At 42.1% G+C, this 71,757-nt stretch overlaps 7 protein-coding genes across 7 annotated transcripts; all 7 read right to left on the bottom strand.

Moving 5' to 3' along the window:
- Positions 1-19,338: 19,338 nt before the first annotated feature.
- On the bottom strand, positions 19,339-22,062 carry PCDHAC1 (protocadherin alpha subfamily C, 1). The gene is given in 5 exon segments (XM_022566567.3): positions 19,339-21,332; positions 21,335-21,447; positions 21,449-21,537; positions 21,539-21,645; positions 21,648-22,062. Coding segments are annotated over 5 exon segments (2,448 nt in total). The 3' UTR covers positions 19,339-19,608.
- Positions 22,063-22,835: 773 nt separating this feature from the next.
- On the bottom strand, positions 22,836-39,219 carry PCDHA13 (protocadherin alpha 13). Its single transcript, XM_089908581.1, has 2 exons — positions 36,775-39,219; positions 22,836-22,913 (listed from the first exon to the last, which is right to left on the bottom strand). The coding sequence occupies exons 1-2, from the start codon at positions 39,166-39,168 to the stop codon at positions 22,836-22,838; spliced, it is 2,472 nt and encodes an 823-aa protein (XP_089764707.1). The 5' UTR covers positions 39,169-39,219.
- A 3,065-nt stretch (positions 39,220-42,284) lies between these two features.
- On the bottom strand, positions 42,285-44,827 carry LOC149749655 (protocadherin alpha-12-like). Its single transcript, XM_089908580.1, has one exon. It carries the CDS (start codon positions 44,721-44,723, stop codon positions 42,285-42,287), a length of 2,439 nt encoding a protein of 812 aa, XP_089764706.1. The 5' UTR covers positions 44,724-44,827.
- Positions 44,828-48,176: 3,349 nt separating this feature from the next.
- Positions 48,177-50,735, bottom strand: LOC111171192 (protocadherin alpha-11-like). Its single transcript, XM_089909386.1, has one exon. The coding sequence runs from the start codon at positions 50,711-50,713 to the stop codon at positions 48,185-48,187; it is 2,529 nt and encodes an 842-aa protein (XP_089765512.1). The 5' UTR covers positions 50,714-50,735; the 3' UTR covers positions 48,177-48,184.
- Positions 50,736-55,584: 4,849 nt separating this feature from the next.
- Positions 55,585-58,327, bottom strand: LOC115803307 (protocadherin alpha-10-like). The gene has a single exon (XM_089909384.1). It carries the CDS (start codon positions 58,188-58,190, stop codon positions 55,713-55,715), a length of 2,478 nt encoding a protein of 825 aa, XP_089765510.1. The 5' UTR covers positions 58,191-58,327; the 3' UTR covers positions 55,585-55,712.
- Positions 58,328-61,154: 2,827 nt separating this feature from the next.
- On the bottom strand, positions 61,155-63,771 carry LOC111171220 (protocadherin alpha-10-like). The gene has a single exon (XM_022566845.2). The coding sequence runs from the start codon at positions 63,707-63,709 to the stop codon at positions 61,193-61,195; it is 2,517 nt and encodes an 838-aa protein (XP_022422553.2). The 5' UTR covers positions 63,710-63,771; the 3' UTR covers positions 61,155-61,192.
- A 4,122-nt stretch (positions 63,772-67,893) lies between these two features.
- LOC111171205 (protocadherin alpha-9-like) lies at positions 67,894-71,321 on the bottom strand. Its single transcript, XM_022566832.3, has one exon. The coding sequence runs from the start codon at positions 70,625-70,627 to the stop codon at positions 68,159-68,161; it is 2,469 nt and encodes an 822-aa protein (XP_022422540.3). The 5' UTR covers positions 70,628-71,321; the 3' UTR covers positions 67,894-68,158.
- Between the last annotated feature and the right edge of the window lie 436 nt (positions 71,322-71,757).

Raw genomic sequence — 71,757 nt, 5'->3', positions numbered from 1 at the left:
GTCTGGGAAGCTCCCACGTGCCGCAGAGCAACTAAGCCTATGCACCACAACTGCTGAGCCTGTGCTCTAGAGGCCACAAGCCACAACTATATATTGAGTCTGTGTGCCACAACTACTGAAGCCCACGTGCCCTACAGCCCACATGCCACAACTACTGAGACCACACACCACAACTACTGAAGCCCGCATACTCTAGGGCCTGCGTGCCACAACTACTGAAGCCTGTGCACCTAGAGCCCATGCTCCACAAGACAAGCCACCGCAATGAGAAGCCCATACTCGCCACAACTAGAGAAAGCTTGCGCACAGCAACAAAGACCCAATGAAGCCAAAAAAAAAAAATTATAAAATGATGAAAACTTAAAAAAAATGTATGCATGGGGACTTCTCTGGTGGCCCAGTGGTTAAGAATCCACCTTCCAATGCAGGGGATGTGGGTTTGATCCCTGGTTGGGGAACTAAGATCCCACTTGCTGAGGGGCAACTAAGCCTGCGCGCCGCAACTACTGACCTGTATGCTCTGGAGCCCACGTGCCACAACTAGAGAGCCTGCGTGCCACAACTACTGAGCTCATGTGCTCTGGAGCCCACACACTCTGGAGCCTGTGCACCACAACGAAAGATCCCACATGCCGCAATGAAGATCCTGCATGCCGCAGCTAACCCGCCACAGCCAAATAAGTTAAATAAATAAATAAATAAATATATGCATGGAACATGTTTTTTTAAAAGAGCTGTAAACACATATAATTGTGACTCTACTTAGGTTTTGGGATTACAGATGATTTCTTTTCCTAAAACATCTACAATGATCATGTGGATTTTTAACAGAATTTTTAACGGAAAAATTATTTTAAAATCTATTTTCAACTTTACTGGCTACCTATTTCCTCATGATAAAATCTAAAATTCTAAGCATTGCATTGAAGGATCTTATCTGATTCTAACTTACCTTTCTAGCCTCAACTTCTTCCTTGCTTACACATGTACAGTATACTCTGGCCAAAACAAACTATTTTCAGCTTCTCTTATGCTTTCTCATTCCTCCAGGCCTTTATGGTTTTTGCTCTGCCTGAAATACTCATTCTCCACTCTACCTCCTTGCTTCCTAAATGATCCATTAATCTTCTGCTATAGAGATATCTTATATGGGAAGATTTCCCTGCCTATCCCCACCCTCCATCAAACACCATATTGAGTTAGTTGCTTTTCCTCTGGGCTTCCTACGTAGCACGCATTTGTTTCACTGTAGCTCTAATTTGTTTGTACTATATTTGACAGTTTACCTGTTTGTTGTTGAGATATCTTTCACTGTTATGGATTATATCTTATCTGTCTACACATTTTGAGTGTCTCATGCTCAAAAAAGTATGTCAAATGGAGTGACTAGAATAAAGAAATATAGAAATTGTTGTATGTCAAGTAAAGCCACAAATACCACCTCTAATAAAGTTTGATTATCTGAATGTTTTTGTGTTTTCTTTTTTTACTGAAATATAGTTGACTTACAATGTCATGTTAGTGTCAGGTATACAGCACAGTGATTCAGTTATATACATATACACACACATATATACGTATATATGTATATATATATGTGTATATATATATATTTTTTCAGATTCTTTTACCTCATAGGTTATTGTCTGAATGTTTTTAAGTGAAAGCATGTGCTCTCTTGGTTCAGTTACTAAGTATTTCATAGTAGAATTAATGTATGAATTACTTTCTTTCCAAAATTAATAATAAAATATTTAAATCCCCCTATGAAGCATTTCAATACTACTTAGATGCTAGTCTGCTGGTGATAAAACTGTATAATAGGGAATCTCGGCTAATGGCAGCCTAAATTATTCAGAGCAGCCATCTTACTAAAAGCAAGTAAATATTCTGGATAAAATATTAAAACAATTATCTTAAAAGCACTAAAAACCAGATAAGTTAATGAGGAACTGCTAAGACAAATTCTGGAGGAAACTTAAATCCAAAGAGGTGAGCAGAATTTTGAACTTGCTTTTCGTTCTGAAAGCATCTGCCAACACAAACTTGGACATAAATTCAGATAATTTGTGGGATGAGGAAGACAGAAATTAAGGACCAGAATGTACATAAACTAAGGATTCTTATAGGATTTCCAAACTACAGTAATCTGGAACCCCAAGGACTGTATTCTCCAGGTAACGGTGTAACAAACCTATCCACTCTCCAGCCCAGAGAACTGCTGGGGAGTTTGACTTGGAGCCAACCAAAACAGAAGGAAAACAGGAAAGGAAAAAAAATCTTATAAAGTTGTGGTTGGATACTGGATATCCCACAGATTTTCAGCTGGGTATACATAGAGTCTAAGTCTCCAAAGACCCTCAAGTCTTGAACTTAGATTAAAGCAGTTTACAACTAGTAGTTTTCAGACACTGGCAGGTGTAAATAAAAATCTATCCTGAAGGCACTTTCATTCAAGATCTCAGGATATCCTGACAAATATTATTTTCAGGGTAATGACCATCACAAGTCAGGGGAAATCTGGCACACATGGAAATATGGAGCTGTGATCAAAAACCAGCTGAAGGGCTTCCCTGATGGCACAGTGGTTGAGGGTCCGCCTGCCGATGCAGGAGACATGGGTTCATGCCCCGGTCCGGGAGGATCCCACATGCCGCAGAGCGGCTGGGCCCGTGAGCCGTGGCCGCTGAACCTGCGCGTCCGGAGCCTGTGCTCCGCAGCGGGAGAGGCCAAAACAGTGAGAGGCCTGCTTACCACAAAAAAAAAAAAAAAAAAAACAAACAGCTGAAGCAGCACACAGCAGAAACATACTTTCAGACTGCAGACTCTAGAAATATCAAAGATTTAATATATTTAAAGAGATAAAAAGCAAGCTTGAAAATATTTTCATAGAAGAAAAAATAAATTTAAAATGTCCCAGCAAATTTGAACAATAATAAATAGAATTTTTAAATGAATAATATAATAACTAAAAAAAAACCTCAAGGGAAACTTCTAATAGCATATTAGACACAAAATGAAGACAAAATTAGTAAAACTGAAAGAAAACTAGTAAGAAATAACTCATAAAACAGCACAATGAGGGGTTTCCCTGGTGGCGCAGTGGTTGAGAGTCCACCTGCCAATGCAGGGGATGCGGGTTCGTGCCCCAGTCCAGGAGGATCCCACATGCCACAGAGTGGCTAGGCCCATGAGCCATGGCTGCTGAGCCTGCGCATCCAGAGCCTGTGCTCTGCAACAGGAGAGGCCACAACAGTGAGAGGCCTGCGTACCGCAAAAAAAAAAAAAAAAAAAAGAAAGAAAGCTGGAGTAGCAATACTTATATCAGACAAAATACACTTTAACACAAAGAGTATAATAAGACACAAAGAAGGCACTTACATTATAATAAAGGGATCAATCCAACAAGAAGATGTAACAACTGTAAATATATTGCGTTGGCCAAAAAGATCGTTCAGGTTTTTCTGTAAGATCTTATGGAAAAACCCAAACGACCTTTTTGACCAACCCAATATATCACCCAACATAGGAGCACCTAAATACATAAAGCAAATATTAACAAATGTAATGAAAGAAATTAACAGTAACGCAATAATAGAAAAGGACTTTAACATGCCACTTACATTAGTGAATAGATCACCCAGACAGAAAATCAATAAGGAAATGCTGGCCTTAAATGACACATTAGGTCAGATGAACTTAATAGATATATAGTCCATTCCATGCAAAAGCAGCAGAAAACACATTCTTTTCAAGTACACATGGAGCATTCTCCAGGATAGATCACTTGCTAGGCCATAAAACAAGTCCCAGTAAATTTTAGAAGAATGAAATCACACCAAGCATCTTTTCCAGCCACAACACTATAAGACTAGAAATCAACTATAAGGAAAAAACTGTAAAAAAAAAAACCCCAAGAACACAAACATGTGGAGGCTAAACAATATGCTAAACAACCAATGGGTCACTGAAGAAGTCAAGGAGAAAATCGAAAAATACCTGGAGATAAATGAAAACAGAAACACAACGATCCCAAATCTATGGGACACAGCAAAAGCAGTTCTAAAAGGGAAGATTACAGCAATACAAGCCTACCTTAGGAAATAAGAAAAATCTTAAACAATCTAACTTTACACCTAAAGGAACTAGAAAAAGAATAACAAACAAAACCGAAAGTTAGCAGAAGGAAAGAAATCATAAAGACCAGAGAAGAAATTTATGAAATAGAGACTAAAAAAAAAAAATAGAAAAGATCAATGAAACTAAAAGCTGGTTCTTTGAAAAGATAAACAAAATTGATAAACCTTTAGCCAACTCATGAAGAAAAAAAGAGGACCCAAATAAATAAAATCAGAAATGAAAAGAAGTGACAACTGACACCACAGAAATACAAATATCATAAGAGATTACTATGAACAATTATATGCAAATAAAATGGACAACCTAGAAGAAATGAATAAAGCAAAAGTAAACAAATGGGACCACATCAAACTAAAACAGTTTTGCACAGCAAAGGAATCTATCAACAAAATGAAAACGCCACCTACTGATTGGGACAAGATATTTGCAAATGATATATCCAATAAGCTGTTAATATACAAAATATACAAAGAACTCATATAACTCAACATCTAAAAAACAAACAACCTGGGCTTCCCTGGTGGTGCAGTGGTTGAGAGTCCGCCTGCCGATGCACGGGACACGGGTTTGTGCCCCAGTCCGGGAAGATCCCACATACCGTGGAGCGGCTGGGCCCATAAGCCACGGCCACTGAGCCTGTGCGTCCAGAGCCTGTGCTCCACAACGCGAGAGGCCACAACAGTGAGAGGCCCGCATACCGCAAAACAAACAAACAAACAAACAAAAAACAACCTGATTAAAAAATGGTCAGAGGATCTGAATAGACATTTTTCCAAAGAAGACATACAGATAGCCAACAGTTACACGCAAAGATGCTCAACGTCACTAATCATCAGGGAAATGCAAATCAAAACCACATTGAGACATCACCTCACACCTGTCAGAATGGCTATTATCAAAAAGACAACAAATAAGAAAGAAGTATTGGCGACAATGTGGAGAAAAGGGAACACTCATGCACTGTTTAAAGGAATGTAAATCAGTGCAGCCACTACGGAAAACAGTATGATGTTTCCACAAAAGATTAAAAATAGAACTACCATACAATCCAGCAATTCCACTTCTGGGTATTTTTCCAAAGAAAATGAAAACACTAGTTTGAAAAGATATATGAACCCCTATGTTCACTGCAGCATTAATCACTATTAATAGCCAAGATACGGAAGCAACCTAAGTGCCCAGCAACAGTGCCCAGTTGAGATGAATACTACTCAGCCATAGAAAAGAATGAAATCTTGCCATTTGTGACAACCTGGATGGACTTGAGGTTATTATGCTAAGTGAAATAAGTCAGACAACCACAAATACTGTAAGATTCCACTTATATGTGGAATCTAAAAACAAAACAAATGAATAAACAAAACAGAAACAGAGTCATAGATACAGAGAACAAACAGGTGGTTGCCAGAAGGGAAGGGGTTGGGGGATGAGTGAACTAGGTAAGGGAAATTAAGAGGTGCAAACTTCCAGTTACAGAATAAACGAGTCACAGGTATAAAATGTACAGTGTGGAAAATACAGTCAATAATAATGTAATATCTTTGTATGGTGACAAATGGTAACTAGACTTATTATGGTGATCATTTCATAACGTACAGAAATATCAAGTATCTATGTTGTGCAACAGAACTAACATAGTGCTGTAGGTCAATTATACTTCAAAAACAAACAAACTGGGCTTCCCTGATGGCACAGTGGTTGAGAGTCCGCCTGCCGATGCAGAGGACACGGGTTTGTGCCCCGGTCCGGGAAGATCCCACATGCCACGGAGCAGCTGGGCCTGTGAGCCGTGGCCGCTGAGCCTGCGCCTCCAGAGCCTGTGCTCCGCAACAGGAGAGGCCACAACAGTGAGAGGCCTGCATACCACAAAAACAAACAAACAAACTCATAGAAAAAGAGATCAGATTTGTGGTTACCAAAGGAGGGGGTGGGGGAGAGGGAGAATTGGATAAAGGTGGTTCCAAAATATTTAATTTTAAAAAGCAAGTGCTGAGGAACCAAGATGGCGGAGCAGAAGGACGTGCTCTCACTCCCTCTTATGAGAACACCAGAATCACAACTAGCTGCTGGACAATCATTGACAGGAAGACACTGGAACTCACCAAAAAAGATACCCCACATCCAAAGACAGAGGAGAAGCCACAATGAGATGGTAGGAGGGGCACAATCACAGTAAAATCAAATCCCATAACTGCTGGGTGGGTGACTCACAGACTGCAGAACACTTATACCACAGAAGTCCACCCACTGGAGTGAAGGTTCTGAGCCCCACGTCAGGCTTCCCAACCTGGGGGTCTGGCAACGAGAGGAGGAATTCCTAGAAAATCAGACTTTGAAGGCTAGTGGGATTTGATTGCAGGACTTCGACAGGACTGGGGGAAACACAGACTCCACTCTTGGAGGGCACACACAAAGTAGTGTGCGCATAGGGACCCAGGAGAAGGAGCAGTGACCCCAGGGGAGACTGAACTGGACCTGCCTGCTAGTGTTGGAGGGTCTCCTGCAGAGGCAGGGGGTGGCTGTGGCTCACCATGGGCACAAGGACACTGGCAGCAGAAGTTCTGGGAAGTACTCCTTGGCGTGAGCCCTCCCAGAGTCTGTCATTAGCCCCACCAAAGAGCCCAGGTAGGCTGCAGTGTTGGGTCACCTCAGTCCAAACAACCAACAGGGAGGGAACCCAGCCCCACGCATCAGCAGTCAAGAGGATTAAAGTTTTACTGAGCTCTGCCCACCAGAGCAACAGTCAGCTCTACTCACCACCAGTCTCTCCCATCAGGAAACTTGCACAAGCCTCTTAGATAGCCTCATCCACCAGAGGGCAGACAGCAGAAGCAAGAAGAACTACAGTCCTGCAGCCTGTGGAACAAAAGCCACATTCACAGAAAGATAGACAAGATGAAAAGGCAGAGGGCTATGTACCAAATGAAGGAACAAGATAAAATCCCAGAAAAACAACTAAATGAAGTGGAGATAGGCAACCTTCCAGAAAAAGAATTCAGAATAATGATAGTGAAGATGATCCAGGACCTCAGAAAAAGAATGGAGGCAAAGATCGAGAAGAAGCAAGAAATGTTTAACAAAGACCTACAAGAATTAAAGAACAAGCACACAGAGATGAACAAAACAATAACTGAAATGAAAACTACACTAGAAGGAATCAATAGCAGAATAACTGAGGCAGAAGAACGGATAAATGACCTGGAAGACAGAACGGGAGAATTCACTGCTGAGGAAGGGAATAAAGAAAAAAGAAGGAAAAGAAATGAAGACAGCCTAAGAGACCTCTGGGACAACATTAAACGCAACAACATTTGCATTATAGGGGTCCCAGAAGGAGAAGAGAGAGAGAGAGGACCAGATAAAATATTTGAAGAGATTATAGTCGAAAACTTCCGTTACACGGGAAAGGAAATAGCCACCCAAGTCCAGGAAGCTCAGCGAGTCCCATACAGGCTAAACCCAAGAAGAAATACACCAAGACACATAGTAATTAAATTGGCAAAAATTAAAGACCAAGAAAACTTACTGAAACCAGCAAGGGAAAAATGACAAATAACATACAAGGGAACTCCCAAAAGGTTAACAGCTGATTTCTAAACAGAAACTCTACAAGTCAGAAGGGAGTGGCATGATATACTTAAAGTGATGAAGGGGAAGAATGTACAACCAAGATTACCCTACCCCGCAAGGATCTCATTCAGATTCGATGGAGAACTCAAAAGCTTTACAGACAAGCAAAAGCTAAGAGAATTCAGCACCACCAAACCAGCTCTACAACACATGCTAAAGGAACTTCTCTAAGTGGGAAACACAAGAGAAGAAAAGGACCTACAAAAACAAACCCATAACGATTAAGAAAATGGTCATAGGAACATACATATTGATAATTACCTTAAACGTGGATGGATTAAATGCTCCAACCAAAAGACACAGGCTTACTAAATGGATACAAAGACAAAACCCATATATATGCTGTCTACAAGAGACCCACTTCAGACCTAGGGACATATACAGACTGAAAGTGAGGGGATGGAAAAAGATATTCCATGCAAATGGAAATCAAAAGAAAGCTGGAGTAGCAATACTCATAACAGATAAAATAGACTTTAAAATAAAGAATGTTACAAGAGACAAGGAAGGACACTACATAATGATCAAGGGATCAATCCAAGAAGAAGATATAACAATTGTAAATATATATGCACCCAACACAGGAGCACCTCAATACATAAGGCAACTGCTAACAGCTATAAAAGAGGAAATCGACAGTAACACAATAATAGTGGGGGACTTTAACACCTCACTTACACCAAAGGACAGATCATCCAAACAGAAAATAAATAAGGAAGTAGAAGCTTTAAATGACACAATAGACCAGATAGATTTAATTGATATTTATAGGACATTCCATCCAAAAACAGCAGATTACACTTTCTTCTCAAGTGCGCACAGAACATTCTCCAGGATAGATCACACCTTGGGTCACAAATCAAGCCTCAGTAAATTTAAGAAAATTGAAATCATATCAAGCATCTTTTCTGACCACAACACTATGAGATTAGAAATCAGTTACAGGGCAAAAAAACGTAAAAAACACAAACACATGGAGGCTAAACAATACGTCACTAAATAACCAAGAGATCACTGAAGAAATCAAAGAGGAAATAAAAAAATACCTAGAGACAAATGACAATGAAAACACAACGATCCAAAACCTATGGGATGCAGCAAAAGCAATTTAAGAGGGTACTTTATAGCTATACAAGCCTACCTCAATAAAAAAGAAAAATCTCAAATAAACAATCTAACGTTACACCTAAAGGAACTAGAGAAAGAAGAACAAACAAAACCCAAAGTTAGCAGAAGGAGAGAAATCATAAAGATCAGAGCAGAAATAAATGAAATAGAAACAAAGAAAACAATAGCAAAGATCAATAAAACTAAAAGCTGGTTCTTTGAGAAGATAAACAAAATTGATAATCCATTAGCCAGACTCATCAAGAAAAAGAGGGAGAGGACTCAAACAATAAAATTAGAAATGAAAAAGGAGAAGTTACAACAGACACCGCAGAAATACAAAGCATCCTAAGAGACTACTACAAGCAGCTCTATGCCAATAAAATGGACAACCTGGAAGAAATGGACAAATTTTTAGAAAGGTATAACCTTCCAAGACTGAACCAGGAAGAAATAGAAAATATGAACAGACGAATTACAAGTAATGAAATTGAAACTGTGGTTAAAAATCTTCCAACAAAAAAAAGTCCCAGGACCAGATGGCTTCACAGGTGAATTCTATCAAACATTTAGAGAAGAGCTAACACCTATCCTTCTCAAACTCTTCCAAAGAATTGCAGAGGAAGGAACACTCCCAAACTCATTCTATGAGGCCACCATCACCCTGATAGCAAAACCAGACAATGATACTACAAAAAAAGAAAATTACATACCAATATCACTGATGAATATAGGTGCAAAAATCCTCAACAAAATACTAGCAAACAGAATCCAAAACACATTAAAAGGATCATACACCATGATCAAGTGGGATTTATCCCAGGGATGCAGACAAGGATTCTTCATAATATGCAAATCAATCAATGTGATACACCATATTAACAAATTGAAGAAGAAAAACCATATGATCATCTCAATAGATGCAGAAAAAGCTTCTGACAAAATTCAACACCCATTTATGATAAAAACTCTCCAGAAAGTGGGCAAAGAGGGAAACTACCTCAACATAATAAAGGCCATATACAACAAACCCACAGCAAACATCATTCTCAATGGTGAAAAACTGAAAACATTTCCTCTAAGATCAGGAACAAAACAAGGATGTCCACTCTCACCACTATTATTCAACATAGTTTTGGACGTCCTAGCCATGGCAATCAGAGAAGAAAAACAAATAAAAGGAATACAAATTGGAAAAGAAGAAGTAAATCTGTCACTGTTTGCAGATGACATGATACTATACATAGAGAATCCTAAAGATGCCACCAGAAAACTACTAGAGCTAATCAATGAATTTGGTAAAGTTGCAGGATACAAAATTAATGCACAGAAATCTCTTGCATTCCTATACACTAATGATGAAAAATCTGAAAGGGAAATTAAGGAAACACTCCCATTTACCATTCCAACAAAATGAATAAAATACCTAGGAATAAACCTACCTAGGGAGACAAAAGACCTGTATGCAGAAAACTATAAGACACTGATGAAAGAAATTAAAGATGATACCAACAGATGGAGAGATATACCATGTTCTTGGATTGGAAGAATCAATATTGTGAATATGACTATACTACCCAAAGCAATCTACAGATTCAATGCAATCCCTATAAAATTACCAATGGTTTTTTTTTTTTTTTTTTTTTGCAGTACGCGGGCCTCTCACTGTTGTGGCCTCTCCCGTTGCAGAGCACAGGCTCCGGATGCGCAGGTCCAGCGGCCATGGCTCACGGGCCCAGCCGCTCCATGGCATGTGGGATCCTCCCAGACTGGGACACGAACCTGTGTCCCCTGCATCAGCAGGGGGACTCTCAACCACTGCGCCACCAGGGAAGCCCTACCAATGGTATTTTTTACAGAACTAGAACAAAAAAATCTTAAAATTTGTATGGAGACACAAAAGACCCAGAATAGCCAAAGCAGTCTTGAGGGAAAAAGACAGAGCTGGAGGAATCAGACTCCCTGACTTCAGACTATACCACAAAGCTACAGTAATCAAGACAATATGGTACTGGCACAAAAACAGAAACATAGATCAATGGAACAAGATAGAAAGCCCAGAGATAAACCCACACACCTATGGTCAACTAATCTATGACAAAGGAGGCAAGGATATACAATGGAGAAAAGACAGTCTCTTCAATAAGTGGTGCTGGAAAAATTGGACAGCTACATGTAAAAGAATGAAATTAGAACACTCCCTAACACCATACACAAAAATAAACTCAAAATGGATTTGAGACCTAAATGTAAGACCAGACACTATAAAACTCTTAGAGGAAAACATAGGAAGAGCACTCTTTGACATAAATCACAGCAAGATCTTTTTTGATCCACCTCCTAGAGTAATGGAAATAAAACCAAAAATAAACAAATGGGACCTAATGAAACTTCAAAGCTTCTGCACAGCAAAGGAAACCATAAACAAGACGAAAAGACAACCCTCAGAATGGGAGAAAATATTCGCAAATGAATCAACGGACAAAGGATTAATCTCCAAAATATATAAACAGCTCATGCAGCTCAATATTAAAGAAACAAACAACCCAATACAAAAATGGGCAGAAGACCTAAATAGACATTTCTCCAAAGAAGACATGCAGATGTCCAAGAAGCACATGAAAAGCTGCTCAACATCACTAATTATTAGAGAAATGCAAATCAAAACTACAATGAGGTATCACTTCACACCAGTTAGAATGGGCATCATCAGAAAATCTACAAACAACAAACGCTGGAGAGGGTGTGGAGAAAAGGGAACCCTCTTGCACTGTTGGTGGGAGTGTAAACTGATACAGCCACTATGGAGAACAGTATGGAGGTTCCTTGAAAAACTAAAAATAGAATTACCATATGATCCAGCAATCCCACTACTGGGCATATACCCAGAGAAAACCATAATTCAAAAAGACACATGCACCCCAATGTTCATTGCAGCACTATTTACAATAGCCAGGTCATGGAAGCAACCTAAATGCCCATCGACAGATGAATGGATAAAGGAGTTGTGGTACCTATATACAATGGAATATTACTCAGCCATAAAAAGGAATGAAATTGGGTAATTTGTTGAGACATGGATGGATCTAGAGACTGTCATACAGAGTGAAATAAGTCAGAAAGAGAAAAACAAATATCGTATATTAACGCATATATGTGGAACCTAGAAAAATGGTACAGATGAACAGGTTTGCAGGGCAGAAGTTGGGACACAGATGTAGAGAACAAACATATAGACACTAAGGGGGGAAAGCCGCGGGGGGTGGGGATGGTGGTGTGTTGAATTGGGTGACTGGGATTGACATGTATACACTGATGTGTATAAAATTGATGACTAATAAGAACCTGCTGTATAAAAAAATAAATAAAATTCAAAAATTCAAAAAAAAAAGAAAGCCCTCACTGTGAAAGCAACTTGAAACAAATGAACCTAACTCTGTGTAGTTGGTGGCATAACTACACAGAGATGAACTATTCCAAGATACTTTAAAACACAGTAACTTGTACAAGCCTAGTAAAATATACCTTACAAATGAAAAGAATGGCAAAAATATTAAACTGTTACTGTAATCACAATGTTGGTTTAATGCTGGTATTGTTTTCTAAGTGTGTTCTTTGAGTAGTGTGTGGTAATAAATTAGTAATTATGTTGATATAAATGAACACTGTTTTTTTTTTTGCGGTACGTGGGCCTCTCACTGTTGTGGCCTCTCCCGTTGCGGCGCAGAGGCTCCGGACGCGCAGGCTCAGCGGCCATGGCTCACGGACCTAGTCGCTCCGCGGCATGTGGGATCTTCCCAGACCGGGGCACGAACCCGTGTCCCCTGCATCGGCAGGCGGACTCTCAACCACTGCGCCACCAGGGAAGCCCAACACTGGGATTTTTGTTATGGGAGAAAGGAGATACAAATGTAAGAGTGATGAAATTAAGTAAAAACCTTATAGTTCTGAACTTGAATTGTAAAAATTAATATGAACTTGTGATTTATTTTACCTTTTAAAAAATGCATATCCCCTAGTTCACACCTAGAAACGCTGACTCAACCACGTAGGAATAAGCACACCTATTGTCCAGATTATATTTCTAAATACCATCTCCCACAAAAAAGAATTGAAGGATCTTTGTAGAATGGTTGACTCCAGGTCTGAGACAGGAAACTTACAAGATGGACTTGGGTATTTATGACACCAGAAGGCAGACATTCTCTTAAAAATGAATGAAATGAGCCTGTCACTGCAAGGAAAACAAGTGACAGTATTTGTTGCAAATGATAAAGTTTAAGATTTTGAGTAAGAATCACAATTTTGGAAAACTTTTGTCTGCCACCATGAGCTTGTACATTCCCAAAACTAAAAGACTGTCTGTCTGATGAGATCGATGGTGGTATTGACAAATGTGATTTTTTTGTTATTGCATAATAAAATGTGTCCACATTTGGAAGATCTGTAGAGTTCAGTGAACCAATATTTCTCAAACAACCAATAAACCTGACTTAAAAAAAAGTATACAACGGAAGGGAGGGATGAATGGTCTAAGCATTTTAATATTCACTTCGTAGACTGTTCAGTATTCAATTATTACATTATATGGAAAAAAACACAAATCTAGAACTTAAATTTTTAAAATGAGATACTAGTACACACCACTATAACAAAGAAAATGTAAAAGTCTGGTAATACTAATTATTCAAGAATGTGGAGTAACTGAAACTCTCAAGCGCTGCTGGCAGGAGAGGAACTTGGAACAACTAATTTGGGAACCTGTTGGCAGTATCTATTAAAGTTGAGCATACTCATACCACATAACCAAGCAATTTCTACTACTAGATACATAGTCATCAGAAATGCAAATATGTGCACCAAAAGACACGGAAAAAATGTTCATAGCAGAATTGTCCATAATAGCAAAAACAAACTTGAAAAAAATGTCCATCAGCAGAAAAATGGATAAATTGTGATATATTCATACAATGTGACATACAGCAACTTGATGGATTATTGCTATACACAGCAGGCCAGGTGATTGTCATATGTATGATATTGAATTAGCCAAACACAAAAACATAATCATACCATACGATTCTATTTTTATGATGTTGGAATTCATGATAATAGTTGTATTTCAGAAGGGAGTAAAGAGAGAGGAGGCTGAGCGGGGCTTGGGGTGCTGGTAATGCTCTCCTACTTCTTTACCTCTGTGGTGATTACATGATTCTGTTGATTTTGAATTGTTCAGCACGTTATACATATACGATATATGAACTTTTATGTATGTTATACTTGAATTAAAAACTTTTTTTTTTTGAATTAAAAATTTTTAAAATATGATTTGCATGAAGCAGATCATACCATACTTAGGGGAATTTTTCAGCTTTAAATCCATACATTAAAAGTAACAAAACCTGAAAAACAATAAGCTGTATAAGAAGCTAGAAATCAAGTAGCAAATGGAACATAAAGAAAATATTAGGAAGTAAATAATGTTTAAAGCAGAAAGCAATTAAATAGAAAGCAAATATACAAGCAAGAGAATCCCAAAAGCCAAGTTAGTCCTTGAAAGGCTAATATAATAAGCTACTTCCAAGTCTAACCAGGAAAAATGAGAGGTGACAATAACATAAGATTGGAAAAAGGAATATCACTACAGATCCTGTAGATGTTACAAAGATCACAAAGAGGATATTATAAAAAACTTTATGCCAAAATATTTGAAAATTTACATAAAATTAACATATTTCTGGAAAAAGAGAATTCACAGAAATGAAACAAGAAGAATAAAAATATGAATACTTCTCTTACTAATAAAGAAATGTGATTTCATGATTTAAAACTTTCCCACAAAGAAAACTTAAGGCACAGAGAACATTCCTAGTGAATTCTACTAGATATTTAAGACAGAAATAACACCAATCTTAACAAACATGACCAGAGACTAGAAAAAAAGGAGAGGAAAAAAAAACACTTCCAACTTGTTTAATAAGGCCAGCATAACCTTGATACCAAATCCTTAAAAGAAAGGAAAATGACATGAAAATCTCAAGTGATGAATACAGATGCCGAAACCCACTATTAAGATGTCTTAATTCGTTGTTTTTATTTTGTATGAACATCATTTTGATTCTAAACAAAACAGCTGTAATCTTTGCTTAAAGATTCTAAAGAATAAACATAATGTGCCCGAATTCAGAGAGTGCATTTTGTGGTATGCCAATAGAGCTCAGCTATGAAAACAGTATATGTGTACATGGCAAACAGACGACTCTAGGAACAGCCAACAATTTGGGTTGGGACAGAAAGTCTTTTCTCTTTCTCTGCAGCATAGGAGACAACGTGACTGCATATTCATTCCTAGATTCCAAGACAAGTTCTATGTTTATAGCTTGAGGAAGAAATTCTTATCCTAATTCTTTTTCATAAGTGCAGTATAAAAGAGACATGTGGTTTCCTGACCCATTCTCATCTCATCAATTAAAATTGGGAACAAGGTGAATAACCACCTTTATCATTAAGTTTTGGTTTTAAAGAATAATCCTTACCAATAAATTCCTTCTTCCCATACTTTAATCAGAGTCCTAGATTGTGATTTATATTCGTTTGACGTTCTGCCAAATGCTATTTCTGATATTCACATTACACGCATTTGAGCAATGTAAAAACCTCTTAGCAATTTAGTCTACCTTCATCCCAAGCCAGCTAAAGTGTACTTAGTCTCTGGAATATTATTGTTTCCCTCTAACTGCAAATATTGAAGGCAACAAAAATCAATAGGTCATTAACATTATCAGATGTTGTCAAAACTTTCCCACTCATACATCTCCCAAAAGCATTGCTTTTCTTTTTTCTACTCAAGTTATAACGCTCTTTTTCTCTCCTTTTCACTAGTTTGAGGTTTTTGCATTATACAGTGAATACTATTGTGCTATCTATTTACATATTTTTTAATCTGAATATATATCATATACCTTGCACGCTTCCTTAGTTACTGCACTCTAAAGTTTTTCAGCGTGTGGTTATCAGCTTCAAAGTCAAAATAGATATAAGGAAACATCCAATTAACCTATGGGAAAGTCTACTTAAGGAATATACGTTAGCAAATAAAAACACCCAGAATGCCAAAAACATTCTACCACTCTGTTAACAAACGACACTGCAAAGGGGAAATATTTTATACTCCATAGATCCTGGCAAAAGAGAAACTGCTTTAATCCCAGAAGAACGATACACTAATAAAACATTGGTATGTTTAAAATATAATTTTCATGTGGAATTTTTAATAACGTCAGTTGTATGCTGTTGTGCGTTTTTGCTACATTAATATTTACTACCTTAAAAAATTGCCAATGCAACTAATTTTAAATAGTAGAGTTTACACCTCAGATACCATCTAAAAAATTAAATTGTCTATCAAGAATTTTTTTTTTTTTTTGGCGGCACGCGGGCCTCTCACTGTTGTGGCCTCTCCGGTTGCGGAGCACAGGCTCCGGACGCACAGGCTCAGTGGCCATGGCTCACGTGCCGAGCCGCGGAGTATCTTCCCGGACCGGGGCACGAACCTGTGTCCCCTGCATCGGCAGGCGGACTCTCAACCACTGCACCACCAGGGAAGCCCTATCAAGAATTTTAACAGAAAAAATTGCCATGAAACTCGTGTTGTCTACTTGTTGCACAGTGGGTCAATTTTGGTTATATCTGTTAAATATTAACAAAGAAGAGATATAGATAAAAGGTTTTCCTGAATTTTTTTTCTTCCTGAATTTCGTAAGTTAATTTTTTTTAGTATTGTAAATTATACTAACATACACTCTAAACTAAAATAAGACAGAAGAGCTTAGAGTTAGAACAAAATATAAACACATATGCATCAACATGATTCTGTGTGACTCAGGCACACAGTTAAAATTATGAAATTTCACACTTTTCAAAGGATATATGTTTTATAAAACTGAAGCAACAAATACCTTATTTCTAGAATTCTGTAGTTGTTCTTAAGGCATTCAGTGAACACTATGATAAGCATTCTTTTCTAAAGAATCAAGATTGGATCAATATGCACTTGGATAGGAAGAAGTAAATAATAAATGCCTGTGTTGAATTACAAATACTACAGCTTTACAGAAGTTATTTTCCCCATGTTTTTATACATCAAACTTTCTATATATGTGAGGAATTATCCAGCCCACAAAAATTAACAGACAATGAACAACCTAAAAAGCGAAATATCAACAATGATGGAAAAAGACTGTGCAACTGCATGAGTGAGATGGCACAATAGCCCTGCACGTCTAAACAGTATATCTCTGTTACTTTATCACTCACATAAGTTTAAAAATTCTGTGGCAGGGGACATTTTCCTCTGTTATTAACTACATTTTTTTTTCCTTTTAAGTAGATAATTTTCCTTCTAACTCTCAGATCCATTGATCTTCTTATCACTTACTTATGTTTCCTTTGTAGTCTAGTCAAAATGTTTCTCTCAAACAATTCCTGATTCTCAAACTGCATAGACATTGCTGGTATCCTTATCTCTCCTTGTTACAGAAAGCAATGAAATAAAAGAAATAAATGGTGAATTTTCTTAATAGAGTTTATACACTGTGTTTTGATACCTGAAATACTAACATTTTGTGCACCAATTTTCTCCCTTAAAATTAACTGCATTTTAATTTTCATTCACTGCAAAGTTCACAGTGTTATGATGTGCATCCCTACTAATCACTTCGTTATCTACAGGAACTGGACTCTTATTTAACCCCAGAACACAGCACTGAGATTTTTCATGCTAGCTCTAGGACCAGAAAATCCCTGTTGTGTTGTTTCATGATTATATATCATAAGGAAGAAACTAATATGTTTGAAAATAGCCTTTAAACTGTTAACTATATATACACGTAAAGATAAAAGTTAAGTTAAAGTTTTTCCCTCTATGTTGAAGAGTGTTTCCAGCCAATTAATATATTCACAAATTTAATTATTCATTCATCAGCAAGTATTTACTAATCATATATATTGGATTCCATTATATCATGTGTGAATATTAATTATGCAAAATTATAATGGATGCATATCTATTTTATTTGCAGTTAACATAATTATTTGAAGGAAAATAACTTATCCAATTTTCTCTCTTATTACCTAGAAGAGTAGAACATTCCCTTCGTTCCCTTCCCTAATTTCTGCACAACATTTCTCTTGTATCCATGGTCTCTATGAGAAGTTGGAAAGTAATATTGTAAAATTGCTAAGCCAATTGCTCCCACTCCACTCAGAAAGTTTTGAAATGCCAAACAGATAAACTGAGGTATAATTTAATTTTATTAGATGCATTACTCCCAAATATGGTATTTACTTACTTCTAAGTATACTGGTTTCTAAAATAATAATATTAAATCCAAGTTGAATGGACTTTGAATGGTAAGTGCACCTTTGAACACACAAATGTTTCTGACATAACAATTACTCATCTGTCTTCTTTGTGAAATATATCAATAAGAACACAAAATAAAAGGTTGTCAAGTCCTATACCCAATCATCGTATCTTCTTTCTGTCAGTACAAATAGGTGTTTTGCGATATGCCTAGAATTTTTATGTACTTACAAACACTGTGTGGAACTACTAGCTGTGTTTTGGAGTATCATTCTAAAAAAAGACTACTTTGTCAAAACGGGGCTTATTGTAAAATATAGCCTAGAGAGTATGCTGCATTTTATTAAACGGTATAGCATTCACAATCCAATTCAACAGCTATCTCTACCACAAAGCTTCCTATGATTTCCTCCTCCCTGCCTAGATGTTCTCTCATGTTATCTCTCTCCCTTCTTTGAACATCCACTGCAATTTACTTTTACATGTCTTAGGTTATCATCATTTTAAAATCATGTATTGTAATGGTTTGAATAAACGTCTCATCATCCATGATATTAAGTTTGTATTACACAAAGACTCTTACATAATTTTCATTCTCACCTTAGGAATCAGAATGCCTTACACATATCTGTTGCTCAAAATACTTCTAATGAAGGGATATTTGCTTTAAGTAATTCCTTAAAGAAATTCGTAAAAGGAATTATTTAAAGACACCCCAGGGGAATTCCCTGGTGGCACAGTGGTTAAGAATGCACCTGCCAATGCAGGGGACACAGGTTCAAGCCCTGGTCCGGGAAGATCCCACATGCCGCGGAGCTACGAAGCCCATGCGCCACAACTACTAGAGCCTGTGCTCTAGAGCACTGAGCCCGTGTGCCACAACTACTGAAGCCTGCATGCCTAGAGCCTGGGCTCTGCAACAAGAGAAGCCACCGCAATGAGAAGTACATGCACTGAAACAAAGAGTAGCCCCTGCTCACCACAACTAGAGAAAGCCCACGAGCAGCAACAAAGACCCAACACAGCCAAAAATAAGTAAATAAAAATAAATATTTTTTAAAAAGACCCCCCAGGTTGTTTATTACCTGTACCAGAAACTTTGGTGCTTTTTTTAAAATTTTAGACCTTTATGCTATATTATTTTAGTTGTTCTGTAATAGGTTTGAATTTCTTACCTTGCTTTCTCAAAAATAAACTGTAACCTTCTTGAGGCCAAGGTCAGTCTCTTTTAATGCCTATATCTTCCCAGAATCCTTAGCACAGGGGATGCTAAGCAGGAGCATTCAATTCATTGGATTAAATGTTGCCAAAGGCTCATCTAAGAAACATTTCAGAAATAGCTAGTGGTCATTTCCTGGTCAAGGGAATCAAATCCCATAAAATTTGCTTACCACGGCATTTACATTTGCATGATCCCCTTTCCTATTGTGAATCTGAATACAGGATATTGGCACATTCAGTTCTATCCCAGAGGCCAAATTTCTCAGGTCAGCAGCACTGTATTCCCCACGCAACAGCAAACTGTTATTGTCAGAACCAAGTCCCAGAGAGGCCCGACAGAGGAAGGTCTGAGAAAGTCTTTCGACTGTAGTGACATCTATTGTGGCAGATGTCATGCAAGGATTCAAAGCCATCTTGCTCCCATATCTCAACTCCTCTGGAGAGCGACAGCAGCTCTGAGAGCAACAACCTGGGATCTGGCTCAACTTGCTACTCACAAAGAAAAGTAAGCACCCCAGAAATAAAAAGGAAATACAGGCCAGGGCAACTACTAAATACAGGTTCTGGGCAGAAAGGTGCCCGCCTTTTTCCCAGCCATCTTCAAAGTCTGGAAGGACCCGAGGGACAGAGTTGCTCAACAGAACGCCCAGTGTGACACAGGTGGAAAGTGATGGGTCTCCATGGTCCCGAACCACTACCACCACCCTCTGTTTAACTGCATCGGTGGGAAGAACTAAGCGAGCAGTATGGAGCTCTCCCATATTGGCTGAAATTCTAAAAAGGCTCGAGTCAGAAGCCTGAGAGATGTGGTAAGAAAGCCAAGCATTGGAGCCACTGTCTGCATCCTCTGCTACCACTTTTGTGACCAGGTGTCCTGTTCTGGCAGAGTGGGGCACAATTTCCACTGGGACAGAGCCATTTCTGGGCAAGGGAAACAAGATGACTGGAGCATTGTCGTTCCTGTCTACCACAAACAAGTTCACAGTCACTGTTGCACTTCTGGGAGGAATGCCACCATCCTGGGCTTCCACTTGGAAGTGACACTCCCTGAGCTGCTCAAAGTCAAAGGAAATTTTGGCAGTGATAGCCCCACTGGAGGAATCTACTGCCACCAAGTTAGAGGCTGCCTGCCCTTCAGAGATAATATCCAACAGCTCATAAAAGATGACACCATTCTTCCCCAGATCTGGGTCCTGGGCAAACACACATCCTAGGGAGGTCCCAGGGCCATTGTTTTCTGCCACAAGAAGTTCCTGTTTCGGTTGAGGAAAGTTTGGTGTATTGTCGTTCACATCAGCAACTGACACAGTCAGTGTCCTGCGGGTGCTAAGTGGGGGCGAGCCACCATCTAAGGCAGTGATCAGGACCTGGTATTCACTGGCCTGCTCCCGGTCCAACGGCCCACCAGTCAGCAAGCTGTAGTAGTTGTCAAAGGAAGCCTTCAGCTTAAAAGGGCCTCCAGTGGACATGCTACAAACGACCTTACCATTGGGACCAAGGTCCTCATCCCTTACACTGAGAGCAATCACTGTGCCAGCGGCGGTGTCCTCGGAAACTGGCCTGGAGAAAGTGGGGTGGTTCACATAGGGATCGTGATCGTTCACATCAGTCACTTCCACCAGCAGTTTGGCGGTGCTGGCTAGACCGAAGGCGCCTTCATCCCTCGCCTCGATGTATGCCTCCAACAGTGTTTCAGGCGGACCCAGTGAAGCAGCTACCCGCAATTCCCCATTTCTAGGGTGCACGTGAAAGTGGTGTCGCAGCTTTGCCTGCGTGCTACTGCTTAAGGAGTACCGGATTTCCCCATTGGAGCCTTCATCCGGGTCCGAGGTTTGAACTCGGAATAACACAGTCCCGTTGGGGGGACTCTGGGCACCTTGGTGCGGTATACTGAGCGCTCAAATACAGATGCATTGTCGTTTGTGTCCACCACGACGATGGTGACTTGTGCGTCTCCGGAGCGCGCCGGCGGCCCGCCGTCCCGGGGTGAGCACCAGCCGGTGGGTGGCACGCTGCTCCCGATCCAGCCCTTTCTCCAATACCAACTCCGGGTATTCGCTGCCGTCGACCCGCGCACGACCCCATGTCCAGGCGAAAGTGCTGGCTGGGGCTCAGGCTGTAGCTTAGCACCCCATTGCTTCCCTCGTTGGCATCTTGGGCGTTAGGGAGAGTAAAACGGGCTCCGGCATCAGGAACTCGGGAATGTGCAACTGCACGTCGCCGGCAGGGAAGTGAGGCGAGTTGTCGTTGGTGTCTAGGACGTGAACGTGAATATTGTGCAGCTCCAGCGGGTCCTCCAGCACCAGCTCATAGGTCAGAACGCAGGCAGCTTTGTCCCCGCACAGCCGTTCGCGATCCGCCGGCTCTCTGACCACCAAGCTTCCGCTGGCCAGATAGACCTCGAAGTAGGGCTCGCCGTGGCTGGAAAGGAAGCGAAAGTTCCGCAAGGACAGAGCGGCCGCTGACAGCCTCAAGTCCTGGGCAACATTGCCTACGGCTACGCCCCGTTCGGTCTCCTCCGACACGGAGTATTCCAGCTGTCCCGCTGCAGAGCCGCAGGAGACCCACAAACATAGAACCGCCACCCTCCAGCCCACCATCCTCCCTCCCTCTCGGCGTCCTCGTTCCACCAGCGGTGACCCGGGACCATGCTCCGGACTCCCGGAGATCACAAGCCGTGGTTTTAAAAAAGAAAAAAACGAGGGCCGACTGGCCGCTGCTGCCGACTGGAGGTGCAGAGACCGCCGACGTTCGCCTTCCGAATACCGGAATTGCCCGGGGCCGGCCGGCTGCGAGCTAGGCTTGCTAGACTGGAGGCTTGGCAGCCGTCTGGGAAAGCGGAGCGGACCGGGTGCGGAGGAGTGCAGCGCCGCCTAGGGGTGCAGAGACGAGGTAAACCGCCGGCGTTGGGGAAGCGCGGTCTCCGTTCCCAGCCAGCTGGGATCTCGCCCCGCGCCCTGGCAGCGAGCGCGGGGGGCAAGGAAGACGCTCCCAACAACTAATACGACTTCCCTTAAACGGCGTTTCCTAGGACAACGCCCTGAGACCGCCGCGGTCTTAATGTCTACAACCTCTCCCTTAAGGTTGAGGTTGTACTGGGGCTGAGGTCGGCTGGCGTTTCTCCGCGACTGATTGAAAGCGGAGCGTCGGGCCCCGGGTGCTCGGACCCACTGACTCCCTACATTGCCCGCGGAGAGGGCGGAACTCCGACAGGAACCGCAGGGCGGAGGCGCTGATAGGCGGAACCGTGACCGTGAACCACGACACCTTCGAGGCTTAAGGAAACAGGAGCCCACAAACCAAGTGCTGGGATGCATTCCGTGCTGGATTCTCAGCCTCTCCGCTGCGGGTTTAAGTCTCTTCCTGCACCTTCTTATATCCCGGGAGCTGCCAAGATTTCAGCAGAGGCTACCAGCGAGAGGCAGATTGGGAAGCTTCCCCGGGATTCTCGCTTTTCAAGACACAAAAGCGTGCGAGCTCAATTCCGGTTCCACGTTTCCGCTTTTTTGCGGATCAGCAGCTTCTCGTTCCCCAGGAGGCCCTACTGGGAGTGCTTTGCAAGCGGCCCCCGACGCTGTGGGCGAGGGAGGAGGTTAGCACCAAAAACTCAGAAAGATTGACAACTCATCCCCAAACAGGACGTGCAAAGTGAAGGGGAGAGAAAGTACTGAGATACTTTACAGAGTGTGACCAGAAAACTGTTCTGCAAATTTGCTCTCTGTAAATGTTTAGAAAACAGCACTGAGGTGGGGTAAGAACTGGCTTGATACCCATAAATTCTCCAGCTTTGTTTTTTGGCCGGTCTTCTGCACGGAAATCGGGACAGTGATCTGTTTTAAGAAAAACAGCTCTTGGCCGCAATAAATACTGCCAGATTCCACCTAGCACCCAATAACCAGTGGCTTCTCCAGAGAGGGAGGAGAGCTGAAAAAGAGACTGACATTAAACACTAAATTCCTCACTCAAATCCTTCTTTTAATACAATTGCAGTGTCCAAAGGCCCAGGAACCAAAATTTGAAAGACAAAAGCCAAGTAGAGATAGAGAATTGAAGCTTTCAGGGCATTATATTTCCTGGTCAGAAAACTGCCTAAAAGTATCGATAATTATTGAAGCTGAGTACAGGATACATGGGGTTAATTACACAATTCTCTCAACTTTAGTGTATGTTTGAATATTTCTCTAATAATTTTTTAAATTGTCAGTTAAAATGGAGGTGGGGGCAGGAGTAGATAGGCAGCTCCAGCTTTCTGGTTTAAGACTAAAAGTGGGATTGGTAACTTCAGTGTGCCACTAAGAACCAGTCTCCTCTGACCATCACAAACCCATTCCTTATTTCTTCCAAGGAAGTAGGGCAGGCTGCCACATAAGGCAATGTAAGTATATAGTAAATGCCCCTGACTAATTTGTCTTTCCGAACTAGGGAACCAAAAAAATCATTGACGCCAAGTCTTGAATAAAATTAAAGCGAGAAACCTGTCAGCCCGTTGAAATGTTGTTCGGTAGAGTCATAAGCATAGCCATCATTGGGGAATCCTCATTAGGATGTGAAATAACTAATAAAAATTGAATTGATTCCTCACCAAATTTCAGAACCAAAACTGATTTTCTACTTCAGTGTGAGAGATTATTAGGATTTGCATTTTCTCAATTCAATGCTGCTAACCAAGCTAACTGCTTTGGGGTAAAAGGTTATACTTTTTGCTTTTCCATTAGCAGCCGATGAAATGCACCTGGAGAGATGTACTCAAGTTTTGGAAGGCCCGTGAATTTTACACCTGCAATCAAGCTTCTTATTATCCCGGGTTTAGGAGGATAGTGAGGCAGGAGATAGATGGGCTCCAGGCTAGACATTTACAACTAGCCTCCTGCTCACACTTCCTTGGGTTAGAAGAAGATGAGCTCCAGGCCGGACATTCATTACCAGCCCCCTGTTTACATCACATACAAGAGACAAACGGGCTCCAGAACTACATATTTATGACCGGACTCCAGTGTATATTTCGAGATCTGCACCTTGATGTAAAAACCAGCAACAGAAATAGGATAAATAACTGGACATTGGACATTTTTATGGCAGGGACCGAGTGGGACTAAACCCTGTTAAAAGATCAAGAGTTCATACATTTCCCATCCTTGGGGCAAGGGAAATATTGCACATGCTTAGAAAAGGCTCCTTGGGGGTCAAAAGGGAGGGGGCACCACCCCATAATATGTGATGCTAAGGCCATCCCATAGCCTCTGGGCTGTTGTGCACGCATGTTGGGGAGGGTCCTAAGGCAGGGCAGGTGTGGAAAAAGAAACCAGATAATTGGCCAAAGGTAAACAAAGACCCAGAAGAACTGCCCTATATAGATGACTTAACCACCTCTTTACTGAACTCCTCCTCATTAAGGAGGGCACCTACACCCTTTCTCTCCGGGTGTGCATCTCTGCCTTGCTTCTATCTTAACTAAACAAACTGTGCTCTCCCACTTGTTGTTGTGCTGTGTCTCTAATAATAAACTTTGTACCTGTTTTTACAGTTTTGCCTCTGTGAGAAATGCATTTTTCACTGGGAGCAAGAGCCAGGGGGTGTGGCAGCTAGGATTCCTGGTTTTCATCCAGGCTACCCACGTTCAATTCCTGGGCAAGGAATTAAGATCTCGCTTCACGCCATCACTCACTTCTGCCTCTCCGAGATCAACAGGATGTGTGGGTGTGGATTAGGAAGTGGGGAGAAAGGAAAACACATACTGAGAATCAGCATGGAAAATCCTGACAAAAACTCTCCCCCATTCACACACTTCTCAGACTTTTGGCTTCCCTTTTCTCCTGTTTCTGTTTAAACTGCCACTGATGTTTATTTTAAAAAGATTTAATTAGCCTCACGAATAAGTAGATAGAGCTCTCCTAGTAGAATTTGTCCCACCATCTGCCTCCCTATCTTTAGGCATAACCGGGATTTGTGGGAACGTGGTATTTACTGACATAAACTGGAGTTTGTGGGAAAGCAATATTTGCTCATATAAACTGGGATCTGTGGGAAAGCAACATTTAGGAGATACTTGGGATATTTGGATATCCCAAAGATGAGAAAGTCTCAAGACTTTTTTGTTTTGTATAAGATTGCTAGGTGAATAAAATCGTACATTAACAAAACTTCTCTTTAGCAGAACCTTTCCTTTCTAATATTTCATTTGGCCAGTTTATGGCATTTTCCATAGTGTCTCCTAATTCAAATATTTTCAAGCTTTTAATTAGGTGGAAGTACAAATTTAAGTGGACTCTGTGCAAAAACATTGTTCTGATTTCTGCTTGGGTTCTATTGCAAAGACTGTTATTATAAAGCTCTCCCACCAAACTTGGCCATAATCTGTAAATTCAAGAGATTTCTAGCCACAATGCATAAGTTCATATTAGAGATATTGAAGCCAAACAGGAGAATAATCTGAATACCCACCAAAGAGTTTGTCAGCAAAAGGATACTGTACTTTATTTATTTATTTATTTTTTGCAGTACGCGGGCCTCTCACCGTTGTGGCCTCTTCCTTTGTGGAGCACAGGCTCCGGACACGCAGGCCCAGCAGCCATGGCTCACGGGCCAAACCGCTCCACAGCATGTGGGATCTTCCTGGACCGGGGCACGAACCCGTGTCCCCTGCATCGGCAGGCGGACTCTCAACCACTGCGCCACCAGGGAAGACCAGGATACTGTACTTTAAATAAGATTTTCTTAGTGCTTAAGATTATTCCCTGGGAGTATGTTATGTACTTATGGGAACTAAATTAAAAGACTGGACATGACAACCACGTTAAGCAAATTTTCATCCTGTAAAATAGCTTCACATAGTGTTAAAATCAAGCCTAACAGGGTGGGAGTTGTTTGAGGGTAGAGATCTGTATCACTCAGTTTTGTTTCTTAAATATCCAGCTAAGCTTTGCGCATGTAAATTAAGTGGCTATGTATCTCGATACATAGCAGCCTGGCCTACGTCATTCATTGTTTCTTTTTTTACTTGAACACCTTACCAATGGCACACTGCTATAGAATTTCTTAAGTTTGTACTACCAAGTTTTTCTCCATAATATAATATCATTTAAAATGTCATAGACCCTTTTTCAGCTGCATCACATACCTTTTTTATGATGGATTAAAAACTAAAATTCACATTTGTTTTTTTCTAGATGTTATTAAGCCACAGATCAAAAAGTCCTAGACTTTTTTTTTTAATTTATTTATTTTTGGCTGCGTTGGGTCTTTGTTGCTGCACGCAGACTTTCTCTAGTTGCGGGGAGCGGGGGCTACTCTTCGTTGCAGTACGTGGGCTTCTCATTGCGGTGGCTTCTCTTGTTGTGGAGTATGGGCTCTAGGGCGCGCAGGCTTCAGTAGTTGTGGCACACGGGCTCAGTAGTTGTGGCTCACGGGCTCTAGAGTGCAGGCTCAGTAGTTGTGGCGCATGGGCTTAGTTGCTCCGCGGCATGTGGGATCCTCCCGGACCAGGGCTCAAACCCGTGTCCCCCACATTGGCAGGCAGATTCTTAACCACTGCGCCACCAAGGAAGTCCCAGTCCTAGACTTTTATACTTAATTTTTTAACTCAAATTTGCTGAATGTCATTGTGTTAAGAGCTAGCCAATCTGATTCAATCACATATTTTACCTATATCAAACTTCATATTCCTACATATTTGGTAAGCAGTCACACCAGATCTTCCTCTGAGCTTCAGAAAAAGATTTTCATCAAGTGTGGCTGAAAAGGAAGGCTTGCAACCACTACCAACCACCCTACCTGACATCAGTTTATTAGGAGCACCTAACCTAAAATAAAGATCTGAGAAAGACACTATCAACATTCTCCAAAAAGGACTCTACACAAATCCCACATTATATTAAGTTTCAAAACAAAGTATTTCCAGATCATTATTGTGATATATATTTAAAAGAAAGTTGATAAAAATTTGACAGCTGTCACAAAAAAAAATGGCCATCTTAATTTTAAACAGTAAAAACACTAGAATTTTTCCCATGAAAAATCAGGAGCATAACACCACACCTCATGTCATAGTTATTATTCAATACTGACTTGGATATTCTGGACAACACAAGATAAGGAAGTGTGTGTGTGTGTGTGTGTGTGTGTGTGTGTTAGAAAGGAGTATAAAATATACTGTTAGATGATAAATTTATAGGTAATATAATTTTCTACTCATAAAATCCCAGAGAATTAAAGAAAAAATAATTAGAACTAAAAAAGAGCTCAATGAGATGATTAGCTTAAAAATAAAAAACATACCTTTCCTACATACCTTCAATAACTAGACAAAAAGTGGGATTTCTATCAATTATGGATAAATGAAAATAAACATTTCAATTTAATAAAGTTATATCTTTTTAGGCTCCGGACGCACAGGCTCAGCGTCCATGGCTCACGGGCCTAGCCGCTTCACGGCATGTGGGATCTTCCCGGACCTGGGCACAAACCCGTATCCCCTGCATCGGCAGGCAGACTCTCAACCACTGCACCACCAGGGAAGCCCTAAAGTTGTATCTTTGATGAAACTCTTTAAAACATTTGAACTTCAACCATAGTATATATGAAGAGAAGTTACCAAGTGCCATGAAGATTGAACTAAGATAAGAGAAAATGCTGAGATAAGATTCCTGCCACTGGAGACCTTGGGAAAAGCTGGTAGATTGGAGTTTTCCAGAGTAGTGCTTCACACTGAGATATAAAACCAAAGGTCCCTTGTTTGGAACAAAAACACCTAGGTACATAGGCTAAATCAGGCAGCGTTTTCCTGTAAACCCATTTGTCAGCGCAAAATAGGAGAGAAAGCAGGACTGAATGTGATAGTGAGCAGAGGCACCATTGTTTCAAGAGTGAACCTAAGAATACGGTAAAGTTAAGAGAAAACTCTAGATGACAAATTGCTCTGCAGCTGCCAGTTCTCATTAGTTGGAGGTATGTAAAAGCTAAGGTACACGCAAACTCCTCTAACGAACGGTAAACAAGGAAATGATCACGTTAGTCCAGAGCACTGCTGGCCCATCCATTTACACTTTCCACCTGCAGATAGCTGGTGCTAAAGGAACTCCTCTCAAAGATAAATAGTAATCAAAAAAGAGCCAACATAGGATCTACATAAATATTACAAGAAGGAATAAGAAAATAAATATGAAAAATAACAGATGAGAACACACAGGTCTCTGGAACTTCCCTGGTGGTCCAGTGGTTAAGACTCCGTGCTTCCACTGCAGGGGGCACAGGTTCGATCCCTGGTCAGGGAACTAAGATCCCACATACGGCATGGCCCGGCCAAAACAAAAAGCAAAAAACAGAAAAACGCCACAGGTCTCTAGAGGTCTCTAGTCAGAAGATTTATGAAACAATTTTAAAGGGTCTCAGAGAATTAAGAACTCAAAACAAAGATACAGAATTTCAAAATGAAAAGGCCACAAAAGACCATGAAAACTGAGCTGATGCAATTCATGAAATAAATGGAAGAGAAATATAAAATCAGAAATAACAGAATATAATAACAGAAATTAAAGCCACATTGGAAACACTAAAAAAGTGAACAGGCTCTGCTTGGTACATAGTCAAGAACAAGAAGAAACATTTGAGAAGGCTGAGAAAAATAAACAGAAAGAACAAACTTCCCGTTTCAGCTCCAACATGTAAAGAGCTTAGAATTTATCACTCCTTTCCTTATAATAACAAGAAGAAAAGCTGGATACATGACTTTTCCTGAACCCATCAGAGAACTGAGTTTACAGGGAAAACCTCTGCCCTGAAATCTGGAGAAACAAGCAAATCCAGAGAGTCACAGCCAAGATCTTCTTCCACGGAGCAGAAGCCACTAGAGCCAGAGGCTGGTAGGGAACACTTAAATGGAAATTTTGACAAATTGCTGAAGGCTGAGTTGTGGACTATCTTGAGAGTGAGAAACTCCTGGAGGGCACAGTTGGGGCCCCCTACACCCAATTTTACGGGCTTTGCTTTCAGGAACCCCACTAGGTTCTCAAAGTGAACATCCAAGAAACATTCCCTTGTGGCTCTGGCAGGGAGAGAGGAAGAGTACTCCTTCTGAGATATGCCCAGAGGCTTCTCCTTTTAAAAAAGCAATTGTATGTAACAATATGTATAAATGTATTGCCGGGCCTATAATATTTAGAAATGAAACAACTTTGCCAATTACAGTACAAAGGAGGTGGATAGAAGAACAGCTGTATTAGATAAGGAAAGGACAACAGATGGTAATTCTGATCCACATCAACAAATGAACAGAACCAGAAATGGCAAATAAGAAACACTATAGGGCTTCCCTGGTGGTGCAGTGGTTGAGAGTCCGCCTGCCGATGCAGGGGACACGGGTTCGTGCCCCGGTCTGGGAAGATCCCACATGCCGCGGAGCGGCTGGGCCCGTGAGCCATGGCCGCTGAGCCTGTGTGTCCGGAGCCTGTGCTCCGCAGCGGGAGAGGGTACAACAGTGAGAGGCCTGCGTACAAAAAAAAAAAAAAAAAAAAAAGAAACACTATAAATATATAATTGCTTTCCCTTTTTCTCTCAGCATCTTTAAAAGATATAAAATTATATAATATAATAATTATAACAATGTACTTTCGGGTTTGTAATATATAGAGATATATACTGGTTTCCTGCAGCTGCTGCAAAAAAAATTACCACACATTGGGTGGCTTAAGACAGTTTTTCTGACAGTTCTGGAGGGGAGAAATCCAAAATCAAGGTGTTTGAGGGGCTGTACTGGAGGCTTCTGGAGGCTCTAGTGGAGATTCCATTCCTTGCCTCATACAGCTTTTGGTGGCTATTTGCATTGCTGCAATCTCTGCTTCTATCTTCACATGGCCTTCCCTCTGTGTCTGTGTCTTCCCTTATTCTATCTCTTATAAAAAAAAACTTCTCATTGGAATTAGTGCCCACCTGGAAAATCCAGGATGAACTCATCTGAAGATCCTTAACTTAATTACATCTTCAAAGTCCTTTTTTTCCTAATAGGTCACTTTCATAGGTTCCAGGGGTTAGGAAGTGGACATATCGTTTTGGAGGCCACAGTTCAACCCACTATAAGATGTAATAGCTATAATAATAATAAAGCAAAAAGGGTGGAAGAAAAAGAGCTATATAGGAGTAATATCTTTCTGTCTTAATAGAATTAAGTTAATATAAATCTGGAGATACTGTTAAGTTATAACGTATATAGTAAATTCTAGAGAAACCACGGAGAAAATAACTCAAAAATACAGTTTAAAAAAAAATACAGTTTAAAATTCATTGAAGGGGGCTTCCCTGGTGGTGCAGTGGTTAAGAATTCGCCTGCCAATGCAGGGGACACGGGTTCGAGCCCTGGTCCGGGAAGATCCCACATGCCGCGGAGCAACTAAGCCTGTGCACCACAACTACTGAGCCTGTGCTCTAGAGCCCGCGAGCCCCAACTACTGAAGCCCACGCGCCTAGAGCCCATGCTCCACAGCATGAGAAGCCACTGCAATGAGAAGCCCGCGCACAGCAACAAAGAGCAGCCCCAGCTCGCTGCAACTAGAGAAAGCCTGTGTGCAGAAACGAATACCCAATGCTGCCAAAATAAATAAACAAATAAATAATTTTTTTAAGATGAAAATATTAAGGAATAAATTTAACAAAAGAAATATAAAATGCATACTCTGAATACTATAAAACATTGTTGAAAGGAATTAAAGAAAATGTAAATAAATGGGGGGAAAATCCCATGCTCATGAAGATAGTATAATTTCATACTGTTAAAATGGCAATACTCCCCCAAGTGATCTACAGAGTCAACAAATTCCCTGTCAAAAGTAAGCTGGCTTTTTGCAGAAATTGACAAACTGATCCTAAAATTCATAAGAAAATGCAAGAACACCCAAAACAGCCAAAACAATATTGATAAAAAAGAACAAAGTTGGAGCACTAATGATTCTTGATTTAAAAACTAGGTACAAAGTTACAATAATCAAGAGAATGTGGTAGTGGGATAAGGATAGACATATAGATCAATGGAATATAATTGAGAATCCAGAAATAAATTCCCACATTTATTCATCAGTTGATTTTCAACAATGGTTCCCAAACACTTCAATGGGAAAAGAATAATTCTTTTTCAATAAGTGATATCAAGACAACTGAATATCCACTTGTAAAGGAATGAAGTTGGACCACTACATCACATTATATACAAAAATTAACTCAAAATGGATCAAATGACACCAGCAAGATGTCAGAATAGAAAGTTCCAGCCCTAATTGTCCCACAAAAATACCAATTCATAATGATATATGTAATAAAATACCCTTGCAAAAATTCCATAATCAAGAAGTTGGGAGTACCTAAGTGAGCATAAAGCTGAAACAGCTGTATTGAAACAAATAAGAATAATTTTACTTTACTCACATCAGCCCCTCCCCCAAGCTGGCACAGCTCAGCACCAGGAAAAAACACCCTGGTTCATTACTCCACCTTCAAGGGGAAAGAGAAGAGTAGAGCATGTGTCCAATGTTTCAGCTTCTTGGAGGGCTGCCTGGGGGACTAGTTTTTATATTGCCTCGCTCAGAGAACTGATGGAACTGGCGTAGTTTGGATGCCTGAGAGCCGTGAAGAACAAAAAATAGCAAGGGGGCAGCTAGCTCCCTTGGGAAGGAGAAAGGAGAGTGTGAATCCAGCCTTTCAGGTTTTTGGAGGGCTGCTCAAGGAACTGGTATCTTTCTCACCTGACTTGGAACTGTCAGGGAACCAAGATACTTTAGATGCCTAGTGGCCACTGAGAACAAGGGAGAACAGCTTGCTGCTATAGAACCAGAAAATTGAAATGTGACAGAAAGACAGTAGAAGGAGCAAGAGAGATCATTTTAAAGCATCTGATCAAGAGATGCAAAAAGAAAAAATAGTGAAAAGGAATGAAGAAAGACTATGGGACTTAAGGGACACCATTAAAAGAAATAATCACTGGAGTTTCAGAAGAAGAGAGAGAGAGAAAAGGGTACAAAGCTTATATAAATAGTGATGAGAACTTCCCAAACCTGGGGAGGGATTTGGACATCCAAGTTCATGAAGCCAATAGGTCACTCCAAATTTTCAATGCAAAACCATCTTCTTCAAGACAAATTATAATAAAACTGTATAAAATCAAAGATGAAAAGAGAATTTTTAAAGCAACAAGAGAAAAAAGTTTATATTAAACAAGACAACCCCTATAAGGCTATCAGCAGATTTTTCAGCAGGAGAAATACGCCAGGAGAGCGTGGGATGATATATTCAAAGAGCTGAAAGAAAATACATGCCAACCGTGAACACTTTTCTCTACAAAGTTGACCTTCAGAAATGAAGGTGAGGACTTCCCTGGTGATGCAGTGGTTAAGAATCCACCTGCCAATGCAGGGGACACGGGTTCGAGCCTTGGTCCGGGAAGATCCCACATGTCGCAGAGCAACTAAGCCTGTGCACCACAACTACTGAGCCTGCATTCTAGAGCTTGTGTATCACAACTACTGAAGCCTGCATGTGTAGAGACTGTGCTCCACAACAAGAGAAGCCACTGCAGTGAGAAGTCTGTGCACCGCAAGGAAGAGTAGCCCTGCTCGCCGCAACTAGAGAAAGCCCACGCACAGCAACGAAAACCCAAAACAGCCAAAACTAAATAAATTAATTAATTTAAAAAAGAAAAGAAATGGAGGTGAGATAAAGACTTTCCCAAACAAACAAAAGCTGAGGGAGTTCATCACCATTAGATGTGCCTTACAAGAAATGCTGAAAGGAGTTCTTCAAGCTGAAATGAAAGGCTACTATCTGGTAACATGAAAACATATGAAAATACACAATACACTTATAACGGTAAGTATATAGTCAGATTCAGAATAATCTAATACTGTAATATGATGGCATAATAACTAACCACTTAACTCTAGTGTAAGGGTTAAAAAACAAAAGTGTAAAAAATAGATATAGCTAAAAACAAATAGATATAGCTATAATAATTTGCTAATGGATACACAATATAAAAAGATGTCAAGGACTTCCCTGGTGAGGCAGTGGTTAAGAATCTGCCTGCCAGTGCAGGGGACACGGGTTCGAGCCCTGGTCCGGAAAGATCCCACATGCCGCAGAGCAACTAAGCCCATGTGCCACAACTACTGAGCCTGCACTCTAGATCCTGCGAGCCACTACTACTGAGCCCGCATGCCACAACTACTGAAGCCCACACACCTAGAGCCTGTGCTCCACAACAAGAGAAGCCACCGCAATGAGAAGTCCATGCACCACAACCAAGAGTAGCCCCCGCTCGCTGCAACTAGAGAAAGCCTGCGCGCAGCAACAAAGACCCAACACAGACAAAAATAAATAAATAAATAAATTTATTTTTAAAAAAGATGTCAATTATGGCAACAAAAACAAAAAATAAAGTAAGGGAAGAAGGCTTCCCTGGTGGCACAGTGGTTAAGAATCCTCCTGCCGATTCAGGGGACATGGGTTTGAGCCCTGGTCCGGGAAGATCCCACATGCCGCAGAGCAACTAAGCCCATGCACCACAACTACTGAGCCTGCACTATAGAGCCCATGAGCCACAACTACTGAGCCTGCGTGCCACACTACTGAAGCCTGCGTGCCTAGAGCCTGTGCTCCGCAACAAGAGAAGCCACCACAGTGAGAAGCCCGCGCACTGCAACGAAGAGTAGCCCCTGCTCACCTCAACTAGAGAAAAGCCCGCATGTGGCAACAAAGACCCAATGCAGTAAAAAAAAATGGATAAATAAAATAAATTTTAAAAAATAAATAAAAATAAAGGGGAGAGTAGAAGAGTAGAGTTTTTGTATGTGATAAAAGTTATCAGCTTGAAATAGGCTGTGATAGCTATAGACATTTCAAGTAAGCCACAGGGTAACCACAAAATAAACAAACAAAAAACTATAGTACATATGTACACACAAGATAAAGAAAAGGGAATCACAGTATACCCCAATGGAAAATCATCAGTTCACAAAAGAAGATAGCAAGAGAGGAGGAAAAGAACAAAGGAACTACAAAACAACCAGAAAACGATGAACAAGATGGCAATAGTAAGTTCTTGCCTATCAATTATTACTTTAAATGTAAGTGGAATAAATTGTCCAATCAAAAGGCATAGAATGGCAGAATAGGTTTTAAAAAAAAAGAAAAAGAAAAAACCAGCTACACGTTGCCTCCAAGACATTCCCTCTCAAAATGAAGATATGGAAAAAAGACACTCCATGCAAATGGAAACCAAAAGAGAGAGCAGAGGTATCTATACTTGTATCAGACAAAATCGACTGTAAGTCGATTAAGTAGAAAACTGTAACAAGAGACAAAGAAAGCCATTAATAGTGATAAAGTGGTCAATTCATCAAAAGGATATAATAATTGTAAATAAATTGCACCTAACATCAGAGTACATAAATACATAAAACAAATACTAACAGATCTGAAGGAACTAAGAGACAACATTACAATATCCACTTTCATCAATGAATACATCATCCAGAAAGAAAGCCAATGAGGAAACATTGAACTTGAACTATAATTTACACCCAATGTACCTAACGGATATACACAGAACATTTCATCCAAGGGCAGCAGAATATACATTCTTCTCAAGCACACATGGACATTCTCCAGGATAGATCAGATATTAGGTTCAAAACAAGTGTAAGCAAATTTTAAAAGACTGAAATCATATGAAGTATCTTTTCCAACCACAATGGTCTAATATGTGGAAATTAACACACTCTTGGAAACCAATGGGTCAAAGATGAAATCAATGGGAAATTCAAAAATACCTTGAAACAAGTGAAAATGAAAACACAACATATCAAAACTTATGAGGTGAAGCAAAAGCAGTGCTAAGAAGGAGGTTTATAGCAATAAATGCCTACATTAAGAAAAAATGACCTAACTTATATGGAATCTAACAAACAAACTCATAGATACAGAAAACAAATTGGTAGTTGCCAGATGCAAGGGGTGGAGGGTGGGTGAAATGGGTGAAGGTGGTCAAGAGACACACTGACAGTTATAAAATAAATAAGCCCTGGTGATGTAATGTACAGCATGACTATAGGTGACTATAGTTAATAATGCTGTATTATATATTTGAAAGTTGCTAAAGAATAGATCTTAAAAGCTCTCATTAAAAGAAAAAAATTTTTGTAACTATGTATAGTGATGAACGTTAAGTAGATTTATTGTGGTGATCATTTCACAATATATACAAATATTGAATCATTAGGTTGTACATCTGAAACTAATATAGTATTATATGTAAATTATATTTGTTTAAATTAAATTTAAAAACAAATGTTTGTTAAATGAATTTAATTAATGAATGTTCAATCTAAAAGGAAGACCTTCCTAACTAAACCTAGAGACCTTAAAATCCATAACAGAAAAACAGAGAAATTTTTAAAACACTTTTATATGGCAAGATATACCCTAAACAAATCAATATATAGGAGGAAAAATATTTGTGGTATAGATGGAAGATAAAAGCTAATTATTTGGGACTTCCACAGCCAAAAATAAAAAGATAAATAAATTAATTAATTTTTAAAAAATGATACATCCAGAGTGTGGAGTACTACACAGCTATTAAAAGTGTCAGACTTGTAGGGATTTCCACGAGGTATTGGTGACTGAGAAATGTAAAATGGATTATCTCTTCTAATAAATTATCCAAAAGAAACAATAACAAAAAAAACCCACCAGGTATATGCATGTGAATGAATAATTAACTGAACATAAAAATGTTAAAGGAAATCATATTGGTTATCAGACAGGGGAACAGTGATGTGTCTAGAGGAAAATGAGGAGGGAGCAAACAAAAAAAGATTTTTTAAAAAGAAAGAAATATGCACCTTTAAAAAGATGTTATGTTAAAAGTTATGGCACTGTTCAAAACAAAACCTGTATGTGGGTAGAGGAATAAATTTTAAAAATAAAGAGATTTTAAAGTTTAATTATGGTTAGCCTCATTAAAGCAAAAGTTTTCTAAATGCTCAAGTAATCACAATGTGGAGTTTCTTGAAAATGCTTATGTAGGTAATAAATACTTTATAACTATTAAGAATACAACAAAAGCAAATTATTAACATTATGAACAATATTATGGCTTTTGCCTTAAGATTTCAATCTGAAGAATAATGAAACTAATGATGTCAGTAACACTCATGAAATACCATAATGATGAGCAAAATTAAAGAACGATCTTAAAATTGAGATCGAAGAATCTTAAATAGAAAACTGTGAGGAGGGCTAAAACAGTAAGAAAATTTCAAATACGACCTCACCTCTTTCAACTGTTCTGAATCTGGTTCTATTTCACCTGTTACCTCTGCAGAACTCAGACAAGGAGGAAGGCTGGGGCTGAAGGCCATGAGGTCTGCCTTGGGCGGCCCCTCCCCAGAGCACACCCGCTGCCGCCTCTGCTGCGAGTAAGACCAGCTCCCCACCGCGCTGGAGCACACCAGCGTGGGCTTCCCGGGCCCGCACGCGCCCTCGCTGGGCGGCGCCGAGCACCGCAGCGCCGTGTACAGCAGCAGCGTGAGCACCAACAGGCTGGACACCGCGCAGATGGCGATGATCAGGTACACGTTCACATCCACCAGAGCGGCCTCCGCGCCAGCGGCGCCGGTCGACGCCCGCGTAGAGGCCTTGGGCGCCTGGCCGCTGTCCTCCAGCGACAGCAGCACGGTGGCCGTGGCCGTCAGCGCCGGCTCGCCGTGGTCCTTCACCAGCACCAGCAGGCGCTGGCGCGGCGCGTCCGCCTCGTCCAGGGCGCGCGTCGTGCTGATCTCGCCCGTGTACAGCCCCACGCGGAACGGGCTGCGCGCGCCACCCGCCGCCGGCTGCAGCTCGTACGACAGCCACGCGTTGTAGCCTGAGTCCGCGTCCACCGCGCGCACCTTCGCCACCACGTGGCCCGCGCCCACCGACCGCGCCACCAGCTGACTCAGTGCGCCCGCCCCGCCGCCCGGCCCGGGCAGCAGCAGCGCGGGCGCGTTGTCGTTCTCGTCCAGCACGAACACCTGCAGCGTCACGTTGCTGCCCAGAGGCGGCACGCCCGCGTCGTGCGCGCTCACCTGGAACTGCAGCAGCTCCAGCTCCTCGTGGTCCAGCGGCTGCAGCGCGTACACCTTGCCGCTCTCCGCGTGCACCGACACGTAGCTCGACAGCGCTCGCTCGCCCACCCGCCGCTCCACCAGCGAGTAGGACACCAGCGCGTTCTCCTGCGCGTCCGCGTCCCGAGCGGACACCGTGAAGATGTGGCAGCCGGGAAGGTTGTTCTCCTTCACCAACACCGTGTACTCGGGCTGCGCGAACGCGGGCGCGTTGTCGTTCACGTCGGCCACCTCCACGGACACGCTGGCTGTGGCCGACAGGGAAGGCGAGCCCGCGTCCCGCACTGTCACTACCACCTCATAGTTCGCCACGCTCTCGCGGTCCAAGGCGCTGTCAAGCAGTAGTGAATAGTAATTCTTGAAGGTGGACACCAGCTTGAAAGGGCTGTGGGGCATCAGGGAGCAGGTCACCTGCCCGTTGGCGCCGGAGTCGCGGTCGGACACGCTGATCAAGGCGATGACAGTGCCCACCTGAGCGTCCTCTCGCACCGGAAGAGCCAAAGAAGTGACGGTAACTTCTGGGGCGTTATCATTGATATCTACTATTTCCACCAAAATGGTACAATGACCCGCCATTGGAATATTCCCCTTGTCAATTGCTTCCACGGATATTTCATACAATTTCTTTTCTTCGAAATCCAATTTACCTTTTGTCCGAATTTCTCCGCTGCTGGGATTTATGGAAAACGCATATAATATTGTAGGCGATACAGGTCTTCTAAATGAGTAGATTATGTCTGCATTCGTACCATCATCAGGGTCTGTGGCATTTAATTTGATCACTAATGTTCCATTAACTGCATTCTCTAACATTCTCACTTTATAAATTAAGCGGTCAAATTCTGGGGCGTTATCATTCACATCCAGGATTGTAATCAGCAGCTGAACTGTGCCGGTCAGCTCGGGTTTGCCTCCATCACTAGCTGTCAATAATAAACTATGTTCCTGAATTTCCTCTCTGTCCAATGATTTCTTTAACACAAGTGATAACGAAGACGTTTGTTCACGGTTGTTTTGTGTGCCCAAAGTGAAATAATCGTTGGGATAGACTCGGTAGGTCAAGGCAGAGTTTACTCCAATATCTGCATCAGATGCGCCATCTAGTGGGAACCGAGTTTCCGGAGGTCTAGATTCAGCAATGATTATTCTTTTTTCACTTTCAGGGAACACAGGCGGGTTGTCGTTAATATCTGTAACTTCCACCTCCACATGAAACACCTGCAGCGGCCTATCCACGATCACCTCCAGGTGGATGCTGCACTCCGCGCTCCGCCCGCACAGCTCCTCCCGGTCGATCCGAGAATTCACAAACAGAATGCCGTTCTGCAGATTTACCTCCAGAAGGTCCCCGCGGCCTTTGGACGCCACCCGGAACAGGCGCGGCACCAGCTCCGTCAGCTCCAGCCCCAGGTCCTGGGCGATGCGGCCCACGAAGGTGCCGTGTTTGGCCTCCTCCGGAACCGAGTAGTGGACCTGGCCGCTCCCCGCCTCCCAGGCTGCGAGGAGCAGAAGCGAGAGAAGCAAAAGCCGAGCTCCTGGGCCTCCTCTCCAGGAAGACAGCATGGTACACTCAAAAGCCTTCAGAGATATCTGAAGTATATAGACTACCTTACCTCAAATGCCTCTCAAGGTCTAATTTTACGGGCTTCTATTGCGGGAGAATTCACTAGAGGTTTTCCACTATCGGCCAAATTTTCCGCGGGGAGGAAAGAGGGGAGGCGCTTTCTTCGAGGAATTGTTCTCAGTGAAGAGCGACACCATGCGCATGAATGTGTAAGTGTAAAAATGACTCGGTCCATATTTTCGGTTGATGTAGGGGTTTTTTTTTTTCTTGCATTTCGTGACAGTTTTCATTGCAAATACGTAATGGAAGATTAAATGTTTTTCTTTCCAGCAACAGTAAATCACTGTATTCTGCTCAGCACTGGATGCTAGTTGAAATTGGTTGATGAGTTCCATCTTTCCACAAGTACATTTTTGCATGTGTAAAACGTGGTGCAGAATTTGTAAAAAGAGGTAATATTCTACATTTGCTTTTAGAACTCAGACTCTAGTTCTGCACAGCTTTGTAGATTTGGGTGGGAATGTCCTTTTCCTGTAATATTTTTGAGACCTATTCACACAACTCCCTTGACTCAAAATGGAAACATAACGAATCACATAAGAATAAAACAGATGAATGTGAAAATTCGGTAACTGATATACAAGATTTTAAATAAACACAATATTTATAAATTCCCCCAAATATGACTGTGAAATTTGGATAAAATATTTGTATTCGAAGGAAATGTCCATCAATGTGCGTATGAGTTTGTATGTGCGTGTGTGTGTACATAAACACACAATGTAGACCATTTAGATATAACAATTCTTTAAAGTTCTGGATTCTCTTTGTATAAAACATGCCAAGAACTAGTATATTATGTATTTGCTAGAAATGAAATTACTACCAATAGGTTAAATTTCCCTCTTCTCTCTCCGTATCATACACCATCACTGGAGAAAGTCCTACTATCATTTAAACTGACTGATTTTCCAAGTAACAACAGGTATATACAGATGTTAACACATCTCTAGCAAGGAAGAAAGGAAGGGGCTCTTACTTTTATCTAATACTGTACCTATCTTTACCAACTTACCAAGATCCAGGCCAAATAGGGCTAGGAAAGAAAGAACATAGCCCCAATAATTCTCTTGCCTGTTTTGTGCACAACTCTGCAGGAAATAAGAGTTGGGTTCATTTCTGAATCTTTGCTCCCCTCTGAAAATGTGAGTAGAGCATTTGGTATTCTCTCACCCTCATCCTCCTCATTGCTCCATTACTTTTATTAACATACCTTTACTCTTATAATGGGAATAGTTTTTTGGTTCTAATAGTTCTTGTCTATCAGGCCCTACCTGTCTCATTTATCTCTCCACCTAACCTAGACTACACAGTCAATCATTTAAAACATGCCCTTCCAGACACCCTAAAGGCACACACCTACTTATAGCACCCCTCTAACATTTTCTTCAGCTTCCAACACACAGCCTAACTATCCATTTTCTCCATTCCTTCTACTGAGCTTCTCAGTGTGTTAGTCACTTAACCAGGATTACTATATTCTCTACAAGTTTACTCTCACCTTTACCTCAGTTGAGCCCTCAAGTGAATTTGTAATTCCTGCCTACAGAGATTCTTCCATATTTTCTTCTCTCTTCTCAAATTCCCAGCCTCATTCCCACAACCTGTTCCTCAGATGATTTACCCAGAGATAAAAGTCATCAAATATGAACACAATGGCTCTCTTCTTATGTCAACATTTTTCTTTATATTCTCTATTACTCATTCCCTACTAAGGAAAAATCGCCCCACTTTTATGGCCAACCCTATGCTCTTATTTTTTTCTCTATTCTATTCTCTTTCATATTTTTCGTCTTCGTCTTCATTCTTTCTCTGCCTGTCCCATCTTCAGTATCTCCCTCTTTACTTGCTTCTTTCCCTCTCACTAAAAGACACTATGGAAAGGCTTTGTGTGGAAGAAAGTTACAAGATGTAAAATGCACTTTAGAAGGTTCACCTGATAATTGTGTCAGAGAAGTAGTACGCCATAACGAGTTGGTGATCCTTCAAAACTGAGTTTGAGCCACTTTGCACAGTCTATGTGGCTTAAGTTTCAGACTTCTAAAAGTAAAATTCCGATGATAAATATTGTACCTGCACCATAAGAGTGATATGATAATTAAATAAGATAATACAGTTAAAGATCCTAGAACAGGTCCTGGAAAATAATAGGGGACCAATAAGTACTCTTATGTTTTATTGAATCAAAGAAATGTTATTAATTGTAAGATGCACCATTACTTGTGTGCTACCAAGAAAAAAAGGCAAGTAAATTATTGTAAACCATCAATTATAAGGTGTATACTAGGGCTTCCCTGTTGGCACAGTGGTTGAGAGTTCGCCTGCCGATGCAGGGGACGCGGGTTCGTGCCCCGGTCCGGGAGGATCCCACATGCCGTGGAGCGGTTGGGCCCGTGCGCCATGGCCGCTGAGCCTGTGCGTCCGGAGCCTGTGCTCCACAACAGGAGAGGCCACAACAGTGAGAGGCCGGCGTACCGCAAAAAATAAATAAATAAATAAATAAGGTGTATCCTGCTTTAGATGGCTATTATATTATTTTAATGTTATTATATTTATGTAAATAAGAACAATGCTGTAGCCAATCCCAATTGAAAGAAAGAAGGCACTCAATGGGAATAACATAAAATTATTCATCTTAGCAATAATAACATAATTTTTATTATTGTTATAATACTCAAAAGGAGATTTACTGGAATTAGATTGGTGGACAACAAGGCTATTTTACAAGCCTATGCACATAAAGAGCAGTAAAGGAATCCAGTTAATGATATCTGGGAACTCTCTGCACTAACCTTGCAAATTTTCTTTAATCATGAAATTAAGTACAAATTAAAAATAAATTTGAGTTATCAGAACCTAGACAGTTTTTACTCAAACGTACTTATATCTTTCAAGGCGAACCATTCATAGATAATATGAAAAATTATAGAACGAGAAAAATTTTAAATGTGGAGATCCATGGCTTCCATTTCATCTTTATCTCATTATTTAATATTACTTGAAAAGTTGGGCTAATACACGAAAAGTTCAAAATGACTAATATACTTGAATGATATCAAGGACTTACTTCACTAGAAGGACTTAAACAATCTTCTCCTGACGGTTGAAGACACGGACTGAAGGCCATGAGATCTGCCTTGGGCGGCCCCTCCCCAGAGCACACCCTCTGCCGCCTCTGCTGCGAGTAAGACCAGCTCCCCACCGCGCTGGAGCACACCAGCGTGGGCTTCCCGGGCCCGCACGCGCCCTGGCTGGGCGGCGCCGAGCACCGCAGCGCCGTGTACAGCAGCAGCGTGAGCACCAACAGGCTGGACACCGCGCAGATGGCGATGATCAGGTACACGTTCACATCCACCAGAGCGGCCTCCGCGCCAGCGGCGCCGGTCGACGCCCGCGTAGAGGCCTTGGGCGCCTGGCCGCTGTCCTCCAGCGACAGCAGCACGGTGGCCGTGGCCGTCAGCGCCGGCTCGCCGTGGTCCTTCACCAGCACCAGCAGGCGCTGGCGCGGCGCGTCCGCCTCGTCCAGGGCGCGCGTCGTGCTGATCTCGCCCGTGTACAGCCCCACGCGGAACGGGCTGCGCGCGCCACCCGCCGCCGGCTGCAGCTCGTACGACAGCCACGCGTTGTAGCCCGAGTCCGCGTCCACCGCGCGCACCTTCGCCACCACGTGGCCCGCGCCTACCGACCGCGCCACCAGTTGGCTCAGTGCGCCCGCCCCGCCGCCCGGCCCGGGCAGCAGCAGCGCGGGCGCGTTGTCGTTCTCGTCCAGCACGAACACCTGCAGCGTCACGTTGCTGCCCAGAGGCGGCACGCCCGCGTCGCGCGCGCTCACCTGGAACTGCAGCAGCTCCAGCTCCTCGTGGTCCAGCGGCTGCAGCGCGTACACCTTGCCGCTCTCCGCGTGCACCGACACGTAGCTCGACAGCGCTCGCTCGCCCACCCGCCGCTCCACCAGCGAGTAGGACACCAGCGCGTTCTCCTGCGCGTCCGCGTCCCGAGCCGACACCGTGAAGATGTGGCAGCCGGGAGGGTTGTTCTCCTTCACGAACACCGTGTACTCGGGCTGCGCGAACGCGGGCGCGTTGTCGTTCACGTCGGCCACCTCCACGGACACGCTGGCTGTGGCCGACAGGGAAGGTGAGCCCGCGTCCCGCGCTATCACCACCACCTCATAGTTCGCCATACTCTCGCGATCCAAGGCGCTGTCAAGCACCAGCGAATAGTAATTCTTGAAGGTGGACACCAGTTTGAAGGGGACCTGGGGTGTTAGTGAGCAGGTCACCTGCCCGTTGGCGCCGGAGTCGCGGTCGGACACGCTGATCAAGGCGATGACGGTGCCCACCTGAGCGTCCTCTGGCACTGGGAGCGACAGCGAAGTGATCATTACCTCGGGGGTATTGTCATTCAGGTCCAGAACTTCCACCAGGACCGTGCAGTGACCTGCCATAGAAGGAATCCCTTTATCAATAGCGTTAACCTGAATTTCATACTCATTATTCTCTTCAAAATCCAGTTTACCATAAATCCTAATTTCACCTGTTTCTGCATTTATTGAAAACATACATTTCTCACTCACTGGCAGAATCATTCTGATTCCATAGGAAATTTCTCTATTTGGTCCTTCGTCTAGATCAGAAGCGTTTAGTTGAATCACTCTGGTGTTGTTTGGGATATTTTCAAACAGCACTACTTTATAGCCAGGCGTATCAAACTCAGGAGCGTTGTCATTAACGTCCAGGATGGTTATTTGAATCTGAACAGATCCTGTTAGTTCGGGTTTACCGCCATCCAGAGCGGTCAGCAATATATTAAGTTCTGGCATTTCTTCTCTATCCAGTGACTTCCGAAGAATGAGTTCAGGCAATATACTTTTATCGGTTTTCGTTATTACTTTAAGAGTAAAATACTCATTTAGACTTAACCTATAGGTCACAAGAGAGTTTAGGCCGATATCCGCATCGGAAGCGCCCTCTAGAGGAAAACGAGAGTCCAGAGGAGCAGATTCAGAAATAAGTACCTTTTGTTCTCCTCTGAACACCGGCGGGTTATCATTAATGTCCTTCACCTCCACCTCCACGTGGAACACCTGCAGCGGCCGGTCCACGATCACCTCCAGGTGGATGCTGCACTCCGCGCTCCGCCCGCACAGCTCCTCCCGGTCGATCCGAGAATTCACAAACAAAATGCCATTCTGCAGATTTACCTCCAGAAGGTCCCCGCGGCCTTTGGACGCCACCCGGAACAGGCGCGGCACCATCTCCGTCAGCTCCAGCCCCAGGTCCTGGGCGATGCGGCCCACGAAGGTGCCGTGTTTGGCTTCCTCAGAGACCGAATAATGGACCTGGCCGCTCCCCGTCTCCCAGGCTGCGAGGAGCAGAAGCGAGAGCAGCAGACGCCGAGCTTCGAAGACTCCTCGCCAGGAAAACTCCATTGCAGACAAAGAGATCTCTGAGGTGAGACTGTCAGTTTTAAGAGGTAGCTCGCCTGCCAACATTTATGACCAGTCTCCCCTTCTGTAAGTATATATTTAGTAAAATTTACCCAGCATTCCTGTCAGTATGGAGTCGATTATTCTGTGGATGGTTGAAATCTGGGCGTGGAGAAAAAGTTTTCCCTTTTCACCTTTTGAGTGTACAGCGACATCATGTGACTGATTATGTAAGTACAAGAAAGATCCTGAGGTTCTTTTTGGTTTAGCCACTTTTTGGTTCACTTTAAATCTATTTCGACTTTTTGGATATTTTCATGGATCATTTGTAAATGCCTATTTATTTAATATACATGATATTTTTAACAAAGCACAATAATTCTATTATACTTCAGTTTTAAAAATAGTCTGCTTCAAAGTAGATCATAAAATAATCATTGAAATATGGCATGTCAGAAGCTACTCCTTAGCTATCATGGCCAATAAAATAAAGAATAATATACATCACCTCTGCCCTTATATTGCTTACAATTCACATTTGTAATGATTTTCATCCTTCAAAAGCACTTCATTCTAAGACTTTAGGAGAAAGCCAAGAATTCCCTCATCTAGTAAAGGAAAAGAAACAAATATTTCATTCATATAAATTATTTTATTCATAAATCTGGTGAATATTATAATTCATCATAAATATGGAAGATGTTTTCGGTTCCTTGATACTCAAATGTGATTACTTTTCATACAACTGCCCTCACTCACATAATATGTTGAAAAAATGAAGCTTCGGTATGGATTCTGGAATATTTTACTCTAGCAGGAGTAAAGGATTTTCCTGTAAAATGTTGAGTCAAAGCCTCCAAATTTCATAGTATTCTGAAGTGGCAGTAGAGCACTAATATGAAAAAGATCACGTGAAATGTTTTGGAGCCCAATCTCATTGACAAAAGTCAAAAAAATATGAACTTCATAATGACCATTTAGTTTCCATCTAAATCTTTCCTTTCAGGCCAGTTAGTAGTTACACAGAATATTCTTCTCTTCAGAAAATCACAATGGTGACTATGATTCAAGGGAGAATAAAAAGACTTCATAATGTTATTCATTAATTCAAGACCAGCTTTAAGGGAAAACAAAACACAGATAAGATCCCACAGCTAGTTGTGAACAAGTAAATATATTATTTATAAGCTCATTTAAATTCAAATCAAAATCTTTAAACCAATAAGTTATCACCATTCCTTTTACATATAATAAAGGAAACTGAGAAATTAAATCTTTATAGAATCAGAAAATAATAACCAAGAATGGTTCTACAAGTATAAAATAACTTAAATCAACTACCACACTGGCTCTTAATTAATGAAAAACATATTTGAATTTTGATGCTATTGGACTATTTAAATTGTCTATCACCATCAAGCTTCTTCATTTTATATCTTCCATTTTCAAAAATAGTCAATGTACCATAATTGGTAAGCAACCTTATTGTAGTGTGTAGGTAGTCCTCACACACTGTTAGACATAATTAAACTATTAAACAGATAGGAACATCTAAATTTAGCTTAATACTTAAACAATCAAATTACAAAATAGGATGAAATTACAATTTTACATCATAGAATGTAATCCTGAAATTAAAAATAAGTATAAAAGACACTAAATTTGTACCATAGAAATTAATCCACATAATTTGGAATTATCTAAAATGTGCATTGATTACTTATGTACTGTGTAAAAGTAATGATTTGCAAAATTTTAACCTTTACTTAAAACATTCCAATTTCACATATATACACTACCAAATGTAAGGCAGATAGCTAGTGGGAAGCAGCCATATAGCACAGGGAGATCAGCTCCGTGCTTTGTGACGGCCTGGAGGGGTGGGATAGGGAGGGTGGGAGGGAGGGAGACGCAAGAGAGAAGAGATATGGGAACATAAGTATATGTATAACTGATTCACTTTGTTATAAAGCAGAAACTAACACACCATTGTAAAGCAATTATGCTCCAATAAAGATGTAAAAAAAATTCCAATTTCATTTTATTAAATTTAAATGACGTTCAGTCATTCCAAGAACTTCATTGGGAAATGGGTTATAATGTATGTCCTACCTAACATCCACATTTATTTATATTTACAAAATTTCATAAGTGATATGATGGTTTAATCACTTTTGAGTCTGAAATATTTCATATTTTAACCTTGTTGCCTAATTTGGAATAAAGAATGTTTTTAGACAATTAATATTGAGAAACAAAGTTTCATAAACAGAGGTCCAAGAATGAGCTTCAGCATGGGATCCTTGAATATTACGCTAAGTGGTATGCTGTGTAATTTTAAGGGGAGAATGGCCACATATGACTCTCATCAGATTCTCAAAGAGGTCAGTGATTCCACCATCCTACATGTGGCTAAGAACCACTGAATTAGAAGGATGACCTAGAGGTAAATGATATTTGCTAGAATCTTCAGATGTGGTTAAACCACATGGAAAGAAAATTTTACAAACACCAGCGATAAAGCATTTAAAGATAGGGAATTTAAAATGTTAGATGAGGGAGTTGAGGTTAGCAGATGTAAGCCATTATATACGGAATGCATAAAAAAATGGGACTGACAGAGAACTATATTCAGTATCCTATGATACATAATGGAAAAGAATATAAATAAACATATATATATGTTTGAATCACTTTGCTGTACAGCAGAAATTAACACAACATTGTAAATCAACTATAGTTCAATTTTAAAATGTGAGATGAATGAAATTGATAAATGTCAATAGGCTTCACTTTGACAGAGTTAACTTCTTCTTTCCACATAAATCCAGAAACATAAGAAATAATGCCAGCTAGCATATATTGCAGATATTATAATCCTATATGCATGCCTTTAGCAAATTTGAATAACTTGATTGAGGAATATGAATGATTTTATTTGCCTAGTTACTTTGGAAGCATAAACCTGGAAGTTCTGTTTCAGTACATAGTACATAAATCTCTCCCCACTTCATGGAACAAAATTAAAAATGGACAGAACTTTTAGTTATATTATTTCAATGAAATAAGCATACTAGAACAAAAGGCTGCATTTTTTTACTGCAAGTAATATGGAAACAGGTTTTATCTTATTGGTAGAGGAAAAACTAAAGATTATTCAATGGACAATAAATGTTTAAAACCATAGAAAAAGAAAGGAAAACCCCTTCAAAACAAATTAAGAGAGTGTCAAAATTTTGATACAAGCCTGAAGTGAGAAAAGTCAGTGATCTAATAATGTGAAAATATCAAGACAAAAGCCTGTTAAAAAACAAAGAGGATAAGTAAAATTGAAATAATCCACAGTGATTATCTACACTACTGAGGGTTAGAGTTGAAATGAAGTGACACAGATCAAATAACAGGAAAGTCATTCTTACATTTTCTTAAACATGTTCTAACAAAACATTAGGAGAAATAGGATATTTATTGGCTAAACAACCTAATACCTCATATGATTAAAATTGTATATGTGTATCATTGGCATTTCACGAACAAACGTTGTTCTTTAAAATGATACTCAAAGTATAGAGCATCATTAAAAATTTTTTTGAAACAAACTGGAATTTAAAAAATTTTAACAGCGACTTCAAAAGGGGGGAATCTATAGAACTCACCTGCCCAGGGTGATTTGATCCTGCCTCCTGCCTTTCCTCTCCGACTTCTCTATCCAGACCGGGAGGAAGGCTGGGGCTGAAGGCCATGAGGTCTGTCTTGGGCGGCCCCTCCCCAGAGCACACCCTCTGCCGCCTCTGCTGCGAGTAAGACCAGCTCCCCACCGCGCTGGAGCACACCAGCGTGGGCTTCCCGGGCCCGCACGCGCCCTGGCTGGGCGGCGCCGAGCACCGCAGCGCCGTGTACAGCAGCAGCGTGAGCACCAACAGGCTGGACACCGCGCAGATGGCGATGATCAGGTACACGTTCACATCCACTAACGCCGTCTCCGCTCCAGCGGCGCCGGTCGACGCCCGCGAAGAGGCCTTGGGCGCCTGGCCGCTGTCCTCCAGCGACAGCAGCACGGTGGCCGTGGCCGTCAGCGCCGGCTCGCCGTGGTCCTTCACCAGCACCAGCAGGCGCTGGCGCGGCGCGTCCGCCTCGTCCAGGGCGCGCGTCGTGCTGATCTCGCCCGTGTACAGCCCCACGCGGAACGGGCTGTGCGCGGCACCCGCCGCCGGCTGCAGCTCGTACGACAGCCACGCGTTGTAGCCCGAGTCCGCGTCCACCGCGCGCACCTTCGCCACCACGTGGCCCGCGCCCACCGACCGCGCCACCAGCTGACTCAGTGCGCCCGCCCCGCCGCCCGGCCCGGGCAGCAGCAGCGCGGGCGCGTTGTCGTTCTCGTCCAGCACGAACACCTGCAGCGTCACGTTGCTGCCCAGAGGCGGCACGCCCGCGTCGCGCGCGCTCACCTGGAACTGCAGCAGCTCCAGCTCCTCGTGGTCCAGCGGCTGCAGCGCGTACACCTTGCCGCTCTCCGCGTGCACCGACACGTAGCTCGACAGCGCTCGCTCGCCCACCCGCCGCTCCACCAGCGAGTAGGACACCAGCGCGTTCTCCTGCGCGTCCGCGTCCCGCGCCGACACCGTGAAGATGTGGCAGCCGGGCGGGTTGTTCTCCTTCACGAACACCGTGTACTCGGGCTGCGCGAACGCGGGCGCGTTGTCGTTCACGTCGGCCACCTCCACGGACACGCTGGCTGTGGCCGACAGGGAAGGCGAGCCCCCGTCCCGCGCTGTAACCACCAGTTTATAGACAGACATGCTCTCGCGGTCCAGGGCGCTGTCCAGCACTAGTGAGTAATAGTTCTTGAACGTGGACATGATCTTGAAGGGGACGTTGGGCGTTAGAGAACAGATCACCTGTCCGTTGGCACCAGAGTCGCGATCAGATACACTGATCAGCGCAATGACCGTGCTTGGCTGAGTGTCCTCCCGCACTGGAAGAGACAGGGAAGTCACAGTGACTTCAGGGGCGTTATCATTGGCATCTAAGATTTCGACCCAGACTGTACAGTGACCTGCCATTGGGGGATTCCCCTTATCTGTAGCCTGTACATCAATTTCATAAACCTTGTTTTCTTCATAGTCTAAAGTTCCATTGACCCTTACTTCTCCACTGTTTTCATGTAGTGTAAATAAACGTTTTCCATTGGGCTTAATCGACATCAAGGAGTATGTCACCTCCCCGTTGACTCCTTCATCTTGATCTGTGGCGTTTAACTTTATCACAAGAGTTTCTTTAGCTGCGTTTTCCATCAATCTCACCTTGTATTCTGATTGTTCAAATTCCGGATCATTGTCGTTAATATCCAAGACGCGGACGAAGAGATGAACAGTGCCAGTGAGCTCCGGTTTCCCGCCGTCTGCAGCCGTTAATAGTAAATTAAGTTCCGCAGTTTTCTCTCTATCCAGAGACTTCTTTAATGTAAGTGACAGCCTTTTAGTCTGCTTACTATTTGTTGGTAATTCTAAAGAAAAGTGCTCATTTTGACTTAGTCTGTAGGTCAATTGAGCATTCTCTCCAATATCCGCATCAGAAGCTCCCTCTAGAGGAAAATGAGAGTCAGGTTGCTTAGATTCAGAAATCAGCAGCTTTTGTTCTCTGAGAGAGAACACCGGTGGATTATCGTTAATATCCTTTACTTCCACCTCCACATGGAACACCTGCAGCGGCCGGTCCACGATCACCTCCAGGTGGATGTTGCACTCCGCGCTCCGCCCGCACAGCTCCTCCCGGTCGATCCGAGAATTCACAAACAAAATGCCATTCTGCAGATTTACCTCCAGAAGGTCCCCGCGGCCTTTGGACGCCACCCGGAACAGGCGCGGCACCAGCTCCGCCAGCTCCAGCCCCAGGTCCTGGGCGATGCGGCCCACGAAGGTGCCGTGTTTGGCCTCCTCGGGAATGGAGTAGTAGACCTGGCCGCTGCCCGCCTCCCAGGCTGCGAGAAGCAGAAGCGACAGCAGCAGTCGCCCAGTGTCCAATCCCCTTCTTTCAGACGCGAACATTGCATACATTGACTTCCCAAATAAGATTCTTTACATTTACAGTACCATAGACTCCAGTTTTGGGTTAAAAATCTTACTGAATTTTTGAGAAGTTTCAAAGGATCCTTTAACGGTAGCATCCGGCATGATGGAGTCTTTAAATGCGGAGTTCCTGGCTGCTCAGACCAACCCTTGAATGAACTATTTCCTCCAAGTAAAGAGCGACACCTTGTGCCTGAAATTGTGAGTATTGTACACTACATCCAATACCACAGAATTTTACTTGAGAAAAAAATAAGTTCACGTGTTTCAAGCTATTTTACCCCCCAAATCATATTTCCAAAGTGCTTATTTGTGGAATAAAAATCAGATTTTAAGTCATATTGAAACTGATGGTATATGGAAAATGGCATTTTATTCTTGATTAACATCAAATTGAAATATTTGTTCCTATGTTTGATGTAGAGTTTTACAATTGAAAAAATTATGAAAAAATAAACTCAAACATTTCCTCATATAAAAATATCAAATTTGAATTGTTTTACTTCTAGTCACCCTTGTTACTTTGGCTGCTAGGAAACTCAAAGACAAATTTGAAGTTTTAATAACACTTCTTTAGTCTTTAAGTCTGCATATTGTGTTTTTATCTATGTGCACTTGCTTTCTACTTATATTTTTATTAGTTCTAATTCTTTATCATTATTTATATTTAATTGTGTTCCTGTTACAAACAACTTTATATGCATTGAAGAACAACAAGAAAAACAAAAATATACTTCAAATTTGGTAGTTTAAAACATAGAATTCATAAGAGAAAAGTCTATTGATGTAGATGAAACATATCTGGCATATATGCTTTCTCATGTAAGTTGCATTGCTAACAGTATAATAAGAGATATCAAAATGACACTTTATGTAATAGTGTCAATATATGAAAGAAGTAGTCTTTTAACTATAGAATGAACTTTTTACCATTCAATGAAATAAAAATCACCATGAAAATTTCTGTGCCATATTGGTATTTCCACTCACCAACATTGGCTTTTGTATATCTATCAAGTCATATTCATGAAAATAGCTGACCTATTTCTTCTTAAAAGAATTTTGGGTTTGAGATTGTAAGTTCATCCAAAACAAGGGAAATGACTTCTAATCACATTGCCTCTAAGTGCCTAATATTGTGCTAAAAAATCATAGAAAATAATCAAACAATTCAACCAAATGCTAAATGACCTTCCATGTTACTACCATTAACACTAATGGAAATTCGATTTCATAAAATACCAACTAGAAAATCAGAATTGTTGATGTGAGTTTTCATTGCCTGAAGTTGTAAATTAGTTACATGTCCTTCGTCTTTTCATATTACCTTGGGATTTACGGAGGAAAAAAGAGGGTACAGTGGAAGTTTAGAGTAGAAAGTGGTTCAGAATAAGTATCACTCTAGCTTGAGTATTTTGTTGTATGGTTTTAATGGTTCATGTCGAATCTAAAAATATTACAATGAAAAAATTACTAGTATATTTATTTGTATGTTAATATTTTCCTTTATCTTGAACACATACATATATTCTATTGCTAATTTCAAACCTTGTTTCATTTTTTTCAAATTTACTCTTTTCCCAATATTATTATTCTGCTAGAATTCTTTTTAAAGACAATTAAAAATTATTTCTTAAAAAACAAAAAAGCAGGCTCATCACCTTTTATGATACTGAATTCTGTTATGCATCTATAAAACAACCACTCATATGAGCCTCTTTTCAAAATATAACATTAGGCTAGATAACAGTAGGTTTAACATGATGTTCAAGGCCTGTCAGATTTATTTTGTAGAAGAAAGAAGCAACAGGCCTCCAACCACTTCATTATGGAAACTGGGGAATGAGATGTTATATGCAATGTGGAGTCTTTAAAGGCAGAGAAATAAACATGAGAAAGTTTACCCAAGGGAGATGATGATATTACATGTCTGAATTAAAACCAGTTGTTAATTTAGGAATTACTTTCCAGAAATGTGGTATTTTGCAAGTATATAAAGTGACATTGGATGAACACCAATTCATAAAAGAGTTTGATATATTGTATGAACCAATGACACGACTTTTGCACTTTGGCTGTGCTATTTCAGATATCACTATCTCAACTAGCTCCTAAAGAATAGACTATGATATCTTTGAACTCATCTTTGGGGATGGGCCTGAGATCCGGCAATAGGCTAATGCCAAGAAGTCACATCGATATAGTTGTTAACATTGATTTTGTAAGATTGATTGAAAAGGCTAAGGAACTTCGTGCCTGACCTTTTCTAAATCAATCTGGTTAGTCTTAAATTCCAGCTGTATGTCTTGATAGTCAAGTATTGGAGTGCATGGTTTAATGTTCTACCAGTCCTCATCATCCACTATTATTTCATAATAGGTCTAGTACTACTATTTATTGAAAACATTAAACAGAGAAATAGATCTTGAAGCCATTCTTGGAAACCCAGTAGGTTCTTCAAAATTAACAGATTAGAAGTACTGTCTACAAAACTGTAGAATATACGCAGTGATGTTCACTCTGTGCTATCAGGGCTTATTCAAGTCTACACAGTTATTTGATCACAGATCATTTGTTCAATTGGCACAAATCTCTCAGACAACAAGACTGAAGGAGTCTGAATCTTGAAAGACCCACACACTTTCAAAGATTTTCATGAGAAATATACACCTTTAAAGCTGTTATTGAAGTATACAATTTTGGAAACAATTATTGATCCTTCACTGATGTTCAGGATCCAAGAAATAATCATATTACCGCTTATATTTGTCAAAACATTATTCTTATTCACAGTGTAAAAAGAACAAGGTCATTTCCACATGTATTATTTGGCTTTGGTGTTCTGCAAGAACTTTGCAGACCTCAGTCTTCTGATTTTCCTCATATATTAAATGATTCTGCTTATTTATATCACTTCCAAACAACTGATCAATAGTCCTTATCAGACAACTCTTAATTATTTACCGATCAAATAACGTAAAAACCTATCTCAATGTGGCACTAAGACAAATGATAATGATGTCCATGAAACTTCTGAGAAAAAAAATCACTTAGCAACATAAAAAAATAAACATAAAAAAATCTTAATTCCTATCTCAGTTATGATATTGTACAAAGTTAACCATGAAGATAATCATGAAGGGTTTTTCTAAGCAAAACAGAAAGGAGGATTACTCTGTATACAGCTTGTGCTTGATTCTCCTAGCCAGAACTATGCCTCATCAGATAAAAGATTTACTCTAGAAAGTTCTACAATGAATAAAAGAATGGCTCTCAAATCTAAGAGATATGCATTTGAATATCATCTCCATCATGTACTAGCTGGATAGCAGTGGACAAGATAGATAAACATCTCAACATCTCTTATCTAATCTTTAGAACTTGGATAGTCAAATGTACTTTACAAGTTGTTATAAGACTTAAACGAAATTATGTATTTTAAGCCCTTCATGCCATATCTTACAAATAGAAATATCTCAAATAGTGGTGGTTGGTTATAATTAGTGACCAATGTTTACTCTTGTTCTATTCTGTAGCTATCAATGAAGAAAATTCCAGTACCATAAACTAGGATATGGCTTTTCCTTTTCTGAAGATTTCCTAATGTTCATCTTCATGGAAATCATCCTACATTCTAGGTAGAAAATAGCCTTCTCAGAATTTCTATTACTTTACCCTATCTATAACGTGGTTCTCCTCCCATATGTAAATATATCATATATAATTTATTTCTCCATTCAGTACAATTAAAGAATCTCTAATTTGTACATTTGAGCCAAAAAGAACAAAATAAACTTCCACATTATTTGATTCACACCCTTACAGCTCTAATTTCAAGTTCTCTGTGATATCTTTAAAGAAAACAATTCACATGAACATAGCATTGAGACAAAAAAAGAGTTTGTATCAATATATCTAAAGTACTCAATGTTAAAAACATTTTGAGTACACAATGTTAAATACTGAAATGTGATCAACAGCACCATTGTCAAACGGAAGTGCCTTTATATATATTCCATGACTGTTATGCTTAAATTATTTAGAGCAATGTTATTTTGAAGACCAGGCATCTTGGTGAATACAGGCAGAAGTATCACAATTCCCCTATATGGGAAGACCCTTTTGAACCTCAAAGCACAAAGAAGTGTGAATTTTCCCACTCTAAAATATTTTCATACAGCCTCATTACAGGTACCATGAATGGAAGAAATATAAGTACGGTCAATGCTCAAATAAATTTTCCAAATAAATTAGAAGATGGCAGAAATTAATGTGGAGGAGAGCACCAATGCATTCAACAGGCAACTAGCAAAATTGTCAATACATTAGAAAAAATTTTAAGTTGTCTATCTGAAGCAGCTGAAGACTATGAAGAAAATAAGTTTAAATTATGAGGGGATTAAAGACAAAAAAAGTAAAATCATTCCCAAAGGAAAGGCTAAAATTCTACCTACTTTCTCAAAGAAGCATGTCATTGATTATAAAGAAACAAAATCATTTATAAAATGAGGCCACCTTAACAGCCCATGCCCGTCAGTAATACACAAGCTTATAGATTATAGGAAGGTAAGAATGTACACATGTATAAACCCCCAAAAACCAAATTATGAATTGTTAGGGTAATTTTGAATGCATAAACATAATGCGTAGAGGACACCAAACAGAATAAGAAAATGAATAGGAAGAATGAACTTGCTGCAAAATTGAGAAGCAGAAGATTTGAGCCTCACCCACATCCTCCATTTCCCATCAGTGATCCTTGTCTCCTTCCTGACTGACTTAGCCTTGCTCATTTACAGGAAGCTTTAGCAGTCTATTTCATTTTTACTATTATTATTATTTCTCCAACTAAATAATATTCCCCGTATATTCAAGAAGACTGTGGTGAAAAGTAATAAAAATGGCTGTACTTCCATTGTGCTTTAGAAAAAACCATCGCAAGAAAAAGACAACAAATAACTGAAGCAATGGACTTAACAGTAATTTGTTAGTGAACTACTATGTGATTGACATTAAGAGGCATGATACATCTCAGAATTACTGTACTTACATTCTCGCAAAATTCCTGTTGGTCTCCAATATCTCCAGAATTCGAACCTGGAGGGACACTAGGGCTGAAGGCCATGAGGTCTGCCTTGGGCGGCCCCTCCCCAGAGCACACCCTCTGCCGCCTCTGCTGCGAGTAAGACCAGCTCCCCACCGCGCTGGAGCACACCAGCGTGGGCTTCCCGGGCCCGCACGCGCCCTCGCTGGACGGCGCCGAGCACCGCAGCGCCGTGTACAGCAGCAGCGTGAGCACCAACAGGCTGGACACCGCGCAGATGGCGATGATCAGGTACACGTTCACATCCACCAGAGCGGCCTCCGCGCCAGCGGCGCCGGTCGACGCCCGCGTAGAGGCCTTGGGCGCCTGGCCGCTGTCCTCCAGCGACAGCAGCACGGTGGCCGTGGCCGTCAGCGCCGGCTCGCCGTGGTCCTTCACCAGCACCAGCAGGCGCTGGCGCGGCGCGTCCGCCTCGTCCAGGGCGCGCGTCGTGCTGATCTCGCCCGTGTACAGCCCCACGCGGAACGGGCTGCGCGCGCCACCCGCCGCCGGCTGCAGCTCGTACGACAGCCACGCGTTGTAGCCCGAGTCCGCGTCCACCGCGCGCACCTTCGCCACCACGTGGCCCGCGCCCACCGACCGAGCCACCAGCTGGCTCAGCGCGCCCGCCCCGCCGCCCGTCCCGGGCAGCAGCAGCGCGGGCGCGTTGTCGTTCTCGTCCAGCACGAACACCTGCAGCGTCACGTTGCTGCCCAGAGGCGGCACGCCCGCGTCGCGCGCGCTCACCTGGAACTGCAGCAGCTCCAGCTCCTCGTGGTCCAGCGGCTGCAGCGCGTACACCTTGCCGCTCTCCGCGTGCACCGACACGTAGCTCGACAGCGCTCGCTCGCCCACCCGCCGCTCCACCAGCGAGTAGGACACCAGCGCGTTCTCCTGAGCGTCCGCGTCCCGCGCCGACACCGTGAAGATGTGGCAGCCGGGCGGGTTGTTCTCCTTCACGAACACCGTGTACTCGGGCTGCGCGAACGCGGGCGCGTTGTCGTTCACGTCGGCCACCTCCACGGACACGCTGGCCATGGTCGACAGAGAAGGCGAGCCCCCGTCCCTCGCGATCAGTACTAGAGCATATTCCGACACTGCCTCTCGGTCCAGGGCGCTGTCCAGCACTAGCGAATAGTAATTCTTGAAGGTGGACACCAGTTTGAAGGGGACTTGGGGTGTTAGTGAGCAGGTCACCCGCGCATTGCCACCGGCGTCATGGTCGGTTACACTGATTAGAGCGATGACAGTCCCCGGTGGAGCATCCTCTGGAATAGAGAGCAACAGTGACGTCACTAGCAACTCTGGGGCATTATCGTTGATGTCCAAGACTTCTATCAAGATTGTGCAGTGACCAAACATTGGGGGGTTTCCTTTGTCAACTGCTTCTATTTGAAGTTTCCATAATTTAATTTCTTCAAAATCTATTTTTCCATTCACTTTTATTTCTCCACTGTTTGAATCTATGCGAAAAGAGGCTTCTGTATTAGAGACATCAGTTGCAAAGGAATAAAGAATGTGGCCGTTTGAACCCTCGTCCAAATCCGAGGCGTTAAGTCTAATAACCAGTGTACCGTTTCTTGCATTTTCCAGTAATTTTATACGATAAACTGCTTTGTCAAACACTGGGGCGTTGTCATTTACATCCAGCACTGTGATGTTTAACTCTACAGTGCCTGTCAGCTCAGGTTTGCCCCCATCCGTTGCTTTGAGCACCAAGAGAAGCTCTGAAGTGACTTCCCTGTCTAAAGGTTTTTTTAGTACTAGTTCGAGCGGTGTTACCTGCTCGTCGTTGGTCGGTACTTCCAGAGAGAAATACTCATTGGGGCTCAGTCTGTAAGTCAGCAGAGCGTTGGCCCCGATATCTGCATCGGAGGCGCCCTCTAGTGAAAAATGAGAGTCAAGAGGCCTAGTTTCGGAAATAAAGAGATTTTTGTGTGTCGCTGGGAATACAGGCGGATTGTCGTTAATATCCTTTATTTCCACCTCCACATGGAACACCTGCAGCGGCCGGTCCACGATCACCTCCAGGTGGATGTTGCACTCCACGCTCCGCCCGCACAGCTCCTCCCGGTCGATCCGAGAATTCACAAACAAAATGCCATTCTGCAGATTTACCTCCAGAAGGTCCCCGCGGCCTTTGGACGCCACCCGGAACAGGCGCGGCACCAGCTCCTCCAGCTCCAGCCCCAGGTCCTGGGCGATGCGGCCCACGAAGCTGCCGTGTTTGGCTTCCTCGGGGACCGAATAATGGACCTGGCTGCTCCCTGTCTCCCATGCTGCGAGGAGCAGAAGCGAGTGAAGCAGGAGCCAGGCTCCCTGCCTCTCTGGTCCTGAAGTTAACATCGTGACTCGCTTCTGGTTAGTAAATAAACACTTCATGCGTAGAAATATGTAGTCCTTTTGAGACCTTCCTTCTGAGTCTTTGTTCCTGATATCCCAGCTGATCTTAACAATATGGGTGTGTTTATAGTCTATAAAGCACCGGAACAGTGGCGAGCCTTTCTGGTGCGAGAATAATCGTTATTATTTTTTTTTTTTTTTCGGTTAAAACAGTCCTCTCCTTGGAGAACAACGACATCCTGTGGCTTAAAGTGGAAGTGTGTTTATCGTTTGTACTTTCTTTCACTTATATTGCTTCTTTCGTGATTCCTTCATATTGGTCCATTGTGTGTGTGTGTGTGTGTGTGTGTGTGTAATTTTAATTCTTTCATTATATATTCTTTGTGTGTGACCACTAGCTCTTTAAAGGTGGTTCGGTTTTACAAATTAGAAGTCCAAGAAGAGTTTTATCTTGGATATGGGTATCTAAGAGAACGTATTAGAGCGCTATGTTATGTATTTGAACATGAAAAAAATCCATATATGTAGGTTATTAGCAATACAGTTTTTTAGACTTTTAGAAATAGATCATTTTTGAATGGCTCCTTATTAAGTTCACTCCATTGCTAACACTCTATAATGTTCTATTGCTTAATATTTATACTATGTAAATTATTCTAAACATTTAGTCCAATTGTGTAGAGGATAACTCAAAATACCAGTTCTCTAAGTTATCATCTCAACCTGAGGTTGTTTCAAACCCATGCTCATACGCAAGCTACTTATCAGTTTGTCCAAAAAACATATTTGCTTCGATGTTAATGAATTTACCAAGTACTGACTCCTGGAAATACAAAACATATTTACCTTTGTCTCATTTAAAAGTTTTTTTTTCAATTACTGTATGTGCTCAGGGTGAATGTTGTAGTTTCCAACCTGAAGGACAGTGTAAATTTGCATTATATTCATTGCTATTTGTAAAAGTAATTTCTTTCTACCCCCCACAAAAAAAAACCCACGGATGAGGAATCCAAGTTATATTTGTCACTTTGTTTATACCCATTCTATTCCAGAATGGGTTTAAGGAGATTAGGGTATCAAGAGTATTCTAAATCTCATTTAATCACTCAATTTTATTTTCTTGTTTTACTCAAATTTTTTTAAATGCTGAAATTTGCATAATTATTGATTGCATTAAAGTTTATCAGTGTTGTCTTAGAAAAATACTTTAATCCTGAATTTCCCTACTAAAAAAAATTATAAATGTTTACCCAAGGAAATCTTAGATTTTACGTAATAGCTACGGTCTTTATTTTAAACACATTTTAAAATAGTGATTCAATAATTAAATCTATGCCAAAGATTTACAGTTCTAACTACAGCTAGTTCTTTTATTAATTGTGGAAGCCATAAGTTCAAGACCAACATATTTACCTAAAGAAGAGAAGGAAAAATTTTAGCACGTGGGGGTGGCTAAATTTGAGAAAAAGACATGACTAGGAAATAAACCTCCTCATGTTTGCTGATTGAAATACTTCATTCCCTTTAGGAATGACTCCATGCTGTAGGTCCATTCTATTTTTGCTTTTAAGAATTCCTTCAGGGCTTCCCTGGTGGCACAGTGGTTGAGAGTCTGCCTGCCAATGCAGGGGACTCGGGTTCGTGCCCCGGTCCGGGAAGATCCCACATGCTGCGCAGCGGTTGAGCCCGCAAGCCATGGCCGCTGAGCCTGCGCATCCGGGGCAAAAAAAAAAAAAAAATTCCTTCACTAATTAAGTACATATGAGAGATAGTTTTTAAAGCTCCTACGTTCCAAGGCTATCATATAGCTAATTACTACAGTATACCAATAAACCTATGGGTTCATTACTCTTTTTTTTCCCCCCCACCACGCAGCATGTGGGATCTTAGTTCCCCAATCTGGGATCGAACTCCTCACCCCCTACAGTGGAAGCGCAGAGTTTTAACCACTGGACCACTAGGGAAGTCCCTCTCACCTTGAAACAAGGTATCACAAATACTATGCTGCCAAGAGCAAAGGAATATTCATGATTAGTCTCATTTTAATGCCATCTAATAAAGAGCGTGTTAAATATGTTTATAAAAATAAGAAGTTTTAAAAGAAATGGGCTAACTCCTTTTTTTGTCAAGAATGTTAAAAGCAATCCTTGATTTGGGAAAATTTATGGTTTCATCCTAAAATTTCAGTCATTCTGAATTGAATTAAACTGTCTACAAAGGTTTTTTAAAATATTTATGTTAATAACAGAGCCAGTGGCAGACATTATCCGACTAAACTCAGTAAAAAAGAAAAAAAAGTTAAAAACTAAAATAAAAATTCAAAAAAACATTTAAAATTCAAAACACTTAATTTAATTCCGTAGATTAGGACTTTTTAAAATGGTAATCTTCCAGTCTACATAATCTACTATTAAGAATAAAGTGTAGGGCTTCCCTGGTGGCACATTGTTTGAGAGTCCGCCTGCCAATGCAGGGAACACGGGTTCGTGCCCCGGTCTGGGAGGATCCCACATGCCGCGGAGCGGCTGGGCCCGTGAGCCATGGCCGCTGAGCCTGCGCGTCCGGAGCCTGTGCTCCGCAACGGGAGAGGCCACAACAGTGAGAGGCCCGCGTACCACCAAAAAAAAAAGAATAAAGTGTAAACACTGAAGCTCTAGTATGCATTATGTTATGTTGCACTACACATTCTGTACTTAGGGAGCAAAAACCACATTTTCATCGTGAAGGAAATTGATTGTAGCAGGTTTTTGTTACTGTAGCAAGGTTATTTCAATTTTTAGATTTAAAAATTAAATAAAATTATAAAGTACTAATCTGACAAATATTTGTAAAATAAAAAATAGTGTATGAAAAAAATAAAAATCTTCAACCGACATCAAATATTTATATTGGAAAATATAAATGAATTGAGAAAAATGGCATATATTAAAAATTGAAGTATTCAGCAAAAGTTGATGCACAAGGTACTGTATATAGAATATAAAGTGAACTTTTAGAATAAACTATATTACAAATGGAATTACTAAGGAATATTTGAGGAATTATATAAATACATGATATTTAGACAAAGAATGAAGGTATTCCAAGATACATATTTGAGGGGGAAAGCGGTGAAATAAAATATTCACGAAGCAAACTATAAAAATTGAAAAGCAATAACCCACCTTGCTAGAGTGGTTGCCTCCAGTAGACTGTTCTTCCCCTTCTACGTCTGGTAGTGGACACGGCGTAAGACTGGGGCTGAAGGCCATGAGATCTGCCTTGGGCGGCCCCTCCCCAGAGCACACCCGCTGCCGCCTCTGCTGCGAGTAAGACCAGCTCCCCACCGCGCTGGAGCACACCAGCGTGGGCTTCCCGGGCCCGCACGCGCCCTCGCTGGGCGGCGCCGAGCACCGCAGCGCCGTGTACAGCAGCAGCGTGAGCACCAACAGGCTGGACACCGCGCAGATGGCGATGATCAGGTACACGTTCACATCCACCAGAGCGGCCTCCGCGCCAGCGGCGCCCGTCGACGCCCGCGAAGAGGCCTTGGGCGCCTGGCCGCTGTCCTCCAGCGACAGAAGCACGGTGGCCGTGGCCGTCAGCGCCGGCTCGCCGTGGTCCTTCACCAGCACCAGCAGGCGCTGGCGCGGCGCGTCCGCCTCGTCCAGGGCGCGCGTCGTGCTGATCTCGCCCGTGTACAGCCCGACGCGGAACGGGCTGCGCGCGCCACCCGCCACCGGCTGCAGCTCGTACGACAGCCACGCGTTGTAGCCCGAGTCCGCGTCCACCGCGCGCACCTTCGCCACCACGTGGTCCGCGCCCACTGACCGAGCCACCAGCCGGCTCAGCTCGCCCGCCCCGCCGCCCGTCCCGGGCAGCAGCAGCGCGGGCGAGTTGTCGTTCTCGTCCAGCACGAACACCTGCAGCGTCACGTTGCTGCCCAGAGGCGGCACGCCCGCGTCGCGCGCGCTCACCTGGAACTGCAGCAGCTCCAGCTCCTCGTGGTCCAGCGGCTGCAGCGCGTACACCTTGCCGCTCTCCGCGTGCACCGACACGTAGCTCGACAGCGCTCGCTCGCCCACCCGCCGCTCCACCAGCGAGTAGGACACCAGCGCGTTCTCCTGAGCGTCCGCGTCCCGCGCCGACACCGTGAAGATGTGGCAGCCGGGCGGGTTGTTCTCCTTCACGAACACCGTGTACTCGGGCTGCGCGAACGCGGGCGCGTTGTCGTTCACGTCGGCCACCTCCACGGACACGCTGGCTGTGGCCGACAGGGAAGGCGAGCCCGCGTCCCGCGCTGTCACCACCACCTCATAGTTCTCCAAGCTCTCTCGGTCCAGGGCGCTGTCCAGCACCATCGAATAGTAATTCTTGAAGGTGGACACCAGTTTGAAGGGGACATGAGGTGTTAATGTGCAGGTCACCTGCCCGTTGGCGCCAGAGTCACGGTCGGACACGCTGATTAAGGCGATGACGGTGCCCACGTAAGCGTCCTCTCGCACCGGAAGAGCCAAAGAAGTGACAACCACCTCAGGTGAATTATCGTTTTCATCCAGGATTTCCACTAGGACAGTGCAGTGACCAACCATAGGTGGGTTTCCTTTATCTGTAACATCTACATGAATTTCGTAAGTATTACTATCCTCAAAGTCAATAGCATCGTTTACTCTTATTTCTCCTGTGCTTTCATTCATTAGAAATTTCCTTCTTGTGCTGGGTGGGACCAAAGAGCTAAACGAATATATTATTTCCTTATTTATCCCTTCATCCACATCAGAAGCATTTAGCCAGATGACTAATGTTTGGTTCGCTGAATTTTCATACATCTTAACTTCATAAACGGATCGGTCACATAGAGGTGCATTATCATTGGCGTCTAACACCAGGATCAGCAGAGTAACAAATCCCATCAGTTCGGGTTTGCCTCCATCAGTTGCCGTTAATAACAACTGAAGCTGAGGATTTTCTTCACGATCCAGCAGTTTTCGTAGAACAAGCACTGGAAATTTGCCTTTGTCCTTTTTGTTTATAATATCAAGAGTGAAAAAGTCATTTGGACTGAGTCTGTAAGTAAGCATTGCGTTCTCTCCGATATCCGCATCAGATGCACCTTCTAGAGGAAATCGAGAGTCAAGCAGTCGAGATTCGTAAATTGAGAGCTTTTGTTCTGAGACAGAGAAGACCGGCGGGTTGTCATTAATGTCCTTCACCTCCACCTCCACATGGAACACCTGCAGCGGCCGGTCCACGATCACCTCCAGGTGGATGCTGCACTCCACGCTCCGCCCGCACAGCTCCTCCCGGTCGATCCGAGAATTCACAAACAAAATGCCATTCTGCAGATTTACCTCCAGAAGGTCCCCGCGGCCTTTGGACGCCACCCGGAACAGGCGCGGCACCAGCTCCTCCAGCTCCAGCCCCAGGTCCTGGGCGATGCGGCCCACGAAGGTGCCGTGTTTGGCTTCCTCCGGGAGCGAGTAATGGACCTGGCTGCTCCCTGTCTCGCAGGCTGCAATGAGCAGAAACGAGAGAAGCAGGCGCTGGGTTCTCTGCCTGATAGGTCTGTAGACCAACATCACAACTTTCTCCTGTTTTACAAATCAGTGACTCGGCGTCCAGAACACACCCACCGCTCCGATTTTTTCTATTCGATTTCTTGCATCCAATTTTATTGAAATGGCTGAGATCTCCGAATGTAGCTCTTTCCTAGTCCTTGAGAAACAGGATCATGCCTTTGTTCTGAAAAGCCATTTTGTGGAAGACAGCGACACCCGGTGGCTTAATGTGTAAGTACAATTCCATGAGTTTAACAACTCTTGTTCCTATCTTTTCATTCTATTTTCACATATTTGGGTCTCTATGGACTTTCAAAGACTCACATTACGTTTCTTTTATATATAATAATAATCATTGTCGATACGTAGTGCCGCATTTTTCTTGAGTGGAAAATCACAGAGAAGTAATTCCTTCCCTAACCATGATTGTCTTTAGCTGAATTTGAAAACACGCTTAATATTTGTATAATACTGAGTGTACTAGCATTTTGTTGGATAACAAATTTAAGTCTCTTCAACTTCTAAACCTTAATTCACTTCTCCTTGTCATTATTTTGATATTAAATAAACCTTATTTAGACACTAATCTCAAGCATCAGTTCTCTGTGAGGTATTTGCAACTTCTAAATGCCAATCATCACTAGAATGTAGAGAGATCACAGGCTTCAACATCAGAAATTCCTCTCCTCTGATTCCTAGTCTCCAACTTACTAGTGTGTGACTTGGGGAAAATAATTTAACCTATCTCCGTCTCAGTTTTCACTTTCATAACATTCATAACATATTAATAATAATATGGTGGTTGCATGAATTATGATATATTAAGTGCCTAGTATAATACCTCAAGGAGAGTGAGTTCTTCATAAATGGCAGTTGTTCTCAGGGCTCACTTTAGCCACATTAGTTTCATAATGCTCAAGACCAAAATTGGCTCTTTGGATAAAACGATTACCTATAGAACGGTGTCACCCTATAAAGCCTTTACATATTGCTGCTGCGCAGGCCGAGTGGTGTTCCTGTCTTTAAGAAGACAGAAAAGTGCTTTTATTGAGAAATTAGTTATACAGGGGAAGTTTCACTTTTTTATACACATCTTACATGGGCAAAAAGAATCTTAATTTTGATTCACAATAATTAAAAATTTATGATTTCCAATTTCAGAGACAACTAATTTCATCTTTGTTATATTTATGTTTTTCAAATACCCCAAATATACAGTTTTGGCATTATCTAATAATTTTATAAGTGTCAAAGTTTTTCATCACCTGCAGTAAAAAATACTTTCTCTCAAAATTCTTGGAATCAAATATTCAGTAACTGAAATTCTCCATTAATATATCTATGGTGGACTTCCTGGGTGGTCCAGTGGTTAAGACTCCACGCTTACAGTGAAGGGGGTTCGGGTTCAATCCCTGGTCGGGGGAACTAAGATCTTGTATGCCTCGCGGTGCAGGCAATAAAAGGCTACTGATAAAAGTTGAAGTTTCTCTTTTTCAAAAAAAAGGAAAACTGGGCTTCCCTGGTGGCGCAGCTGTTGAGAGTCCGCCTGCCGATGCAGGGGACACGGGTTCGTGCCCCTGTCCGGGAAGATTCCACATGCCGCGGAGCGGCTGGGCTGGTGAGCCATGGCCACTGAGTCTGCGCGTCCGGAGCCTGCGCGTCCGGAGCCTGTGCTCCGCAACGGGAGAGGCCACAACAGTGAGAGGCCCGCGTATCGCAAAAAAAAAAAAAAAAAAAAAAAAAAAAAGGAAAACTTACTGATGGGAGGTTTTGTCTTAACCAAAGGTTAATTTCTTACTTTAATTATTTTTTTAAAGAAGTTAATAATTTTGAACTCTGAAAAATAGAACATTTATAGAATAAATAAGAAAATTTACAGGAATGAGGGTCACTTGATTCATCGATGTATGTGTGCTTCTAACTTCTGTTTTTATACTTCTCTACTCCTTTAGAATGATTCTAGGGTCAAAGTCTCTTCATATTCTGATTTTAAGGGTTACATTTCTTATACAGCATGAATTAAAATGTAATGAGTTAATCTATCCACCCACAATAGCAATGTTCAGTGTAAGCTACTATCTGGAGTCTAAAAATAAGTTTATCATTGATTAATCATCTCAACACAAGGCAATGATATAAACTAAATTCCATTGCTGTTAATGAGCATTTTTAACCAGGTAATAACATAAATGTCCCAATACAAATCTCCAATAATGAATGAAAAGTAGTGTAGTTAAATTATATCCTGTCAAACAATAGGAATTTGCTTTGCCAAGCAACTCAATAGGGCTATAGCCTCTAAAACTTCAGTTGGATAAGAATCACCTGGAATGCTTGTTAAAATGCAAATTTGCCAATACCTCTTATTTCAGAAACTTGAGGTGGTATCTGGGAAGCAGAATGTTCAATAAGGACCCCAGATATTGCTAAAGCAGTTAGCATTGTCAGGCCTGAGGATAGGCTGACCATAAAAACCAGTTTGCCTGAAATATGCTCTATGTCTGTCTGTGGTCTTGTATACATTTGTATAGTGCCCCTTTCACTCTCAAAAGTGTCTGAGATTGAGTCATAACTTAGTTAGCCCTATCTAGAAACTACAGTTAACAGACTGGCATAGGGGAGCTTCATTATTGGTCTCATGATTCTGGCTTGAATTGAGCAATGAAGTGTCTTCCAAGCTCTCACCTCTCTATTTTGGACTTCCCAGCTGTTTTTAATCCTGAATTTCCTGAATCCCAGTGTGCTCATGCTTCCTGATGACCCAAAAGATAAATTCATTACTAAGATGTTCACTGGTCTTCTGAAAATTTGCATACAATGATAGCCCATATTCTGGGAGAGAATAAAGATTAGTATAAGGGACTTATTACCAATTATATCAATGCAGCCATCAATAATAAAGAGTAAAATGTTTAATTATAAAATATGTAGTAAGTACTTAATGAATAATACTAGTTCTAAGATACTAGAGGAGCAGTGGCAGTTTTTTGGGGGGGAAGCAAATGACACTTCTAGCATCCCTTAATACATATAACATAATCAAATACCTGGGCCCAAGTACAAGTGGCATATGGAACCTGAAAAAGTACAAGGACAGAGATATTTGAAGGTATAAGTCTGGATTTAAGGTGAGTTGTGCCAACAGACATAGGTTTTATGACAAGAGTTCAGAGAATATTCAAGTTTTGCAAGAAATAAAATGGGAAAAAAATAGATTGCTTTGTAGCATAAACCAAACGTGTCATTTGGAGAGAAACAAAGTACTGAAATATTTAAGTGATTTTTACTTGCATGTGCCTGGTTACATTGTGGCTCTATTCTCAGTCCACTCTGACTTGCTCTGTTGAATTTTCAATTAAGAAATGCCTTGTAAAATACCTGACATGATAAAAAATAAAATAAAACCCCTGAGTAGAAATATAAAACACATTACAAAAATGCAATGTAAGAATAAAGGAAGTTTTTAAGATATAAATTAGAAAACAAAACGAATGCTTGGACTAAAGATAGAGTGTGGAAAACCACCAATTTGAAACTTGCAAACCATAATCCAGGAAATGTAAGTTTAGCTTGTAGTGACTTTAAAGGTGCACAATCTCATCTCCAGATTTCTGTCTTTTGGAATACTGAGAGAAAAAGTAAATCCTCATGTAAACTGGTCAAGTTCCAGACAACAATTTCAAGAGAATTCAAAGTGTGAAATATGGGTATATCTTTAATGCCCCAGCATTATATTACTAAAAGAAAATTTCGATAAAAGGAGAAAGTCTTCTTCAGGAAAGAAAGTACCTTTCAGGGAGTATTTTCTTCAATATCAGATAAAACATGAATTTCAAAAAAACTTCTATGCGTAGAAAAAATTCTCAATCAACATTTTTTTATGAGCTACACTGTCAGACAATGGATAGAAACATTTTGAACAAGTGGGAATAAGAGTTATATTTGAAACAATTATTGTCAACATTAAATTCCTAAAGTAAAGCAACTGTTTTCTAGGTATATTGGAAGTTGCTTACTGAAGTTACAGACACTAACTAGTGCTGACCGCCGTGTCTCCAGAAAGGTAGGAAACTATAAGTTGACAAGGGAAGAGTGACTGCATATTATCTGCTATGGGGTTGTTTAAAAACAATATAATTAGACTAAACTACCATGCTTACTTTAGAAATAAATTATCATTTGATAGAGTGGTGTTGCAGTTAATGTGTAATGACTAAATTTGTTTTCACCTAATAGTTTTCAGGTCGGTGGCAGCAATTAATCAGGAATTCAATATGACTCCCACAACAGGTTTTAAATAAAATGGATTCGGCTCTAATATAAATGTCTGTTCAGTGTATGGTTTATAATAATTCTCAACTAGAAGTCGAAGCAAAAGTCAGTTACAAAGTTAAGGTTCACTTTCCGGAAATAAAATTAAACATCCTGGCAGAACTAGAAAAACTTGGATAAAAATTATTTAAAAGTATCTTATAGGATAATTAAAATATTTTGCAAGACTAAATGAATACATACATAAAAAAACAAAATATTAGAGCAACCCACCTTCCCAGAGGAGTCCAAAGAAGCTTGTGGGTCTCCAGTTCCATCTACAGATCCAGGACACGGAGGTAGGCTGGGGCTGAAGGCCATGAGATCTGCCTTGGGCGGCCCCTCCCCAGAGCACACCCGCTGCCGCCTCTGCTGCGAGTAAGACCAGCTCCCCACCGCGCTGGAGCACACCAGCGTGGGCTTCCCGGGCCCGCACGCGCCCTCGCTGGGCGGCGCCGAGCACCGCAGCGCCGTGTACAGCAGCAGCGTGAGCACCAACAGGCTGGACACCGCGCAGATGGCGATGATCAGGTACACGTTCACATCCACCAGAGCGGCCTCCGCGCCAGCGGCGCCCGTCGACGCCCGCGAAGAGGCCTTGGGCGCCTGGCCGCTGTCCTCCAGCGACAGCAGCACGGTGGCCGTGGCCGTCAGCGCCGGCTCGCCGTGGTCCTTCACCAGCACCAGCAGGCGCTGGCGCGGCGCGTCCGCCTCGTCCAGGGCGCGCGTCGTGCTGATCTCGCCCGTGTACAGCCCGACGCGGAATGGGCTGTGCGCGCCACCCGCCGCCGGCTGCAGCTCGTACGACAGCCACGCGTTGTAGCCCGAGTCCGCGTCCACCGCGCGCACCTTCGCCACCACGTGGCCCGCGCCCACCGACCGAGCCACGAGCTGACTCAGCGCTCCCGCCCCGCCGCCCGGCCCGGGCAGCAGCAGCGCGGGCGCGTTGTCGTTCTCGTCCAGCACGAACACCTGCAGCGTCACGTTGCTGCCCAGAGGTGGCACGCCCGCGTCGTGCGCGCTCACCTGGAACTGCAGCAGCTCCAGCTCCTCGTGGTCCAGCGGCTGCAGCGCGTACACCTTGCCGCTCTCCGCGTGCACCGACACGTAGCTCGACAGCGCTCGCTCGCCCACCCGCCTCTCCACCAGCGAGTAGGACACCAGCGCGTTCTCCTGCGCGTCCGCGTCCCGCGCCGACACCGTGAAGATGTGACAGCCGGGTGGGTTGTTCTCCTTCATCAGCACCGTGTACTCGGGCTGCGCGAACGCGGGCGCGTTGTCGTTCACGTCGGCCACCTCCACGGACACGCTGGCTGTGGCCGACAGCGAAGGCGAGCCCCCGTCCCTCGCGGTCACCACCACTTCATAGTTTGCCACCCTCTCGCGGTCCAGGGCGCTGTCCAGCACCAGCGAGTAGTAATTCTTGAAGGTGGACACCAGTTTGAAGGGGACATGAGGCATCACGGAACAGGTCACCTGTCCATTTGCACCTTCGTCTCGGTCAATAACGCTGATCAGGGCAATGATTGTCCCCAGCTGTGCGTCCTCTTTGACAGGGAGCCAGAGCGTTTTGATAATCAACTCTGGAGCAAAGTCGTTAGTGTCCACAACTTCCACAAGAACTGTACAGTGACCAGCCAGGGGTGGGAGGCCTTTATCGATCGCCTCTACTGGAATTTTGTAGGCTTTACTTTCTTCAAAATCTATATGTCCTGTTACTATAATCTTCCCACTTAGGGGGTCTATGTAGAACTTAAATTTTATATCTGGAGAAACGTCACTAGAGAATGAGTAAATAATATCCCCATTCAAGCCTTCGTCTAAATCTGAGGCGTTAAGTTTAATTACGAACGTTGCATTGGGAACGTTTTCTGGTAATTTCACCGCATAGAGTGTCCTGTCGAAAGCTGGGGCGTTGTCATTGGCGTCCAGCACTTTGACGAGTAACTGAACTGTGCCAGTCAGCTCAGGTTTGCCTCTGTCAGTGGCCGTGAGCACTAAATGAAGTTCCGGAGATTCTTCCCTGTCTAAAGGTTTTCGTAATACAAGTCCCAGAGGCTTTACCTGTTGGTCGGTGGTTGGTACGTCCAGAGAGAAATACTCATTGGAGCTCAGCCTGTAAGTCAACAGAGCGTTCTCCCCGATATCTGCATCGGAGGCGCCCTCTAGTGGAAACCGAGAGTCAAGCGGCCTGGATTCCGCGATAAACAGATTCCTTTGTGTTCCGGGGAACACAGGAGGATTGTCGTTAATGTCCTTCACCTCCACCTCCACGTGGAACACCTGCAGCGGCCGGTCCACGATCACCTCCAGGTGGATGCTGCACTCCGCGCTCCGCCCGCACAGCTCCTCCCGGTCGATCCGAGAATTCACAAACAAAACGCCGTTCTGCAGATTTACCTCCAGAAGGTCCCCGCGGCCTTTGGAATCCAACTGGAACAAGCGGGGCACCAGCTCCGCCAGCTCCAGCCTTAGGTCCTGGGCGATGTGGCCCACGAAGGTGCCGTGTTTGGCCTCCTCCAGGACTGAGTAGTGGACCTGGCTGCTCCCGGTCTCCCAGGCTGTGAGAATGATAAACAGTAGCAGTAGATCCCGGTCCCCTTGGTCGCCTCGACTTGAGTACAACATTTCAAATACTCGATCTTTTTTATAGTTAGCGAAAAATTTTTCAAAACTAGGGGAAATCTTCTGATTCCTTCAGTCCCACCCTGCTGTGTTCGTCACTGTTCTGCCCTAGGAGACTATAAAAGACCGGACTGTCTTTCCAAAGCCTAAAAGATGGCTTTGAATCAGAGAATTTCTCAGCCAAGAGTGACATCACGTGGCCCCAAAAGTAAGTACATATTCTATGAATAAACATTTCGCCATTATCCTGCAAAGTTTTGTTTCATTCTCTGAATTTTTTCTTAATCGTTGATGAAATAGAGAAGGACATTTCTCTTGTTGGAAGCATTCATGTGAAATAAGTGCAGCTAAATGTTTAGTATAAACCAAAACTGTGGCTTTCTGTTACCTGAGGAAACTAAACTCTCCACACAATTTAAAAATAATCACAGAAATGAAGTGAGAATTAAAATGATCAGTTAAACAACCAGGGATTTTAAATTGGAAAATTCTTTTGTTCTGTAATTCAGGATCTCCCACATACGTAGACTTAGGATTCTGCCTAGAAGAATTCGATGACTCACTGTTCCTAGGGTCTCTAGGAGAGCAGAAATCTACTGATGAAAAAGAAACTTGCTCATGTCTGAAAAAAAATAAATCTAGAAAACTGAGCAACAAATTGAAGTATTTTCTTAAGTAATTTTATGAATTGAATATATGTAAAACATTTAAATATAAGTAAGAATTTGCTTTAATATATTTTGTAGGGAGAAACTAGTCTATATTTTTCTCTTTATTAGAATTAATGTGATTTCTTTTCAGAAATGTGTTGCATTCCTATATCTATATAGTTGCATTTTTCCAAGCCTTAATGCTTATGAATATCTTTTTACAATCCCCAATATAGTTTACATTATGTCTTTTCATAATACATACATTTTAATTTCATTATTGTTCATCCTTAGTACTTAGGACAATTTCTGTTTTTAAAGTTATGCTTGGGATTTTTCCTTCTTAGTATCTATTTAACAAGGAAAGCTCATTTGTGAACTACTCTCATTCTAAACTGCAAGTAGATTAATTACATCTAGATTTTAGTGCTTTTCAAGAGTAAAGGCAAAATTATCAGTTTATGGTACCATTAATGCTCCTGT

The sequence above is a fragment of the Delphinapterus leucas genome, chromosome 3, assembly GCF_059928025.1.
Source record: "Delphinapterus leucas isolate spDelLeu-1000000601 "Yukka" chromosome 3, BTC_Dleu_Yukka2, whole genome shotgun sequence".
NCBI classification, from domain to species: domain Eukaryota; kingdom Metazoa; phylum Chordata; class Mammalia; order Artiodactyla; family Monodontidae; genus Delphinapterus; species Delphinapterus leucas.
This window is presented reverse-complemented; position numbering and strand designations above follow the sequence as displayed.

Bases quoted from the DNA above. Each gene is read 5' to 3' on its own strand.
- LOC111171205 (XM_022566832.3), bottom strand. From the start codon at position 70,627: ATGTTGTACTCAAGTCGAGGCGACCAAGGGGACCGGGATCTACTGCTA.
- LOC115803307 (XM_089909384.1), bottom strand. From the start codon at position 58,190: ATGAAGTGTTTATTTACTAACCAGAAGCGAGTCACGATGTTAACTTCA.
- PCDHA13 (XM_089908581.1), bottom strand. From the start codon at position 39,168: ATGCTGTCTTCCTGGAGAGGAGGCCCAGGAGCTCGGCTTTTGCTTCTC. The intron at 22,914-36,774 runs GTGAGGTCGTAT...TGTCTTGAAAAG, and splicing joins ATTCAGAACAGTTGAAAGAG to CGAGAATCCCGGGGAAGCTT.
- LOC149749655 (XM_089908580.1), bottom strand. From the start codon at position 44,723: ATGTTGGCAGGCGAGCTACCTCTTAAAACTGACAGTCTCACCTCAGAG.
- LOC111171192 (XM_089909386.1), bottom strand. From the start codon at position 50,713: ATGTATGCAATGTTCGCGTCTGAAAGAAGGGGATTGGACACTGGGCGA.
- LOC111171220 (XM_022566845.2), bottom strand. From the start codon at position 63,709: ATGTTGGTCTACAGACCTATCAGGCAGAGAACCCAGCGCCTGCTTCTC.